Raw genomic sequence first — 72,089 nt, 5'->3', positions numbered from 1 at the left:
GAATTTTCCATAAGAGACGTGCAAGATATTTCTTGTGTATAAAGCTCAGTATAAATAACACATTCAAGTATTTGGAAATAAAGTCATAGTTTGAAAGAAATTACATTCTATCTTTAACAAAAAGAAAATACAAATTAGTCCAATCATTTTACTTTCAAGAAATCCATGTTATTGTAAAGTAATGGTCCGATGCTGATAAATCAAAACATTTCACCAAAAGAATTTTGATCTTTTGCTCAGTTTGCCGTTTCAAGCACGTTAATTTTTTTAAACTTGGTATGCTTTAATTCACTTGATCAGTTGGGTTTCTTACATTGTTTTGCCGAAAGAATGATGAATTATTAAAATGTACAGCTTTTTGAACAATTATAGTTTTGTAATTGTTAAACAATTCATTTCTTCATCAATGGTTGAGCGCAGCATCACACTTACGAAACTGGCCACAGTCGCTTTAAATAATGACATGATTTTAGTGTATTATGTTTCATATGACAGTGACCGAATTGATGAGCAATGAAGAAAGGTAGACGCAATAGAACTTTCTTAATCGTATTATCTAGCTCAAACACACATGATGTGTTTAAGTTTAAAACGCCAAACGTATAAACTTGAGTACGTTTTGACTTAGGTACGTTTCGGTTTGGGTACGTTTTGACCTGTTTCCTACGTGATGAATGAGTCATGGAGTAGATAAGGTAATACTTTTAATGATGGGAGTGGCATCGGCTGGCGACGTTCTCGTAAATAAAGCGATATATTTTGTTAGATTTGTTACCTTGTCATTTTCTGTTTGTAATATATAGATGAATACCTTGTTTTTGTTGTGGTAAAGATTTTGAATGGCACATGAGCAATTACAGGTTTTTTCGTGCCAAAGCAAGCAAAGCGAAGTTAATTGGATAGCAAGCTAGGTAGACAGATTTGTATCCTGATTGATATATACATAGCTGGCGAGTTGCTTGAAAACCTTTTTTCTTATCCAATAAATGGATACTTTTGCGTGTTAAGTGTATCTGAAATAAAATGCGGATTATATTTCCTGTTATGGAAAACTAAACATAATGCACTCAAAAAATGAATGTTGTGTGGAAAATAGTTTATGTGTGAAAATAAGTAAAATGTTGCACAACCTGACTAAATTTATTCCGCTAAATAGGCTGTTGAATTTCTTGGATTTAATGTAGTTAATCAGAATTTCTTTTTTCCTATGATTTACTCCGTTTCGTAATCTCGGCAAGAAAACAATTAAAATGATTTATTTTTAAAGCAGCCTTTATCTACATGATATATAACATGCGCTAACTCCATTTACTTTCCTTTCAGCATTGGATATAAGATCATGCAAGTTTTATGGTAAATTTTTTAGCAGTCAAAACTCTCTTCGTCAATATGAATTGAGATATCCAAATGTATGACCAGATAATTGTGTCGAACGTGGATTTTTAAAAAATTATTTGTACATAATAGCTACTTCGGACATTTCAATGCGCACGGGAAAGAGACACGGTGTGCTTGCGTCGTGTTATAAACCTTTCACTTCAGATAAAGAGCTAATACAAGAGAAAAAAATATGGGTAGTCAGTTTTGGGAAAATTATGCCAATTTCTAGGAGCAAACGTCATATTGTGCAGTATTTATGAGGTTACATGGTGGCTTGGTTTAGTTTCGTTGTTGACTTTAGGTTAGAGTCCGATAAGTGGGTCATGGAACCAAGTAGTTCCTATTAAAACCTAATTGTGTTGATTGATCCTGTATTTCCATGTGAAATACTTGTGATAGGGACTGATATTCTGTGCAGTGGAATAATCGAGAAGGGATTGTTCCTTTATCACCTAGAGACGCCTTTTGTTGTTTGCATAAGGGTAATTGTAGTATAAAGTCACCTGTGGAAAGTGGTTCTAAATATTGGTTCGGCTGAGCCAGGGATAGAGCATGAAAACAACTCCCTATATTTAGTGTTTGCGTTGTATTTTCATGGTGTGAGTTACTGGCGCTACGTTACGGAATTCTAACAAGGAGAAGCCATGCAATTGTACAACTGTGATACTTGTGGTCATTCAGTGATTAGAGGAAAATTATTTACAGTCTTGGCGCATTATAAGAACGCCCAGAAGACAACGATTGTTGTCTATAATTCTGTGGAAAACGGGAAAACTAGTGACTTTGAGTCGAGCCCAGAAGAGTGTGTGATTCGCCCAGTAAACAATAGTACAGGTGCAATACGTGCAGAAAATCATTCCGCTGTAAGAAAAATTACTACGGCACAAAATACTTTCAGACTCTCAATTTGAGCACGCATAATACTTCTAAAGGTATCCCTCTCAATCCCAATTTCTAGAACACGTCAAAACGATTAATACCAGTGAGCCTGTATAACACTCGCTGTGTAATAAAGTGCTTAAACCACAAAAGTACCATCAACGGAGTAAGCAGCCGTCCTAGCAAATCGTGTGGTTTTCTCACTTTCATAAAGGTTTTTATTTTTTGGCACGGTCATTGTTATAGCTTTTGAAACGTTGACATGTATATTTGTTTCCATACAGCTGCGAAAATGGTATCAATGCTCTCTCTCTCTCTTTCTCTCTCTCTCTCTCTCTCCATACACACACTGAAATTAAATAGCCTATAAATATGTAAACAAATATACTATATAGCTTAATTTGCAACATATCAAATTATTAAAATTAGAGAAAGTGGCATTATTCTTGGATTTGAGTTTAACAGTACCATTTTTATTCAATGATAAATAATATTGGATTTATATGTTAAGAAAGGACACTCATTGGGAGTTTGAAAACTAGCCATCATCAACTGCCAACTGGTAAACTCTTGAACGACAGCGCGATGAACCTATGAAGAAAATGTGATTTCAGCGGCGTACAAAGTGTTACAGGTTTGTATCCTTCAAGTGAAACATTGTCGAACACGCTGTAAAATATCTGTAAATTATATAACACTCTCTAAAATATCTGTAAATTATATATAAACAATTGGTGGTTTAACAGCTTACTACTTCTTATATACAATGCACCTAACTTTCTCGCCGGAAATGTTCCCTTTATTTTTCTTATGACTAACATACATCGCAAGCATTTTCCACAATTAAAAGGATTATCTTATCGGTGATAAATTATCGTCTTTGTTAGGAAGTGATGGAGTACATTTTTCATATTCCTATATGTGATTTTTAGTGCAGAACACGGTTGAGGGTGCGCTACCTACGTGTGACCTTTTTACTGGTTAGTGGACTATTTTGATATTTTCGTGCTAGCATAGTTCGCCAAATTAGCCAAACGTTTCGATTTTCATCATTACTTGAACATTCAAAAGAATCAAGATAAACTTTATTTGCATTACGTTTATAAAACAAAACAAGCACTGGTAGAAATCAAGTGTCTTGCAAACAGACTTGGTTACATGTACGGCGTCGTTAATCCAATTTCGATCCTCAGTTTTTGTTCATAAAAGTGCGAATAAGAATCCTTTATTATACTTCAGTGCAGGATTTGAAAATTCCGCCCTGAGATCAACATTTTGCTCCTTATGTCTGATAGTGATCGCGGCCTGTTGTAGGATGGGTACCAGCGAATGCTGCTGTGCTGCTGTCTTATGTCTTTTATCTAGATATTTTAAGTTCAATGTGTGACAATTTGTTCGGTACAGACTATACTAATCTCTGCTGCCCAGACTGTTTCTACTCAGAAATTTCACTGACTTTCGTCCAGGGGGAAGGGCCATCAGAAAACTATGCTACTTGCGGAAAGTTTATATCGATTTGATTTCATTTGTTTAGAAAGCATTATCGTCGAGATTATGACGCCATGATGTCAAAATTAACTTGTTCCTACAATATTTATAGACTGCTATGTTATTTTTGTTATGTTTCTGTTACTTAAGTATCTGAATTTGCATGCTTTGATTTCAGTTTTAAGTTTTCATTTCACTTCGTTTCCCCATGTCCCGGTTTGATTCTCCATTGCATAGTCGTGATAACAAGCATACAAGACAGCACTTCCTAAGTAAAATGTCAATAACATAACAATTTAAACAATTCGCGACGTTAATGCAAGGTAAAGGCGTAACGATCGAGGCATCCACATGTATTTCAAAGTTACATCAAATAGCATTCTTCATCATATGATTAACAGAATAATACTTATTGTGCTCATTTAAATTGAAATTTATGAAAAGAGTCAAACCAAAGAATGTATGTATGTATGTATGTATGTATGTATGCGTTTCTGTCTGTATGCGTGTCTGTCTGTATGTGCGTATGTCTGTCTGTCTGTATGTCTGTACGCACGCACGTATGTATGTATGTATGAATGTATTTATGTATTAGCAGCAGAGTGGGCGAACAACCTCTAATTGACTCACTCGTTATTCGCAAAAATAAGCCTTCCTGGAAATCGCAAAAAAATCGTAAAAAAAGGGATTGCGGTGATTGAGTGCCAAGTATGAGACTTCACCCTCGTTACTGCTATCAGTTAAATTTTTTATCAAGACCGACTCGATATCATGACCGTGGGTCATGCAAATTTATTGTTTTAAAACCATGCGGGGTTGACTGAGCATGACTAAATAAATTTTTAAAACGATTATAATCCATGTTACCGTTGCACCAAGTCTGATGAATATTTCGTAACGTATGCGTATCAACTCGTTAAACACAGCTATTACTATTATCCCTGATCACTTTAGGAATTTGTGCATACCGCAGGGTTACATAAATCACATCCGGGTTTTTGTGCCTAACGCGTGAAAATATTCTAGCAGGATTATATTGTTTATCCAGCATTATATCATCGTATACAACTAAAGTATTAATAAGCCCATCAATCTCATCTACAGATGGCGCTTCATCGATATCAGTAACAATTTCAATAACATCATCGCCCCGCTCATCCAACAACTTTGCATTTTCATTAAAGGATTTTAATACTTCGTAACATCGCTGGTCATCTCCAGACGGAGAAACTAAATACAACTTATCCCATTTCAACCACCTCATGATCAGATTAAGTAACGGTTGCGTCTTACCAGATCCAGATGGACCTATGATGATCATTCGGATAGAATTTGGTAGCACAGCATGATGTTTAACCGGCTCTTCTTTTCTTGTCGCCGAGAAATCAATTACATTCATGTTATAAAAATATAATTATAATATTGATTTATATTGTGTGAAATGTAGGACGCGTACCCCCCAGGTGATCTAATAACTATTACAACAAAAAATAACAGGTCAGCAGTTACAGGTAAGTGTGAACGATGCGGTACAAAATTCTTAAATGTATTCCCCTGACACAGTCAGGTGACAAGTCGGTTTACAAAAAAGCGAGGAGATGATATTTCCGCCCAGTTAGCCAAACTACCAGGAACTCCGTGGCCTAAGTACCCATTAGAAAACATCTTCCAGGATATAATTACTGTGGTCTGACTTGATATCAGACCTGATAAACAAGATCAACCAAAACCAGGTGAGTATCCAATGAACGATATTGATCGAGCTTCTCACGCTCATGATGTAACTTATAAAAGTAAAAATCTGCAAGACAGACGCATAGCAGATGTGAAATTAATTCGCGCGTTAAATTCCATAAAAAATAATCTTTCAAAGAATCATTAGCTAATTGGTTGGTGAGATCTGCAATGAAGGGTAAGCTTGTATTGGGAAACAGTAATTAATCGTCCGATTATTGAAATAATGGAGTCGATTTATTATTCCCCAAGACGGTACTGGAAATGTAGAGCAGTGATTAGTAAACTCGCTGAAGCAGCAGATGTCGGACTTTCTACTGCTGTAAATGGTTAGCCCGACAAGCAATATGGTTAGTTTAGCTACCACCGCCCAAAACAATACATTACGTGCATTTTGATGTTAGCGTCCCTAATGAAGTTCATCAGGCTAATATTTAATTTTTACATCATGATACTAGACGTCGAGTAACGTACAAATACGCTTTAACTGTCGTTGATATTGCAAGTAGATATAAAGAAGCAGAGCCGTTATAAACAAAGACAACTGCTGAAGTAGCTTCTGCGTTTAAACGAATTTATCAACGAGGATTCGGACCACAAGGTTTTCTGCGATGGTCACAGCTGTTACAGGTTGATCTGGCAAAGAATTTCAGGCCGCAGTATGATCGCTGATGAAGCAACGAAACGTCAAAATACGACGAGGACATACTGCAGTTTACCGCGATCAGGCAATTGTTGAGCGATTTAATCGAACACTTGCTGAGCGGTTATTTGGATATCAATACGGGAAGGAAATCATTCAAGATACTAGATCTCACGAGTGAGTTGCAAGATTACCAAGTGTGATAGCTGCATTAAATAATGAAATTACTCAAGCAACCAACATGAAACATATTAATGCAATTACAAAAGAACGTATACCAATATACGTGACTTTTCAGCGCAGCCAGTGCTGGGTACTGTCACTGTAAGATATTTATATGAACCCGGTGAACTTGAAGGTGGTAATAAAAGAGCAACTGATCCTATCTGGAGTATTACAACACACAAAATTTCGCTCCCATTCGGTCAGGAGTCCATGTGTCACCCTTGTATCTGAAAAAGCTGTGATAAGTACATGATTGTACTCCTCGTTGTTTCATTTATCTTGCGAGTCTGTGTGTCGGTGTTGGCACAATCATGTCGTCTGAATTCTGTCGAAATAATTCGATCGCCCGAGTCGTCTTACCAGAACCTCCTGGGCCATTTAGATAAACAGTCTGGTATCTGGATACAGGATCATACACAGATGCCACAGACGATAATTCTGACATTATTTTTATAATAGTTATCTTCGATTGTAACATCCGCAGATTTATCATAACAATACAACTTTTCATATTTTATTCTCCATGAACCCCACGACTCATTAATATCTGTAAAGCGAGTTACCAATGATTCATATTTTTTATCGATGTAAAATGAGTCCGTTGCAACTCTAACTGCGGTGTCAGGAAATCTATTTGTCATTGATAATAAATTTATAGAAACATAAGCGAGCATTAAGGATCTCAGATGTGTATATTGCGGTGATTCTCCATCAATGTAACTAACAATTGTGCCTAACCATTTTCCGTTGGACAGGTAAACATCTTCTCGATTAAAAAATATATTTTTCGATGTTGCATCAGCGATTATAAATTCATATTCAGCATCATCTAGAATTGATCGTGCATAATGTCGTTTATGATCATATGCACCACCTTGAGTGAATTTACCGATTATTTTTCTACCGAGATTCTTTGCGATGCTTTCTTCAGTGGTATTTTTAGGGAGCGGTTTTGGTGATGGTAACCAAACTTCGGTCTGCTTCTAATATGATATAGTTGCCTCACTGACCATCAGTGATACTAATATTTTACAATCAATCATATATCGTAATAAAACTATTGGTGTCCAGTGTTTTTCTGAAAAGTGTCTACCAAACCAAATATAACAGATCGGATGAAGACCCTTAGCTATTTCGAATGATACAACACAAACAAACCCTGTCAGATCAAAATCAGGCAATGGTCCATTAACTGCTACTCTTGCCATTTCATGACAGGGATGTTCAAATCTTTTAAAATATTCAGCACACTCACCCATTCTAAGAAATCTTACAGGATAACACGCGGCCATGTCAAATGATCATTGTGGTTGTACTTGGTATTCTACCGCCATGGCCATATTCACAACAACGTAACTGAACATCTTTAAGAAATTTAAATCGCGTTGGCTTCCACGAATTTCTCTCTCTAGCAAAATGAACTGCAACTGACGGAACTGTAAAACAATTTTTTAATAATTGCTTTGTATTCTCTGTTGAAAATTTCTGCGCAAGATCTTTCATTTCTTCATGAAGAGATTCTTTACGATATATTTCGCCGTTAGGTCGTACAAATTGATCATATTTTTCATCATCTGAACTTTTAAAAAGCCATACTGACACAGGATATTTCTTACTTATTTCGTAAATAAAATCAAACATACCTCTCCCAGAGTTCTCTGGGGTGTAAAATCTTACAGTTTGATCAAGTGGAAATATTGTAACTGCGCTGGTCCACGCGTGTGCGTTATGATCAATAATTTTAATTGGTGCCCCCTTTACTTTATTCTTTGATTCATATAAAACCTCTACGGTTAACGTTTTTACTACTATTGGAAATGTTAATGTACGTGATAATGCGGCAACATCATTAATTGTAGCTCCTGTATCCTTAACCGATTCAGCCCACTTGTTTATTTTGTTACGTCTTAAATCAGTTAACCCGTTTCCACGCATCGCGTTTGTAAAATGTTCGATTACTCGTTCGGCTACACAATTCATCCCTGACTCTGTCAAGGTAGAAAATCTCTTTGGTGCAAGATCATTAATGTTGGGTTTATGATTTAGCTGATAAATTCCATAAATAACAGCTGTTACCGGATACGCTCGAACGTAATATGGTTCATCAATCCCTGTCAGTAATCCTGGCTTGGAATTTTTACTTAACACAGCGGTTTTTTCATTAGCAATGACAGGGTCATGTTTGTCACGGATAATCCACTCAGCGGAATCTGTTTCTGATAATACAATAAACCTTATTCTGAAAAAATATTTCTGATTGTTGAGATAATCGATAATCGTTTTCGCCCGCGTATCTTTCATTGTAGCATCAAGAACTTTGTCCTTGACAGAGTCATCGCGTACAATTTTGAATGTCGACCACGTGTGAGATGATCCATCATCACGAAATTCTTATTTTAGCATCCCTGATAATATTAATCAGATTAATAGTTGGATCAGTCAGAGTTCGCCTCCGCAAGTCAGGGGTTCTTCTGTCAAGATCGAATCTGGACGTTTTCCAAGGCTGGATTGTAGATAATCTCTCAAACTCTTCCTTATTATATTTCAGACAAGTATTTAAATAAAAAATATTAAATATACGATGGATCAAATAAGAAATCAGTGCAAGTGGTTGATGATAGGGTCTTCAACTCCTTGTAAGAAGACCTGCGTGAAGGAATTCTGCAATCAACATTTACAAAGTGTGCGACAGGGCAGCCTTGGTCCACAGCCTTGTTTAAGATGTGGTGTTGGAGTTAGAAGAAAAACACAGCTGTGTGCATGTTGTGGTGGTAAAAGATATGGAGAATTAAAACGATATTATGATAAAAATAAATAACAAACCTGTCATTGATAAGGTTATAAGATCCCCCGAAGACTATATAGCCAGATTTGAAGATAAGTTATAATTTAGACAAATCTGATTATGTATAAATGGAGCAAAAATAATTTGTAAGACATCCCGCCATTAAAAATATGAATCATCTCGTGATGATGTAGTAAGATAATAAGGGTTATCTTAGATTCACCGCTGGGAAGAAAAAATATTACTGTCACAGGTTTGTATTCGAGGTTTTTCATGAGGAGATCAAAGATGGTCTTGTGATCGATCATATTAACAACACCAAACTCGAAAATTCTTTACGAAATCTTCAAGCTATCACACAGCGCGAGAATTTTGCACGTGGGAGGACTGGGAAATACGAAATAATTTTTACAAGAGCCGTCAAATCTTTCAATATAGAGGCCGGTAACGAAATAATATTTCCATCAATAAATGCAGCTGCCAAGTATTTCGGTATTCACCCGCAAGGGGTTCAATATGCAGCAAATAAAATACACAAATCAGCTTTTTCAAACAAGTACGAAAATTGGATCTCATTCTCTTATGTAAAGATATAGGCAATGAACTGAGACAAATCTACCGAGGATATGTAACGCGGTTGACATATCTATCCTCGTTTCCTGTTCTGATTAACCGCCTCCAAGTTTCACTATCATTGTTCTGTACTGCGCATCACAAATACAAGCCACAATGCTACCTTTAGTAACCTATACCTTGTGTCTTGCCGGGTGTTTTCTTATAGACTCAAAGGTGAATTATCATTCTTTCCTCGCGTTTAGTCTTTTCAGAATACCTGTAAGCAATATTTTTTGTGGTAACGGTTCGATGACACACGGAAGTAAATTAACTATCTCCGATTACTTCCCGTAGATAAAATCAAGGACTGTCAACACGGGCAGGTGTAATTGATCATTGGGATAAATAATATATTTTTTTCACAGAGAATATATATGTTTACCTGAATCCGTCTGGTTTTCTGGTTCATCTGCATTTTATCTGCGATTATAATTAAGAATAATTAAGAATATAAGTCACATCTATCTTTGAATTTCCAAGTATCAGTTAGTTTTATACTATAGGACACGTTTTCTTTATTGGGGTTTTCGGGACTCAACCGACAAACACACCTTCCCGATATGTCAACACGTGGCGAGCGCCTTTTGCGCTCCAAGGGGTTCATTTTTTGTGTGTGTGTGTGTTTGTGTGTGCAAATTCTGTTGAGCGTAGAAAATGACCCGGTATCCGTCTGTACCGTCCTATTTGTATTGTGCCGTCCTTACTATAAATACCTTACCGTAAATACTATAAATGTATTGTGCCGTCATTAAGTTAACTAAGATTTATGTGCTGTGCCGTCCTTAATTAAAGTTTACTGTATCCTTGTGGACTCGCTAAGATGCGATGGCACCCTAGGAGTTCACATGGGTTTTTGTGCCGCCCAGGATGTAAATAGTGTAAATACTATGTGTTGTGAGTCAGTTATATGTGCACCCTAGGTGTTCACATAGGAGTGTAAACTATTTTCTTTTAAATATATATATGAATTATAAAAATATCAATGATGTTATTTATGCTATTAAAAGTATATCTGATGAACTAAATCCTGAAAAAAAAAATTATTTCTGATTTTGAGCCACTGCAGAAGGAGGGTCTACTTTACCATCTGAGTACAGATTCGTAAAGAAGATTCAGACAGCAATGTGTCAGTCGCTAGCTACATTAAAAGAAAGTGAAGTATAGGAATCTCTCTCTCTCTCTCTCTGTCGTGCAATCGAAAAAAATTAGATCAGAATTATCTCGTGAACATAAAGCAAAGTAGACAATTAATGCTCGTGTGAGACAACTAAGAAAGATTATTTCAAGTAATGAAAATGAAAGTTTGACTCGTTCGTGGAAATAAAAGTGAAAGTATGTCAGATTTCAGTCCTTCTCTCTCAATGATTTTAGTCCATTTGTCAGTAAAAAAATATACACCTTGACTGTCAAGGACAAGGAGGAGAATATATTGTTTTTTTTTTTTAATGTGTCAGTGATATTTTTAAAGTATGTACTGTTTCCTAGATAACGAGGAATCATAGATTTGAAAATCGTAGATTTTTACGATTGGAAATCTTTGAAAATCGTAGATTGTTACGATTTGAAATCTTGAAATCGTAGATTTTTACGATTTTACATATAAATTCAGATTTAGCGTTTCCCTACGAAGGTCAACCGAGTGCCTGTGTTGGTCAGTTAGTTTGAAATGTATTCTTGATAACAGTGGATTATGACATTGCAAATAGACGGAATTAACTAGTTCTTGCATAATAAGAGACCCAGGTGGGACTTGTGGGGTAAACGTATATATGATGTAACTTTGCTGTGCCTGTGTGGATATTTCTGTTTTTATCTGATAGGTTCCATCAATTGCACAACACACGACTGATCGCGACCACCGAGGATATATTTACGATTTCCGGAGATACATCGCGGCCTGTCCCCGCTGGGTCATTGTTGTGTCGGAGAATAGTTGCCGGCGACAGTGTTATTCTATTTTGCTCGGCGAGTATTTTAGGGAAAAACTCATCAATGACAGATTTTTGCAACTCGGTTGGGTTATACCCGGAAAATTTAAAATTCGGTATATCCGCCTCTGTTATGTTGTATTTGTTAAGAAATTGTTGCTTGAGGGTTTTTTCTGAGTAAATTACCGCTTGTATACAAATTTGATTTAAATATTTAAGATCAGCGATTATTTGATTTGATGTCTGAATGTTTTCAATGATACCTTTGCGGTCTGATCTTACATCAATGATGTATTCTGTGAACGTAAACTTGCTAGTAGCGCATTATACTTTACTTTAGTAATTTCTTCGATAAAAGCTATGAGTCTCCCCGCAACAATTTCAACATTTTGAGGGCGATTGATCCAAATCAGCTCAAAGGACTAAAAGTATCAGTTAGATTTTTAACCATTATAAGCCAAATCGCATATTGTCCAAACCATTCATAGGTTCCAAGAACATCAGGCCATCCTAGCACTGATCTAATCGATGATTGATATATATCCACGGCGTAATCGGGAGAGGTTATCTCGATTGTAGATGATAATGTTTGTTCATGGACTGTTATATTTATTTCATATTCCCGACCTGTGATATTTTTTATTCTGCGTGCAAATTCATCATTGATCTGTTCGATTTGATAACTTCCGGTCGGTATCGCAACAATTTCGAGTACGCAATCGTGCAATTTTGTACTTGTGCACGGGGATATATTTTTCGCGATAATATTAAAAACACCTGCAGATGCTGATGATGATGAGACACATATTGTTGCTACCGCTACTGTTATTGGAGTCAGCGCTGATAAAACTATACCAGTGGACGCAACTAACGTAGACACTGAATAAACTACAACATCAATGGCAACTGCCCGTCTTCGGTATTTTTTTACTTTCACGGTGTACCTATCAGTGATGGTTTTAAACTCTGATTGTCATTCACGTACTTGATCATATCTAAATTTTTGGACTCTTGATTCTGTCCCTAACTCTGTTAAGACCATTATTATTTTACGCAGTAACCAATTGAGGCGTTTCAGCAAGAAATTCCAGACGCCACCAGTAAGATGTTGCGGTTAATTTATTATCAGCTGCTTCCAGTATAAATATTTCTTCGGTTCCGACATTTAATACAACAGACACAGCCCCGGAAAATTTATCGGTTGAATGACGCCAGGGATACGTTGTAAATATCTCAAATTTTGCAGCACTGAACACAGACAGTCTATACACACCAGTAACTGTTGCGGTATGTTTGAGAGTTTTATTCTGCTGCGACCATAATACGAACCCGGATGATACTGTTTATACTATGGTGGTGATCTGATTGTGAGGAATTTTATTCAGATTAATTTTGTTAGCGATATCAGAAATTCTACTTACGATGTCTTCGAGTGTTTTCTTAATTGTATCAATGTTCGTCTTGATATCAGAGAGTTTCATGTCAGCGGTCAATAGAGTACCAAAGAAAACCTATGCGATTTCATCAATTTTTCTAAAATTTCTACGAAGATTCGTGAACATACATGAACGTCATAGTCGGCCCGTAACGTGGATAATTTATTATCTACGGTGCTATGGTTAACGTCAACATATTTCTTTGTTGCCGCGTCTTCGTCGGATGTTGGGTCTCCAAGCGTTACTATTTTATTTCCATTCATGCTGAGTTCACCTGTCATTGTGTCGCCTGTATTCTTTAAACGACTAGCGATTTCATCTCTGATGGTTGTAAACGATATACTTGAGTGTCTGATTCTACCGCCGTCAGTAAACACTGGGATGTTATCGGTGACCGCACCGAGTACTCGTCGATATCGGTCCTGAAAAACAACAACCTCATCCCGGTCAACCCTAACCAGGTTCATGAGATCATTAAGATCATCTTTTGTCACGTATTTTGATAAATCTATGTCAGATTTGTTTTATACTAATATCACTACGAGATCTTCCGTAAATATCAACCATTATTCTTTCCTTCGTTTTTAAATCGTAGAGTTCCAACGTTGACTTGTATAATCATGCACAGCTTTGTGAGGTGGTAATGATGATTTTGATATAGATTCGAGCACCACAATGGCTTCACGGCCGCATATTGGCAGATCTTTTAATTTTGTGTTGGTAACGTTGAGTACCAAACCGGAATCGTTGACTGCGCGTTTTGAGTTCAACGTAGATAAGTTCCCGGAAGTCTCAGACCTTTTCCTAGATAAGTTCCCGGAAGTCTCAGACCTCTGCCCTTTTTTAAATCCATTTTTCTGCTAACTTGCTACCAACAAATCCAGCAGAACCTAACACGGCTGCTTTTGCAAGAGCTGGTGCGGCTGCAGATAACAACGCTGGCATTGCTGCGAGAAATGGAAATATTCCTCAGGTTTTAACCATATTGTTGATAGATCCGGTGGAGAGTTTAAGTTGTACTCCGGTGTTGGATTGTTTAGCGTCATTGAGATGTTTAAGTTGGCGCGCCGTCAATGACAATTTATTTTCCTAGCCTGTGATTTGATTGTGCTTTAGCGTTATTGTGGTCCCACATTCTTTTGCTGATGCGGATTATAATTTCTTGATCTGACCAGGTGTCAGACTCACACTGACATGATGGTAAGACATTTTTATAAAATACTCGTGTTTCTAAATAACGTGGACTAAAGATTTTCCACTGGAGCACCAACGACTCTCATTCGACCACTACCACCTTCAAGTAACATTGCTTTGTCACTGAGTATAATCGCGATTGCTCTGTAAGAACCATGAACAACTGGTGGGCCAGCCGCGACAACAGGAAATTGTGTTACCTGAGCTCTGAAGTGTATATCGACGACAGATTGGTTTGATAAATCAAGATGCTCCAGCGAAAAGTAATAGATTGGATATCTATTTCTAAAATCATGATGTGATATTTGTAAACCAGTATCTACATTTTGATCACGCCCCATAAACGTCATTAACCGATGGTATACACGCGCTGGATGATTTTGTTAAAATTGCCCGTTAATGTTAGATTCTATACTGTGTGTATATGTTGTGTATATGTTGTCAACCACGACAACAGAGACTTACCACCTGTGTCCATAAAAGATAATAGTCGCTCTTCTTCTGCGATCGTTGGAGTCATTACCGGCATCCATAACGAAAGTTTTGACAGTACTACTTTACCATTATCAGTTCCAGCAGGATGCCATAAAGATAAATGTCGGAACCCTTTCTCACAAGAGCAAATGTGTGTTTAGCTCCAAAGATAACTTTTCTAACATTTCTGCAAAATCCAAAAATATGTGATAATGGAATTGCTCATGAGAATGTTCTACGATCCCCCTTCAACATTGATTGTCGTGTTACATATCCTAAGTTGAAATTTAGATTAGCGCTTATGACCACATACTCTGCATCTGCAATTTCGGCAGCATTAGTATGTTTTCTTTGCCGTCTTTCAGTTTACTGATCGCTTTCAGGGACGTCAGAATTGTCTTTTACAAACATCATTGTGGGACCTGCTGATCTTGTATAATCATCAGAGTATCTTGCTAGTCCTATTATTGTTGTAGCAACGTCAACATCTTTCTGAATTGTCTTAATGTTTTTTCCATCAATCAGATAAGTAGCGCTATCAAACAGTGCCATGATGCCATGGTTGACAAAACCAATTTCAGCCCCAGCTGCATATACAGTAGCATCAGTTTTTATAATTTCACCTTCTAACTCAATGAAAGGCTCAGCGGGTAAAATGTATCTACTTGTATCATGAACTTGCAGATCAATTCTTCCCTGTTGATTTGGTAGTCGTGCATCATAGGAATAAAACTGATAATCACGTACATTTTCATCTTTAAGGATAGGGGCTTCCAAGTCAAATGCTGTGTCGGATATGCGCTTAAACATTTTTATTATAATTATATTCGTCTAACACGAGGATTACAGCCTTCGGAAAACTCCGCTTCCTGATATTAAAATTGAAATATTATTCCCTGCTTCACTGGGTCCTTAATCTGCTAGCTCTGCCAGTTTCTGATTTGCAGCTTGATTTATTATTTTACTGACATTTGCAGGCATAACTTCAGTGCTTGCCAGTTTCACTGGAAGCTGTAATTTTCGTCGTATTAATCGTGCTAGTCTATCTTTGATTGCCGAGAACGCCTAACCAGCAACGTTGACGATTGCAGCAGGAGCTTTTTCCCGAACAACATCAATAGCTTTCATAGATAATTGTTTTGCAACAGGCGCTACTTTTGAAGCTAACCTTCTGAATAATCCCTGAACAACATCACTAAGCCCATCTCCGTAAGTCGCTCTGTAGATTGGTAATCGTGAGTTTACTGCTCTGACAATTACAGGTCCATGTTGACTATTGTGCATGATCATCTTATTTTACTTGCCATTTACCTAATCACTGTGATAGTCATCAACGAGTTCATTGATAAGTTATCGGTAAACGCTAATATCCATGTTACCACCTTGAAATAATCGCCGACAAATATCAGCTGCTTCATTAATTATTTCCGGAGAATTATTACCAGCACGCGCTCCTCCTATGAGAACTTCTAACCGTTGCACGTCATTGAGAATATTGTTAGGACAAGCAAGACTATTCCCAAACCACTACCAGTAGCACCAATGTCAGGCTCTTGCTGGGAAGATTTTTGTTCGTTTTTCTTTTCTTCGTTTTTGTTGTTGTTTTCGTTTTGTTTCTTTTCCTTTTTTTTTGTTCTCGTTTTTGTTCCCTTTGTTTTTGTTTTTGTTCTCATTCCATTTTTTTGTTCCCTTTCTTGCTCTCTTCATTCTTTTAGTGTTTTATTATGACTTTCTGCTCCTACTAAATAAATTTTATAATCAATATTTTCTTTGTCTATATAATCAACATTTTGATTTATTTTAAACACCCAGTCGTTCCATGCGTCACTATTTACCTTTTTTTAACGTATTCAGGTTTTAAAAATTGATCTCTGAAAGGAAAACGTTCGGCAGCAAACTCACCATACTTGGCCTTATCCTGTCTAGTTTTCAATTTATATTAATTTCTTGTATATCTTTTTAGTAAATTTCTCCCTAAAATCAATTCCTCCCTTTCCTTTTTTGGTTTTTTACCAACAGCACCTTCATCTTCAAGTTGAGGTTGAGCTGCAGCTATCTTTGCAATTTGCTCCGCGGTTGGTTTGACATATGGAAGAAGACTTTCAGTAGCTGTTGCAACTCTTTCAGTAACTTTTGTGACGGAAATGTATGTATGTATGTATGTATGTATGTATGTATGTATGTCGGTATGGAATTCCATCCACACCTGGTGCCTTGTCAGAGCTGAACATTTTGATGGCTCGCTCGACTTCTTCCGTGGTAGGGAGCAAGTCCAGATCCGACGTAGTTGTCTTCAGGACAATTGCGTCTAACGCTGCAGAGTCTACGGTGGAGGGCACTTTCAGTAGATTGAAGATGTGTTCTTTCCACCTTTTGGTGATACTCTTTTCGTCCTTGAGCAAAGTGGTCCCGTCCGAAGATATTAGCGGGGTGCTGCAGGTTTTCGATGGTCCACAGACATCTTGCATGGACCGGAAAAACTCTTTCGAGTTGTTAGTGTCTGTGTAATGCTGGACTTCATCTACTTTGTAGTCCCACTATATATATATATATATATATATATATATATATATATATATATATATATATATTTGTTTTAAAGACTAAAAATGAGATAGATGTAAGTTAAATGCTGTCTGAGAGATAATGCAAATCAATACAATGCAGATAATCTTATCATGCTTATATTGTCATATTCAGAATGAAATGAACACGTCTTTTATACAGACCTTTAACGTTTATTTTAATCATAAAAGTTTCCTTTTTATTCTACATAATACTCGATATTTTCACTTGTGCAGTGTGTATGTATTCTCTTTATGATTCTCTCTTGTCTTCGTCTAATCCTGAATTGGACGTCTGAACACGCCATTTAACGGATAGTTTTGATATTGAATATCACAACAGACATGACAAACATCTACACACTTTTCTTGGAAAGTTAATTGAACCTTGGAGTAATAGTAAGACATCTTAATTTAGGAGAGTAAAACAATAAGATATTAACTTTGCAAAATAAAATATTAATATATTTACAACTTGTTAAACCGAGAAAGAGCCGTTATTTCGACCGGTAGAAAGAATATGTTGAAGTCTGAAATATAATTTGAAATTCTGATTCTAGCCCTGAATCACAGAAAAATTCAGAAACGTAATTTTTTTCTCAGGGTATGAATAGAAGCAAATTCTTTCCTATTAAATTACTCTGAATCTCCTTTGAACCGTTTGTCAGCAGTCCCTTCGTCCAGTCCGTTGCGGCCAAAGCGCATAAATCTCTTGTCAGCCTCCATGTCTCTACCAAAGCGCATGAATCGCTTTCCGAAACGCATGAACCTTTTGTCAGCGGAACTATCGTCATAGCTATTTCTGCCAAATCTAATAAAGCGTTTATCTTCGTCGCCGCGGCCAAATCGCATGAAACGTTTGTCTTCTATGCCGTCTCGGCCAAAACGCATAAATCTCTTCTCAGTATCCGACATTTCCGGCTCTGCTTCTTCATCGTCATCTCCTCGACCAAATCTCATAAAGCGTTTCTCAGAGTCCGGGTCACGTCCGAATCTCATAAAACGTTTGTCCTCGCCATCACGTCCGAACCTCATAAACCTCTTTTCCACGTCTTCCTCGCCACGACCGAACCTCATGAAGCGTTTTTCGGCGTCTGGCTCACGACCAAATCTCATGAAACGCTTTTCGCCATTTTCCGTTTGGGGCATATCTACCTCTCTCTTCTTTTTCTCGGGTTTTTCAGAGCTTAGTACTGCAGTTTGTCCCATATCTGCAGCTGACTGTTGCGCAGTATTCGTTTCCGCTGATCTCTTTTTTCGCAATTTTACTCCGTTGGCTAGTTCGAAGCTCTGAATTCTGTTATTTATAGACGTTAACATGTCATCTAGTGATTTCCCAGATCTGCCGAAGCGCAGAAAGCGTTTGTCTTCCAAGGGATAAATTCCATCACTTCTACCAATTCGGAGAAATCCGTCAGGTGTTCTTCCAAACCGTAGAAAACCGTCCCCGCTAAGTGCCCTGCCGAATCTTAAAAACCGCTTTTCTCTGAATGGTTCATCAGCTGAAATAAAGAAAAGCAGATTACTCCCAAAATGCTCTCCTTCCCCCTCATTGTGAAGACTACAATCAAGACCCCTAAACATACCAGTGAGACGTAACACGAGTCTATATGGCCAAATAGTGGTATTATCCTCGTCGATAATGATAAAAATATGATTCAATTTTTGAGCTACATTTCAATACGTTTAACTATTCAACGTTCACTAAATCCACAAAAATCTGAAACCCGCCATTTCCGTGCAATTTTTAATGAAGGGTTATAACTATGGTTCTTCTATAATAATACGGACTTGTTCATAAAGGAAAATTATTTACCAGCTACTTCCTCTAATTAGAAACGACAACAAATACCGTAAGAAATTTTGATAAAATCTTTTAAAGGGGTTTATCTTCCAATGCGTCTAATCATTTTCCTTGGTAAAGGGGATGCTAGTAATGAATACAAAATCATCTTGCTTCACCAATGAAAGCGACGTTATTTGTGTGATATAGTTTTACACAGAACATTATTTAACCTTTCTCATTACTCCTAGTAAACTACGAAACTGTGATATGAGAATACAGTATTTCTAGAATTTACTTCAATAGACGCCGATTTCTTATATCAATTCAGTTAAGAAAAATTGATGTTTCTCTTTTTAAAATACGGCAGTATAGTTTTCACCATACGGCCCTATAAGAGTAAATAAAACGTCGGTTAACGTTGACAAAAACTTTGTTTCGGCCGCTTTCTGAAGGTTCTTCATGGCCACTGATAATATGGAATCTTTGAAAGACAAATTTCTGATTCTCTGTTGATATTATTTAAATACGAAATTTATTTCCATTTATATTCTCTTTTTGATCTGAATGAGTCATAAGTAAAAACTTAAATATCATAATGAGAAGGAAAAATAAAACCTACACTATTGAAAGAAAAAATTATGCAAATCCACAGCAGATTATTTGCATGAATATTTCCAAGGATCGCTGAAAACAACGATTTGGCTTATATTTTGTTTCTAGAGAAGTCTATAGGAGTATCAAACCGGAGAAAAGGCCAAACCTGATCCCCTTAAGAAGAAACATTAATCTCTCAGACGGTAGACCTATGTCAGTAGATGGAAAGGAGCATCTCTAAACAAGCCTACATGGGATTCGTAGACAAGACAAAATGTCGATTGTGGACATCCCATCAGAAGGAAATCTTGGATTGGATTTTCTAAAGTTTAACTCGTGTCGACTCAATGCTAATGAGACTCACCTTTCACAAGGAGAATTTAACTTGTATATTTAAGGGACAAGTAGAATGCGCCAAAATAATTCTCTCTGAAACATTGAACGTTCCAGCTATGCACGAAACGATCGTTCCATGAAAATTTGAGAAACTGTCGTCTTCAGCAGTGCTGGAAATTGAACTGTTAGTGCAGTATCAGAAGTGTGGACAGCGCCACAACATACTAGTCTAGAGGACGCTGGTCAGAGACTGTGAAGGAAATTTGCCAATACGGATACTGAACGCAACTGCAGATAAATTGTATGCTGGGACAAACATTGCTGTATTATAAGTAGTCGGAGAGGTCGTTGACTTGGATGCGAATGCGACCATTCGTTGTCTTCAAAATAAGGAGTCGCAGCTTCGAGTGCTTGCTCAAGCATCAAAAGAATTACGCTCTGAAGGACATGCAAGAAAGGTGCTTACGTTTCTCTGCGACTATCAGTCACTCTTTGCTGTATCTGATGCCGATCATTAAAGGACAACAAAGACGTGACACAAAATTGAAACGGGGAGCTCGAGACCAATAAGATAAGACTACCCCAAGAAGGATTCCGATCCACTCCAGGCAAAAAATTGAGAAGCATTTGGACGACATGTTAAAGAAAGGGATAATATAACCATGTTCCGGTCCATAATCGTCGCCTCTGGTTTTAGTTAATACAAAGGACGGTACAAGGAGGTTCTGCGTCGCCTACCGTGTCTTGAACAAAGTGACTTCGAAAGAAGCCTACACACTACCTTGGATTGACGAGTCGCTTGATTCGCTATGGGGAGTAACTTGGTTCTCGACCTTATACCTCATGAGTGGATATTGGCAGGTAGAAATGAAACCAGAGGATCGGTCGGTTTTGCAACTAAGCAAGGTTTATAAGAGTTGAATGTTATGACGTTCAGGTTCTGTAATGCACCCGGGACCTTCGAAAGACTGACGGATTCAGTTATGGCTGGGGTGCAGTGGTAGATATCTTTGGTGTACCTCGACGAGATAATAATATTTGGAAGCATATTCGAAGATGTGATGCGTCGTCTGTTACAGGTCTTTGGCAAGATGCTGCAAGCTGGTCTGAAGTTAAACCCCAGAAATGTCGTTTGTTAGTAAAAAAAAAGCCAATGACGTGGGACATATTGTGTCGGAGGAGGCGATACGTATAGATTCAGAGAGAATATGTCCGATGGGGGGCATACTGGAGAAATTTGACGTCGCAGACGGAACTTCGCAGTTTCCTAGAACTATGTTTCTACTATCGCCTATTCATAAACGAATTTGCCTTTATTGTAGTTAGCTTACGCTGATCAACAGATAATGGAAGACCATTTGTCGGGACTGAGAATTGTCAGTCTTCTTTCGGCGAGTTGAAGAGGCGATTGACGACGGGCCCCGAGTTAGCGTTCCCAGGGCCTAGAAAGCCTTTTATTCTTGATTAAGACAAGAGCGACAGTGGAATTGGAGCAGTCCTGTCACAAATTTACAACGGAGGCGAGAGAGTTGTGACATACGCTGGCCGATCGCTAACAAAAGCTGAGAGAAGATACTAACTACGTCAAAAGAAAAGAGCTCCGGTCGTAGTATTCTTTGTGAAGTATTTCAAGTATTACCTTACATGGATGACATTTCTTGATTAGGACAGATTACAGCTACCTGAAGTGGTTACTGCATTTAGGAAACCCAAAAGAACAACTCGCAAGATGGATAGAAGTCTTGTCACAGCATCAGTTTTCAATTCACCACTGCCCCAGAAGAGTGCATCGTAACGCTTTCCAGAGGCTCATGTAGGCGATGCAGATTGCAAGTAGAAACACCAACCGAGAAGAAAGAAACGAAAGTAAGCAGCACTGATCTGGTGACAGACGAGTAACGGAGTGTTACGACTGATATGCCGTTAGCTGCGATACAGACTTCATGTGGTAGCGACGTGTTGACAAAGGCTCAGAAATCCGACCGGGATGTTGCAATTGTAATGAGCTGGGTTGAAAGCAATGAACGACCTAAGGACCGTGCGAAGCGAAAATCACCAGGACAGAAAGGCGAGCTCAACTGCAGCATGTCGCGTCATGGGTTCCGACATCTTAGGGCCACTTACGAAGACCGAAAATGGAAACGTTTACATTCTCGTGATAGCTGACTACTTTACCAACTGGACTGAGATATTTACAATGCCTTGCCAGGAACATACAGTATTCGCAAAACTGAATATAGTTTTGATGTGGCAAGACAGATTAACACAAATCAAAGCCAACAGTTGGAGAGTGAAATGTGTAGGTTTCATGGAATCGAGAAAAGTAGGACATGTTCATAACATGAGCAGTGCGACAGTATGGTGGAAAGGATGAACCGATGCTAGAGAGCGTGTTATCTGCTTCAATCGACGAACGTGACAAGTGCCTTCCGCACCAGCGATGGCATACTGCTCATACTGCTTGAAACTTCAGGTTTTACTCCCAAATTTTGTGATTATGGGAAGGGTGACATGAATGGATTCAAGCATTGGAAAGAAGATTTAAAGTTTCCCATTGTTTCGCCAGAGAGAACTTGCAATGTAACATGTGGCGACAGAAGCGCTATTATGATAACAGGTCAACATGGGAACGATTTCTTACAGGCGACCTTGTCTGGTTATTTTCGACGAAGAGAAGAAGGGGGATTTCGCAAAAATTACAGCCAAAGTGGTATGGGCCCTACAAAGTAATTAACAGGCTGAATAACGTCAACTATAGGGTTAAATGCGATAGACACGGGCGGGAAGCCTCTCCTAGTGCAGGTGGATCGCTTGAACAGTTCTCATAGATGTAATGATGCCACTGGCGAAGCAAGGAAATTTGATTCTGAGAATGCGGAAAGTATTAAATAAAAATCAATGGAACGACAACCGTGCTTTATGTGATTTTTATTTTGTTTATATATTCGTATGTGCGTGCAAGCACATAGTTGTGGAGGCGACACAGTCGACGAATCTGCGACCCAGTCAGCGGCCAAGTCGACGACGCAAAATCAAAGAAACAATGCATACGGTGGATATCCCATTGGGTAGAAAGCTATCGCAGACAGGAGCACTAGTCCTAAGATAGATACAGTGGGGTATCACTCCAAATACAAAAACCTTGCCTAAAAAACCCGAGATAGCGAGACTCGGGGTAATGTAGCAAATGGAAAGGGTGAGTTACCCTTTATATATATATATATATATATATATATATATATATATATATATATATATATATATATATATATATATATATATATATATATGACTTTTAAAGTGCTGGTGTAAAGCAAAGTTGATATGCCAATACTATATTCCTATATCAAATTGTGATCTGCCCATGGCGCATACAAATAATGTTTCAAGATTAGATTATATTTCAATAGTAGGCTACCGCTTCTATATTCTATATGAATTTCGCCTGAATAGGCATTAGCTTTGCAACAAAATAACAATAAATAGTAATAATTAAGCATGGTGCAGAATTTCTCTCTCTCTCTCTCTCTCTCTCTCTCTTAAGGAGAAGAATACAGGGAATTATGTGGAGGGAGAGATTTCAAGTAAAATTGAACTTGTACCAAGAAGCATTAAAGAACTTGGGACTTGGCAACAGTGAGATGTAAATATTCTATGGGAATTTAATACAGTGTTCATAATTGCAATAGCCTGTCAAGATTTGTAGAGTACATGTTTTTTAAGGAGGAATATACATACTGTAATTTATTTCATAATTTTTTAAATTATATTTCTTTCTTCATGTGTTATAAAACCTATTAATATGGGTCTGAAATATATTATTTAATAATAAAGTGTCCGAAGGCAGCTCTACCCTCCCTCACTATTTCTCTACTACTACGTCGGTTGGTAAGTCAGGAGACTAATGCCTTTATGTTAAGTCTTCACAGCCTCACCATCTCTCTCTCTCTCTCTCTCTCTCTCTCTCTCTCTCTTCTGCAACGATGTCTCTGGACACGGACATATGAATGATGGAAAAGTGTAGTCACACGAGACATGGATATAATAACGTTAGAAATGGAGGATAGAATATTGTATGGTTGATAGTAATCTTAATTAAATCATAATAATGTTTGAGGTATCTCTTGATGGGTTCCCATTTCTCCTAGTTCATATTTCCAACTAGGATCAAAGCCACAGAGCCGGATCAGGTCAAATCTTGAGGGGAGGGGGAGAAGGCAAGGTTTTAAAATTTCAAAAGGGCAATAAGAGAGAGAGAGAGAGAGAGAGAGACCCGGAAAACCCCCAGTTTCAGCCCTGCTGTTTTTAGTGCTCTATTTTCTTCAATTAATCTATTTCCTTGTTTAAATCTCAAATGTTTCTTATATTGATTTAATCAATAAGAATGAAAGTAGAAGTTCAAAAACTAAAATAAGTACTTTATCAATTTGCAAACGAGATTGCGAAAATTCGCAAAAGGTTAAGAACTACATTTTGTAGCGGTCACACTTGACAGGGATGTGCTGAGCTGCTTGTAGTCAATCGTAACTGCGTTGGAAATGTACGTATGTGTGTTTGAATGTGGTATAAATAAAATATATGCATAGTATGTACGCTTATCTTTGATATACCACTCGTTGTATAAAATTTCATTAAAAAGAAACTCAGCAAGCCTCGTTTCCTTTTAATGGAACATTTATATATCTCGTGACATATGAATGATATGGCGTACATACTATATATATATATATATATATATATATATTCTTTTACCTAATTCTTTTCGGCCTCTCGTGCTTAATGCGCAGCCTTAATTCCTTCATAGTTGACTGAATACGAGTAATATCGTCGCTATAAATAATTTTACTGAATTTTGCGTGCAGTGTAACTTTTTCCCTAGAACCAGTACGAATAATTTTGATCTGACATGCCATCAAAAAGTACCTTACTGCCTTCTTTAAAATTGCGGGATTTAAAATATATACATTCGTATATGCTTGACTTGAACAAGACATAAAAAAGTATTCAGCTTTAAAAATAAGTAAAAGGCGTTGTAAAGATATATTTTGCTCTGTTCTCAGGACCAATTAATTTACAGCTTCACAGAAGTGATCTATAGCTTATTGCATAGAGTCTGCTTCATTTCTCAGACTATTCCTATTTCAAGCTATTATTGAATATCTCAGAACGTTCAGACTGTGGCTCCGGATTAAGGTTTAGTTTCAGACACTTGAACATTTTTCTAAGTTATTGATAAATTACCTTTTACATGGTATCCGACTATTTATAAACTGCCCAAGTCTCGCGAGATCTCAAATTGCGATATTTATCGACGGAAAATTGTATTGCAAGAGAAACGTTTTTTCTTATAGTTCGAAGGAAAGTTGAAATTAAAGTTAATAAATAAAGTGAAAAATATGCAATAAACAAAAGGATTTTCAACGACAATTTGTTGCGCAATGAACAGTTGTATAATTGTCCTTGTAATCCGTCAGTCCTGATACCCATATACGTCTCTGGAAAAAATGCGCACATAAAACAAAGACTGACAACTTTATTCTATCTGCTAACCTGTCTACTTAGATATTCTATTTTAATTTTATGTCATTTTTATGAGGTCCTTTTAAACGTTTGTGAAGACACGGTCGGCTTTCACGTTCAGATATTGGGCGTCAAACTAAATACGTAAATTATATCCCAAAAGTACAATACCTATTCCTTTCAGAACAGTTAAATATCAATTTCATGTTAATTAAAAGGAGTATTCTTTAATTTATTCAATAATTGCGGTGGAATATCGAAAATTGTTGTTTATCAACGTCATGAACAGTGTGCTGAAAGGGAGGACATAGAGAATTACAAACAACGGTGTATTATGTCAAGCTAGGCTGCACTTTAAACTAGCGTAACACCCAGTTAACTGTAAGCAGCTTTTAAGAAATGCAAAGGTCATAAAAAAAGCAAGGAAGCTCATTAATCTTACTTCCACAATATACGATTATATACATAAATGCAGCAAATTAATAAAACCGTCAAAAGTCTATAAAAGGTATGGATATTAACAGCTGGATGGATTTAGTTTTGATTTATGGCAGTGTAATCAAAATCAAATAATGATCGGTCTAGTGTCGATTACTTGAGAATGTAGTCAATCACGTTTACCGCTTATTGAAAATTTATCGTTTTAGTTTTAACAAGTTACCAAGCCAAATATGAGAATTTCAGAACTGTGAATTTTGACGGTCGATTTGCGTAGAAGGTAATGCCACAGAAGCCCCCATCGCAACCGTGTTTAAGAAGAAAATTATTTGGTGTTTCTAAGAAATAAATCTCTTAAAATACATTATTTTCACTTTAATGTAGGCCACCATTAGAGACTGTCCTTGACGTCAGAAGTTCATTATATGTTTACAATGGCTAGATGTATTCGAAGGTGAAATGTGATTTCAGGATTGATATGCCGAACATAATAAATTTATACTTAACTAGTCGGACATTTCTGATGATCAAGTTATACCAAAATCGACGGTTTTAATATGCAAACCTTATAAAGGATGATCTACCTGTTTTCAAGTGATAGCTTCAGCGATGACTTAGTCTTTTTACTTTTTCTTGGGGGAGGGCCTTTAAAAATAGTGTAACAAGTTTTGTTCTCGTGTTTGGCTCTCGTTTTTATCGCTGCCACCACAAAATGAAATCAGTCACTATCTTGCTAAAATACCTTCACTTGTTTTCACTTCATATTTCAAGGGATTCACAAAAACGTTACGAAACTGTAGAAATCTTAATCCTAGGCAGCAACTCAACAAATATTATTCTTAAAAATTCATAATTTTTCGCCAACATGTAAAAGATTGAGACTAGAGTAACAACTCAAAGCAAGGCTGACAGCACAATAAGTCGTCATGTACAGGCCGTGACGTTGTTTGCCTGCGAATAGTATGTAATACTTGGCAGTGAAAACAACACTTCCCACCTCATGAACGATTCAGACATCCTCATATGTCTTGGTATATTTTAACTCTCCAATATGGCGTAGCCGATACCACAGTAGATTTTGTTTTTCAATTTTGAACTTAATTATTTCCATAAGCAGAAGATTTTCCTAACTTCATTTACATTTTCCGTATTTATGAAGCAATATATATCGAAGAGAAGTGGAATTTTCCATAAGAGACGTACGAGATATTTCTTGTGTATCTTTATAAAGCTCAGTATAAATAACACATTCAGATATTTGGAAATGAAGGCATAGTTTGAAAGAGATTAAATTCTATCTTTTAGAAAATGAAAATACAAAGTAGTCCGATTATTTTACTTTCAAGAAATCCATGCTATTGTCAGTTAATGGTCTATTGCTGATCAATCGAAACATTTCACCAAAAGAAACTTGATCTTTTTGCTCAGTGCGTCGTTTCAAGCATGTTATTTTTTAAAATTTGGTATGCTTTAATTTGCTGGGGGCGGTTAGGTTTCTTACATTCGTTTTCCAAAAGAATGAGGAATTATTAAAATGTACAGCTTTTTGAACAATTCTAGTTCTGTAATTGTTAAATAATTAATTTCGTCATCAATGGTTGAGCGCAACATCACACTTACGAAACTTGCCTGACACATTTTAGTTTTTTTTTTCTTCTTCAGGTTGAGATGCAGTGACACAAAGCTATCGTGAAATGAGACGGACACTGTATCTAGACTTTTTAAATTTACACACTATCCTAGGGTAAACAGCTAGCCTAGGTATTAAGAAAAGGAAAACGGTTGTGCAATTCGAAATGCAGATTTCTTATAGCATAGCTAATACTGTTTTGCCTATTACCGTTCATAATGATATATTAAAATGACAACAATTCGACCATACGAAAGGAATCGACGGGTTAGCAGTTAGAGCACAAATCAATTTTAATATTTTCTCATTTTAACACGCAACCGTATTATTCATCACTATTACACGGTCTATCCACATCAATTTCACTCTTTTACTTCCCAGTCATAAAAAATGCTCATCAGCTTTCACCACTGAAAACTACCCAATCATCTTAACTTCATAACTGCTTGAATCTTAAAAGTAATATTATTGCCTATGGCTGCATTGAGACCGAAAAAAAAAGAACAAAAGACAGAAAAGGAAATAAAGTACACGATACCTAATTTACTTATATGACTATTTTCTGAAATGATATTTTTTCTGCCTTTTTTGCGCTGTAGTGGTAATGGTATTTTATTTTCGCAAATTTTGACAATGATACCAACAACAACAATAATATAGACAACAATGACAATATTAGTTATAATAATAACAAAAACAAAAAAAAAAAGAAGAAGAGTAAGAAGAACAATAAGAAGAAGAGGGAGAAGAATAAATAGCAGATATTAGAGTTAATATATTAGCATGTTGGTCAAAGTCACGAGCCAGCAAGAACGTTTATCATGGAAAATGTTTTTTTCCTAGTCATATGATCAGTTAAATGTAGTCAATTTGTGGTCAGTTCGATTGAAGGGGATCATGCTTATTCCTCGAGAAGAATTTTGAAATGAATATCTCAATCATTGTATAATCAATGTCGTAACCTTCGCGAAATGTAAGTAAAGCATTTGGACCTGCCATTGCGCTTGTTAAGAAAGGCGCTTTTGCTTGCTTCTATATTAATAACATTAGTATTGTCAATAACTTATATCTTAACTGATATAAATAACAAAAATATATAGACGTTAGCAAAGACATGTCGGACTAAGTCATATATATCTCTATCACCTTATTTTTTGTTATAAAATGTCTATCACAAAGATTTTGCTGTGGAAATATGTTTAAGAAGCAAGAATTATAATGATGATGATAGCAAAACGATTGTTACAGAATATTTGCAATATATTATTAGACTTAAAATGATTTATCAAACTAGGATGGCGCCGCATGGATGATGACTATGATATTGCTCTCAAATTTATGAAAAGCAATAACGTTGTATTCCTGATACGACATCTAATTTCAAGGAGCAATTGCATAATGGCAAGCACAAAATGAAACAGAAATGGTTCTCTTTGGGCTATAAAGGAAACATTCTGGATAATAAACTGTGAATGGCTGATTACCGTTACACTAAATATTCGTGGCATTCCTTCACTAGAGATTAATATGGGTAGGCTGTAATATTTAATTTGTTTTCGCTATGATGTATGATGACGTTCTTTTCAGTTCATCAAAAAGCATTTACAAAAACTTGTCTGCCAGAACTGATCAAATTACATGCTTGCAGAAACAGCTTGTCAATGAGTTTATTGATGTACAGGATGTACTGGTCGATTGATTTTACTTGATAGTAATATTGTTACAAAGCAAGCCGTCTTTTCCTGAAAGATGGTTGATAAGTTTCAAAATGTTTAATCTATGTCATCGCTTTACAAAACAAAATCATTGTTTCAGATTACCATCTACGTATGTTGATCTGGGCTTTGGCATTGTGCAAAATGTAGTTATATGTATAAAAAATGTTTTCTTTTAATATAAATATAACTAAAAAAAACCACAACGTGGAATCCAGTAAGCGGACATACCATAAATGTTTAGTTATATTGTCAAAAATGAAACAAAATATAGTAACAAATAAGTATGCTTACGTTCAGAGAGAGAAAGAGAGAGAGAGAGAGAGAGAGAGAGCAGATAATTGACGAAAGATTTAATCGCGCCGCGCCGCTGGTGAAATAATTAGTATAATTATATAAATAAAAGATAATTGGTCCTCAATAATTTAATTGATATTTCCTTTCTATCTGTCGAGTACAACACCAATAGCTTGTGCCTGACGCATGCTGCTCTGGACATGCCCATGTTTTTACATTATGTGTGTGGGCAAGAATGAACTGACCAACCTGCTCGTTGTGATGAAGTCGACCATTATAATTTGCACTTGACAAATCGTAAGTAGGAAAGTGTAGACTGTGTCGATGATGTTAAGACGATGTTAGGACAATCACCGTTCTCGAGATCTTGACAAAGTCGCCTTTGTGTGGCCAAGTTTGGCTTATTTATGAGGAATGATTGAAAAGCATGATTGCACTCGCTTGATTCAACCAAATAAAAGAAGAACAAAAAAAAAAAAAAAAAAAAAAAAAAGAAACAAACACATAGTCTATCCGCCATGGTTTATCTGCAAAGCTATAACAAAATCCATAATTTATTTGTTTAAGAGAATAAGTCAAGTAGTTTTCCTAATGATTTAAGTGGGGCGCAGCGAAAGCGTTAGAGTCGTAATACAAGGTATGCGACTTCGATGCGTGCCTAGGCCAGCCCGGTTCGTCTGCCTGGTGTGTTCTTGGGGAAAGGCACTTAGTTCCAATTGTCTCAGCATGATATGTTAAAAGCGCCATTAAAATCCACAACAAGCCAAACAAATAAATGCATAAAAAATTGTATGCTACTAAATATTGGCTGCAATAACTTGGTTCAGTGTTTATGTAAATACAATGTACTTCTGAGATGGTATCATCTATCTTTGCGTCAAGCAGTTGTATTAGAACATTCCCGGTAAAACATAAGTAAACGTTTTTTGATTATGTTGATGTGAGAATCACAACACTTGACCTATTGGTTACAGACATCAATCCCAATGCTATAGTGAAGATTTTTATTCACACATATCATGTTTCGTTAAATTCAATTTTCACGTTATTTCTGGTTGCTACAAATTACAAAATAGGCATCAGAATCAACACAGGCCTGTTCCAAATGCTCTTATTGAAAGCAACACATTTGTTGGGTCTAATAAACCCTAGTCTGATTTTATTAAGGAGAATTCTATATCACTCTTGGGTGATTTGGTCAATCCCATCCCTATTAAAATTTATGGGGACACAGGAGCTTCTCAAAGTCTTCTATTGTCAGGTACTTTGCCTTTTTATAGAGAAGTCTTATTCTAATGAAAGTGTTCTTATTCAGGGAGAAGATCGCGGCTTTGTTAATGTTCCTGTCCATGACAGTCGGAACAGTGTATGCTTTACCCGTTGAGGGTATGCATTTATTACTAGCCAACGACCTAGCTGGAGACAAGGTTGTTGTTAATCCACTTGTAAATGACAAACCTTGCTTGGATCAGAAAGTCGATCCAATTGTAAATTGTAAAAGAACTCCCTGATTTATACCCAGCTTCTGCAGTCACCAGAACTATGGCAAACAAAGCTCTTGAGAATGATATTGATCAGGAAAGTATTCCTTTAGCTGACACATGTATTGGTCCGGATTTTGATGAGATCACTTTTATTCCTTGCATGGATTAATCGAAAGGTATTGATCACATTGATCCTCTTTTAACTACTCATTCTCTTTATTCCAATCAGGGTGACAAAGGACAATCACTCTTCGTCGAACAGGAAAAAGATCATGAGATCTCCTGTTTGTTTCAAAGGACCATTAGTGAAACTGAAGCCACTGAAGTACCTGTCTATTATTTCATAAAAAATGGAATTCTTATGTGAACATGGAGACATCCCGATGTACCTGCTGATGACGAGTGGTCAGTGAACTATCAAAGTATAGTTCCAAAATCTTACAGACAGGAAATACTTAGTATGGTCTATGAAAGTCCTTTGGCTGGTCATTTAGGGATTAATAAGACTTATCACAAGATCTTGACTCACTTTTATTGGCCAAAAATCAAAAGTGATGTTCGTAAATACTGTAGGTCTTGTCACACTTTTCAAATGATAGGAAAACCCAATCAGAAGATACCTAAGGCACATCTGCAACCTATGCCTGCATTTGGCGAACCATTTAGTAGAATTATCGTAGATTGCGTTGGTCAATTACCTTAGACGAAGTCAGGTAACCAATACTTGTTGACCACTATGTATGCGTCAGCAAGTTTTCCAGAGGCAATTCTTTTGAGGAATATTAAATCTAAAACAATAGTGAAAGCTTTACTAAAGTGTTTTACTCAATTTGGGCTTCCCAAACCTGTCCAATCGGGTGAAATGTCATATTTTAGGTCTCGAACTTTCCAGCTGATTACGCTTGAATTTGGCATCCAGCAATTCAAGTCAAAAGTGAAATTATGGTTTGACAGAACTACGATGGAGAGAACTTTTGAGTCTGGAAATAGAGTTATATCTCTCTTGCCCATTCATCAAAGTTTTCTTCAGTTTAGATATTACAGCCCTTACACTGTTAAGAAGAAAATGAATAAGTTAAATTATAATATTAGTACTCCTAGGATCTAAATAAATTATCATCAGTTGGGATTTAATTCACGATAATGTCAGATCTTTTCAATTTTTCCTTTTTATTGGAGGGAAACAAAGAATTTATTGAATTTTACAAAATTTGTTGCTTTTAGCTCTTTTCTTGTTTCTTAATTTAAGACCACATAATCATAGCAACAAAGTAAAAACCGTAGTAACGGTCTAGTTGTTTACAATTTTATATCATTTGGTTTATTTCTCAGTCCTACAGTTAAGAAATTAGTTCGACTCTTTGGTGGTAAAGAAAAGGCATATGTGCTGTTTGGAAACTATATGGTTATATGACAGTTCTCACCTGTTTAATGTTAGCATGTTAAACAAGGTTTATTTATATGAGTATCTGAACTTCGTACAGTGAAACTTATAAAAAGAAAACACCATCACTTGCAGGAAAGTATTTTTTGCCAGCCTTGCTTCACTTAATACACCTGTAAGGTTGCAATCATACACCTGTAAAGTTGCAGATGCTTTCAATACAGTTCGATGAAAAACATTTCGTTTCTGAGCGAGATGATGTGCTTAAGTTGTTTTGAAACGATTAAAATAAAAACTTAGATACAATGATAATTATCATAATTAATTTCACGTAATGGCTGAAAATATTGAACAAAACTTACTATATAGTTTCAGTATTTACTGATAACATAAGTGTATTTATTTCACTCAAACCATATTTAACAAAAGCTATACATTAATAATGTCTCTTTTGAATGCCATGTAAAAGTAACTACACTTTTGAATTCATATATGTTATACGTTACTTCATCCATAATATATATCTAGAACCACAAACATTGCCTTTAAACGGTATTGTTTCGTGTATATAATGCAGAGACCAGATAAGGTCTCAAAACGACACCTTGTCATTCAGAACTAGGTAAATTTTGCCACTTATTGAACTACATAATATGAAATTTCAATGCTAACTTATGTATAAAATGTAAAAAAATATATTCGCTTGTTAAAACCATCAACCATATTTAACTCATGATGATATGGTATGCATATCTCGAATGATTTCAATTATGAACTTTAATAATATAAATTTGTTTCAGCTATTTGTACGTAGCTTGTATGTTTAGTTAACATCCATACAAACTATTATTCATCTTTAGTTGAATATTCCACTTTCCAGAGGATACGACCGCTACCTATATTCAATTCCTATTCCTATTTCTTTCTATTGCCTTTCTTTCTTTTTTCTTTCTTTTTCTTCCTTTCCGTCTTGGTTTCTTTCGATACCAAGTTACAAACTTGTAAACCGGACTAAAACACGCAGTTTATTTTCGGAATTATGCTTTTTGATCATAAATAGTGGAAAGGACTTTAAGCATGCATTTCTATACGCAATCGGGAATAATGGCTTATGCAAACGATTGAAGATGCCTCACTTTACCGTTATTCTGGTAGTCTCGAATGAGCCATACTCCCTTTGGGATCGTCTGCCACAATTAATTTGAATTATGCCATCGAGAAGCCCAGAAAAGGGCAGTGCTTATCGACCTGAATAATAGCAACATCCTAAACAAACAATGGATTTATTATAGTTGATGAAAATGGTTGAATGCATAAGAATAACATCAATGTATTAAAATATATACCATCATCGGTCGAATCGCCAGGCGGATGCCAAAATAGAATTATATATGCTCCTAACTAATGGCTGTTCGGCTCTTCTTCTCTTCAAAATATATATAACTCGGGTATCATCAGTGTATTGTGTCACCCAAAACCCAAGTTCATTTAGTCGTTCGTGGTGCATGTGTTTTTCATTGGTAACAAATCCATCTTATCGGTACTGTAATCTTAGAATGGAAAACTTCCAATCTCCATTTTAAATTATGCTTTCTTTGATTGATACATGCATACATTTTATATTCTGTCGTTTAAATTAAAAGATGCATTTAGCTGAATTTGTGACAACACTATATATATATATATATCTATATATATATATATATATATATATATATATATATATATATATATATATATATATATATATAATATTCAAATCCTTCAATATTATTCAAATAATATTTGGGGATAATTTTAAGCCATTAGTTTCTGATTAAGCCGTTTTTACAATAATCATACTGGTAAATTTGTTGGAACTCTAGGCAGGAAATATTGCGCAACATATATTTGTCTTGACACAAAACCTATGCCAAGTTATATAATAATGTAGCCAAAAGCCATTTAAAACTGCATAAAGTGTGATAACTACGTAATTTTATTTATTTCCTTTCTTTTACAGAAGAAGACTACAAGTCGCTTCCATAACATTGATTTATTTGTGATTCCGTACTTGGACCCTTTTCAAGCAAATGAAACAACATTGTGCTGAAAGATACTTGAACATGTCACTCGGATGTTTAATGTCCTAAGGAATTTATTTTTGAGGAGAGCGGTGAATGCGGTGTATGCGGTGTAACCTCTTTTATCGTTTTTGACAGTAATCCTATGATGGTATGACTCTCAAATTGATCAAACATTCCTATTTAAACATTTACAGGCCGATGCCTCATTTGTATACTAATCTTCACTTCTAAAAAATTAGCTACACGTTATCTCTAAGCTTGGTTAAAGATAAATATGAATACGAGTTGTTTGAAATCTCAACGTGTTGACTTATGCTTGGCAAATTTAAGAGAGATTAATATCACATTTGTAGGAGAAGTTATATAACACATAATATAAGGAAGATATAAATCTAACTGGACGGCCTCAAAAGAATAAGTGCGAATATACACACGTGACAATTTCATTTTATAGGGTTTGTGTGGAGCATTATTTTTGTTCAAGAACACTATGCTAGCAAAGTCAAGAAATCTCAAATGATCTCTGTGTCACTTCGCATCTCTCTTCAATCGTTATAGCACACTTAGGGAATTTCATTCTTGACTCTACCGGTCAAACTGTGTTGGTTGGAAGTTCTTTCGGTCAAATTTACTCTACTGTAACAATGTTACGATTGATTTTGCTTGGATATACCTCTGGAAGTTTTATGATTCTTGATTACCGACTTGCAGACGATCACGTTGTGTACTCTCAACGTCTGCCCAGTGGGACTTAGTTGCCAAATTTTAGCCCGAAATATCAGAATGACTTATCATTAAGATTACTAGACACCTCTTACAATCATATACAGGCTTAACTGGATAATAATAAGCCATTACAATATGTGTATTTGTATTTATCATCATTTTAATCTTGTGAGTTACACATGATAAAACGTGACACAATACAATACAAGATGAATTATCGCAAGACGTACAACAAACCTACTGCAATGAAGATTAAGTGAACTTATGTCGTTTTATAATGACCTCACGGTATTAAAAGCATTCGTGGTGGGTATGAACTGATCACTAAAGGTGCATTGTACTTGAAAGATACATTAATTTGTTATCACCTTTTAGGATATATATATATATATATATATATATATATATATATATATATATATATATATATATAATCTCTATCATTAATCCGCTTTTGGAAGATGCTCCCATGTTTAAACCAATCTGTTCCATTTACTATACATTCATAACAATAGTAATAGCCTTAAATGAGTAAATTTTCTTGAAACCAGGCATAACCCAATAAAGACCAAATCGTTATAGGCATAACCCAATAAAAACCAAATCGTTATAGGCATAACCCAATAAAGACCAAATCGTTATAGGCATAACCCAATAAAAACCAAATCGTTCGCGTATAACCTTTGCGATTCTTGACCTTTCAAATAGGTAAGCATATCATCCAAAATATTTAAATTTTTCTTATTATTTCAAATAATATTCTCTTTGGAGAATCAACTGCAAATCATCAATGACAATTTGCTGTATGCTGATCAACTTAGGATTGAATTAGATTTAGCAACATAAACGTCAAGTACGTCATTTCCATCTCCATTATTATTATGACAATAATATCACTTCTAGCTCACGCGAGGTTTGATTGCGGTTAATTTGGTCAAAAATCGGATAAGTCTATTTTTGTCAATCACTATTAGACCCCGACGGATAGGCCCCTGAAAGAGAGTATTAGTCATATCGTAAAGTGAGACTAACAACAGTTACAATGTGCATATATCATCAAAATGTTTCCTCTCCACCAATACCTGTATTGCCAACGTCCACTCCACCCATTCCTAATTGTAATTTGGTCCCCAGATATAAAACACAGCTTAGCATTCCTCACAAATTGAAACAAACTATTATTGACCCTTAACGTCTTCAAAATTTAATAATTACAGGGATTAGAAACATTGTTCTGCTTTAATTTTGCTTGTGTAGATGGTCCGTACCATCTAATCTGTCAATTATTACAGATAAATGTTGTTATTAAATTGATTTTAAGTTTTGAAAGACCTGGAAAATAATGCGCAAAACAGTGTCATACAAGAATGAGCGAAAATAAAGTGATACAATGCATTTTCGGAAAGCAGATTTTCTATTATAATTAATCCAGCTGCTGTAAAAGTATATCAACATAAGATTCATTAGTTTCCTTGGAAAAAGATATCGATATTTTCGAATATATGAGACTTGTTAGGATGACTTCATTCAGCATGCCTACTTAGGTGAAATCATATATTGAAACCATTGTCGATTCTGGCAGATGGAAATGGTTTCAAAATGAACACAGCGTCTTCAGTATAATCAGTTTGCAATGCAATTTGAAGCGAGCATGATAGGGTCGATGGCCTTATGATGGGATATGACAAACGTAAGACATAATAAAATATTGACAATAGAGTACAGCTAATATGTTACAACTGAGCAATGCTCAGAAGGTGTGGCCGCCACTATTATAGAAATGTATCGGATGTCAATACTCAATTGGAAAACTTCCCAGGCTCTGGATAATTTTCTCTGGACGAAAATAAAATATTATTGTGTCACCCCCTCCCCAAACATTCATTTTCGATCATGATAAAATTGATTTTGTTGTAAAGAGACAGCAAGGCTGGCGTGTGATGGACAATCGAGACTTACGATCCTCGACTTATCCCGCCAAAATCTGTTGCACGGCTCGTGTGTCACGTCATTTTCACTCTGTGTCGGTGTAAAGAACATTTGTGTACTGTGATAAGATTTGAGGAATTAGATTTTCATCGTAGCAGCATTCTCCACAAAGGATTAGACCATAGAGCCAGGGATAACGGAGGTCTGATTTAAGGCAAAATGTTGACACATTACACCAGAAACTCGATTGCAAATCTATGACATTGTTTCCACGTCGGTATCTTATTAACAGCATCTTACATTGCTCGAGAGTTAGTATTCTCTGATTAATTTACGTAAAAATACACCCGAAACTAAAGAAGTTACGAACTACCACATGAATGAAGAATATATCTTGGCTGATTGTTTACTCGGAAGAGATAATATTGTTTCTAAGAATTTCGCTTAATATTGTCTTCCGAAAACTTGGAATTTAAGAAACAATAAAGATAGCCCGAATCAATTCTACGTTGTGCCCACAAAGGTTTGTTTAATGTTGAAGGCAAATAGCCTAACTGGCGTATGATGGACTATCAAGTAACGCTGGTCAGCTAAAGATAAACGAGTGAAATAAATGTGGAAAAGACGTTGGAAACCTAAGGTGATACAAATAGCATTATATTTCAAAGACAGCTAAATATTAATAAAACGGTCCCTGAGAAAGAAGTGACAAGTTATCAAGCTCGTACAGATAAATTCTAAAAGCCACAATAAACAAAATCCTCGGCATAGCTAGCGCAGTAGTTAAACGTTTTGAATATTTTTGAATATTATGTTAAAATTAAACAATGTGGTCGTGGACGCTCACAATACGGCGACAGCTTGATATTTACGTAAATGTAAAATGAAATTTCTCATAATACCACAAATGAATTACTATAAATTCACTTTTTGTTTTGGTCACCAACTCTGGTTGATTTCGTTGTTTACTATCAAACGTTAATTACGACTTAAGAAACAATAATCCTTTTGTGGATGTATTGATCTAAAATTATAAATTAAAGTACCGACTAAATGTGGTTTTCTTGTTTGTAAAAACAGTAAGAGAAATGGACATTAATGAAAAATAATTCAGTGAAAAGCTTTTGAAACGTCTCTGAAGTGTACGTAGAAAAATGATTTTATTTTTTTAATGTCATAAAGCGCTATTTCTGATTTGATTATCCTTGAAGATAGACATGGAAGACATTTTCCATGGTGAAAAGAGAGTCCTATGAAACTTTTTTCTCAACTTTCAAAGTCACATATATATATGGGTTATCAAAGACAGGTTACTTTTAACTACAAGACTTTAGACAGACCTAATTTTCAAAGTAGGAAAAAGTGCTAACTTATTTGTATGTGCATTCTTTTCTGCGCTTCTTATAAGAATTCCTTAATGTCAAAATCAAACACACGAGCTTAGTACTCCAACACGTACTCTGTTGTCTTTATCATGTTTATTTCCTAATTTCCCTTATGATTACAACATGGTAATATAAATAAAACCATAATTAATAACTTGATTACAATCAGAAAACTTGCATAAGGTAAGAAAACACAACCAAACCAAAACAAACACAATCAATAATGCAAACATGCTACAGATAAAAGAATAATAAGTGTTCAAAGATGCAAGTGTTCATAAGGTACATTAAGCACCAATGAATAAGTTACCTAGAAATTCGTCTTTTCCTAAACATAGTTAGCTCTCACACACACACACACACGTGCAGTTTTTGAAGAATTGCATTGGGCTCCGTCAATCACCCCATAATTATTCTCACGTTCTTACATGTACGGATTAAATCAAAACATTTATTTGACGACTAGCGTATGGTATGAGTTCTTGGTTGGAAGGCTTACCAAACTCCTCTACACAAAAGACATGCACATGCGTACACACACACACACACACACACACACACACAAAACATGTACTTCACACCCATATTCAGTACATACACAAAACTTAATGTCTTTTGTTCTGAGTCGGCGGATAGAAATAGTTTGATATGGCGTAGTGATACGTTGAGTCAGTGTTTAAATGCCAAATTAAATGAGTTCATTCTCAATACTAACCAAAAATGTGGTTTTTATTTATTACATGTCCCCCGTTTTACGCTTTGTAAATCTTGTGAGCTTTACTGTATGAATGAAATTCAAAACAATCTGGGATCTATAAATTTTGATTCACAGCGTCTAAAAAAATCTACGTGAAGACGTTAAAGAAGGCAACCAAGTAGTTCGAATCTTAACGTGTGATATGGAAATACGGATTGAACTGCTGAATCAAAAGCACGATGAAGCATGTAAAATTAAATATGAATGAAATTAAGAAAAAATGTACAAGATAGCGTGGCCAGGAGTCCTACTTGCTAAACTAAAAGACTGGTTCTGTTAAGACCTTCTACAGACTTTAGAGGTAAAATATTCACAATTTAAACTATTTGGATATATAATTGTCATCATTTTGTCCAACAAAACGTAAATGTTTTGTTAATAAGTGGTTTGAAAATGGAATAAAATATGGAATTGAATGCTATTTTTATAAAGTTTATATCGCGGGTACCTCGAATGCTCAGTGATAGTTGACCAAGTACCCGATATTGCCTTGGTTTTACACGTTTCTTGCAATATTATAATGGATATGATGATGTTGAAAACTCCACCGTCTTCAAATATAGCAAGCATTAAGTTAACTTTAGCTATGTATATAGTTACTTTCAGTCAGATTTGGAGCAATGTAAGGCTGGTGAGGCGATATGTAGTCATCTATTTAAAACCGCAGTGTCTTTAATGTGACCAGCCAATTACCACCAAAGGCTGAACATTATGTTTCCTACACAAACATGTTGATAGCTATGGTAATATAGGAAAAAAGAGTTAAACATCCTATCAGTCATCAAGTTTTCCTCACCAATCGATAACATCTGCCAAAAAAGGCAATTAAATAATCCAGCTGTTCGCAATGAAGCATACAATTTTCCAAAACACAACACATTCTATTGCATCGAATGCAATGATCAATCTACCTTTTGTTCATTGGACAATTAGTGTGATAACAACGGTTATACTTTCGTTTACCTGCCCCCCCCCCATGTTTTTAAAATTATTAAGAATAGACTATTTATTTTAAAAACCCAAGAGAGTTTAAAAATAGACTATTTATTTTTTTAAAAACAATATAATTTAGGAATAGTATATGTATTTCATTAAAACTATTCGATTAATTTATTCCGGATTCAAAATATGCTAAATGTAAAGGAGAGGATTGCAAAAATATATAATTAAAAACACAGCTGTCTAGTTTATATTATTCTCTCAACGATTTCCAGAATAATCAAAAAAGCCTATATCGATTATAATTTGTTAATGAAGAAACTTGTATCTCGAATTTATGTTTTGCATATAGCTTAATTATTGAAAAATACCTAAATACATATGAAAAAAGAATGAATACTATTTTAAGTATTTATATGTCCGCAATACATCATTATTTCGTCTCTTCAGACGTCTAATACGATTTTCTTGTTTGTTTCATAATATCTACAATATTTTCAAATTCATGTTTCATCAGGAAGCATAAAAGATGAGATGTCAACAAAACTGCTTTGCTCTCTTAAGCTTGGGAATTTTAAGATTTTTGTTGTTTGACAGCAGAAGGAATAAACATCAGTAAGTCCAATTTTTATGAATTGCCCGCGTTTTTTACAATTTGATTGGATGTAAATGGTCACATGATACTGTTTTGGAATTTTTTACACATCAATACATTCTGCGGACTACTTTTGGTTCCCCGTTTCCAGGTAATTTCATGTGAAGTTTCACTAATATCTACGCCTTGCACCCTAATAATAATAACAACAAGCCCCTCCCCCACCACCACTACTATGATTTCCGATCACAATTTAAGAAATCCAGAAAATCCAGATTAAAATCAACCATTACAAGTTAAAACAATGTAATTGCACAGACCTTCCAGCACTCCAACACACCCCTTTTGCCGAAGAAGGCATAAGGCTGGTTTTATAAGCCAATCTTCGATAATTATAGCTTTTCGAGTCGACATGTTCCAGCAGATGTTATTAAAGTCAGGGTCATATGACAAGCAAGGGATCTTACTAAAAATGAACACGATTTTGCTTTTGAAAGATAGAAATACGTGGAAAGTAACAAAACGTGCCATACGCAAGAGTAGGTTTAGAAAAAGAAAGGAATAGTTTGGTTTAAATAGCATCAACCATATTTTATATCTTAAAATAATGATCATAACAATATATCACTGGCATGACCCGCTATGACATTCTACCCTATAATACTGTATAAAGAAACGACGACTCGGGCTATGTGTTCTATCGCAGTTAAGAGGTTAATGAAAGATCTACATAAAAGTGAATATTGTATTGAATAAATCTGCTGATATGATTACAGAAAGGAAGTAAATTGGAATTATAAGGATTAAATGATCATGGTTTGATGTGTAAAGTTTACCTAATCACTCACAAAGTTAACATAGTCATTGTTACTTTATGAGTGATTAGGTAAAATTTACACATCGATAAATTTCAAACCATGATCATGTAATTTACTCATCGATAAGTACCCAACCATGATAATTTAATTTACTCATCGATAAATACCCAACCATGATCATTTAATTTATTCATCGATAAATACCCAACCATGATCATTTAATTTACTCATCGATAAATACCCAACCATGATCGTTTAATCCTATATTAAAGAGCAAGAAGCAAAACAGCAACCGGGTACACCAGTCATCAAACCTAAAAGGTAATGCCTGGTGGAACGTTAGTACGCATGTTATGATAATATGAAAGTTATTGACAAGATTGCTTTTACCCGTGTTAAACAAACTATCACAGAGTGCCTCATTCTCCATACACAGGGCGGTTAACTCATCAGTCGCTAAAACTCTCCCTGTCAGCCATTTTGCAAAAATGGCTGCTAGTAGACCGACGTAACTCCAAGCTTTCATTGGCACGGTTATTTGCGTCTGAAATAAATAAATAAATAAATAAATAATTAGAACCAAATTCGAATAAGGAGAAGAAACTAGGGATATACTTAAAGGATTCGCCACAAACAACAGACAATATTAATTAGGTCACGCCAGCATCTCCACAGGTGGAATACTGTTGTTTGTGGCGAATCCTTTAAGTATATCCCTAGTACCACCATCAATTCGAAGTCTTGATTAATATTAGTCAAGATAATTTCAAAATTGCTTTACACACTTCACAACTTGATGTAAAAACACGGACGCCTTTTGATAATGATTGATTAACGCAATTAAATATATATTTTACCAATTCTTGTGACCAAAAATATACTAAATTTGCATAAGATATACACTATAGTCAAATTTTGGTATAATATATCAGCAACATTTTGGGAATTCAGTTTTAATACAGGGAAACTTTAAGAGAGAGAGAGAGAGAGAGAGATCAAACCAAATGGGGTGGTACACATATTGCCACTAATAGTTTTCCTTGTTTATCTGAATAACAATTTTCTCCCTGAGCCTATTGCGCTTCGTTTCATCTACCGGTGGACTTTTTTGTGACGTAGTATTCGACTTGTGTTCTCTAACTCGCTTACACATAAACACGTCGCGGAATAATGCTACCTCAAATTCCGCGAAATAGTTTAGAAAGAGACATATCTGAATTATTCAAAATGACACATTCAATTTAAATTCTAAGTGGGAAGGTAACATCAATCAGGAAGAACGGCCACAGTGAATGTATATGTTTTAGACTGTATTTTCGAAGACCCTTGTACAACAGACGTTGACAAGTCAGTGTAAATGGAAATAAGAGCAATAAAGTCTGGGAGAGATATCTGAAACAAAAGAATCTTTACTATACAGGGTCATTAATGTTTAATTTAATAGTTGTCTTTTTAAACTTCGGTCTCTATTTTGCAATAATTATCGCCTCCTGAACAGCTGCGCTCGTCGGAAAAGGTTATTTTATATCTCCTTTGACAAATGCCGACACATTTGCCCCTGGCTAAGCGGAAATTATAACACATTCTGCCTGATTAAAACCACCAACCTTGCTAACGATGACATAACCATATTTGTTTGTACTCGATCACAAACGAAAGGTGTACAGCAGCTACTTGTATGTAGTTCTTACGATTATTCGATTACATTCTAGCTGACACATACAGTTAATATAGATGGTAGTCACACACACACACACACACACACACACATATGTATATATATTATTTTGACTAAACGAGATTATGGGATTATTTAGCTGTAACTTTCTTTCAAGTTATATGAGAAGTACAAGTAGTCTGGAATGAAATAAGTTGGTATGATAAGAAGCAAAGTAATGACATTTTATGATTATTATTTGTCAATAACCTGTTTTAAGACTTATTTAATCTATTATTCTGTATCAATTACCTGTTTTAATAGCTATTTTAATTGATTATTCTGTGTCAACCTATTTTAATAATTATTATAATGGGTTATTCTGTATCAATGACCTGTTTTATTAATTATTATAATGTATTATTCTGCGCCAATTTTGACATTAGTATCATCAATCTGACGCGTGTTTTTTAAAAAATGTTCGTGAATTTTTTGTTATATCTTTGATACTTCGGCTGCAACCCATAGTTTTTGAACTTACTTAAACACAAATGTAATTTAGTTGATTGTTTGTTAGCGCGTTGATTATGGGCACATGCGTCTGCACCTACTGTTTGAGTTGAGCATAGTATGGTGTTGGGATATACATGGAAAAATAAAACAGCCCATAACCCAGATTTATAAATAAGGTACCTACTCTCAAAAGTGTTTTAAACATAGAACAACTATTCTTCGGGAGGTAGATCAAGATATAAAATCTCCAACAGTCCAAAGTTCAGCTGTATAAATACGGTAATACTGTCACAAGTGTTTCGAACAAACGAGCTATTCTTCATTCCTGAACCTGGCTGATTTTGCAAAATCAAATCCTTTCAATGATCTTTTCATGAGCTCATACGTCGTGGATATTGTCACATGTTATTCATAAGAGATATTTAGACATATATCAAGTTACTGGTTGTTTCCTGAGCGAAAAGAGTCGGCAGAAACAACATATGAAAAGATTTAATGATAAATGTGTAACTTAAATCATGCATATACCTTGTGCATTGAAAATCTATTAAAAATGACATGGAATTAACAAGATATCAAACGGTCGCGTTTAGCGGTAACTAGAAAATAGTTAGAATTAAGGAAAAGAAAATGTATTGCTTTGCAGTGATATACTAGGTTAATATATAAATCCTTATCTATGACGTGCATATAACAAATTGATCCATCTGCCACAATGCACAGCAGGTTATATCAAATTATTCGGACTATGCCTTTTGAATGAGAACAGGTTAATAATGAAAATCATCTAGATATTTAAACGCATTGAAATTAAAGCATTAATTTGTACTGCGTATTGACGAGTATTGATTATGTATAGATAATGAAATAAAACTAAAAAAATATTTTTGGCCGGATTGCAATTAAATTCCCGTTTTGGATTGGTAAAGCCTGTTCTTCTGTCTGCCCGTCATCCTTTAGTCAATACTTAAGTTAGAGGTTGCGTTTATGCCATTTTCTCAGACACTATTGCTTGTAGAGTCACATGGCTTGATACGTAAAAGTTTCATGAGGAGTCCTGTAGCTCCAGCACGTTACCTTTTCATGATTAGAAGGAGAAAATGAGAATGCATAAACCATGGTTATAGACAATGTCTTAATTTAATTTCAGTGGAGAAGAGCTTCCTCTTAGACAAGGCATTACAATTAATCCATACTGAGCTAATTCAATCAATTGTGAGATACATGATGCGTTTGCTCCTTTATTGATGATCTCACGTCCACTCGTGTGCAGATAATAGCGATGCTTTGACACGTCAATGCATTTTCAGAACCAACCCCACCTCAGAAGAAAAAAAATTCCCAAAATACCAATGTTGCTTTTATTTAACTTATGCCGCTTTTGGCAGCAGATCACCCATAATATATTTATGTCGTTGCATTTCCATTGAATGACAGCTAAATGATACAAACTGGAAATTTAGATATACATTATATTATATATATATATATATATATATATATATATATATATATATATATATATATATATATACCGCTGTTTTAAATATTTTACACACACTCATTGCAGGAGATGGTGGTGGATCTTGTACTCATAATCATCCATTGTATATGTGTACTTTAATTCTCAAGTTACACTTCAATACAGTGTGTGTGTGTGTGTGTGTGTGTGTGTGTGTGTGTGTGTGTGTGTGTGTGTGTCACGGTATTTCTGAATATATCGCGATATGTACCACGGTATATCGTAATTATACTAGAGACCAATAATTTAATGTTCTGGGTCATAGGCCTGAACCTTTTTCTTTTAGCTGGATAATAGCTGGAGAAAAGATATTTCTTTGATTTATAAAATAAGAACAGCATGTTATATTTGTTGTATTATTTGAAGAAAAAATGAATATCTTAAGATAAAATGAAATTAAAATATCTCATCTGAAAAGACAATAGCCACCTAGACGCCTCCCAAAAACTATCCGCACTTTAGAGAAGATGAATTTGCTCAATGTATGTTAATTCTTACATAAGTTGTAATCTAAATATTTTAGCTAAAGTGAGATGATTATGCTTACACTATAGCTGACACCAAGTAAAATATACTGCACTGACATTAGAGCATTTGAGAGCTTATTAATACAAACAGGAAATACTACCTCAGTTTTGATATATGATAGGCAGTGATACTTTGACTGAGACGCCATCACCAATGCAAGATATTTATCAGGGAGGGCAAGTAAATAAATGAGAAAATATTTAGTGACTTGAGAAAGTACCTAAAATTCAAACACAATACAAATGCTCTCCTGAAAATCTTAGTCTTATATTCTTAGCATATAAAAGACGCAGGTAATATGCGAAAATTCAAAAGCTTTTTTTCTAATCCGAAATTTTCCAAACGTTGGATATGGCCCTAATATCTTAACGGAGAAATAAAAGAAAAAAATACTGGGGTATGCAGGCAACAAAATGTACCTCTAAATGTCAATAATAACAACAAAAATTGGCTTAAAGCTTGCGCAATTTTTAATAATTACCAGTTTACTGCGGTATTTTTTACGGTTTTATGTACCACGGTACTTTTTCACTGTGCGTTACTTTGATAGTTTCCGTCAGTAAATCTTTGTTACGAGTTTAGTGCTGATAACAGTATGTTTTCGCTTTACATGACAAAATTTATTAATTTCCTTATTTAATTTATTTTTCAAAACAGTTGTATTTGTAGCAAATTAATTATGAATCTTGCAAATATACTTATAGTATTGATCCTTTAATCTCATGTTGACACGTATTACACATACCAACGTAGTGGCCAAATGACTTGATGTGAAAGATATTCTGTTAATAACATATTTTTGGAAAACTGTCAAAGTCAGTTTTTAGTTATTTTCAAGCGTGTTTATGTGTTAAATACATTAGTTCATTTGTAAGACTGCAAACCAGTCTAAGATTTTCAGCAGAGCAGTTGGTTTCTGTTTAAATTGTACGTACTTACTTAAGTCCACTAAATATGTGTTCGTTTGTTGTGTCTAAGTTTTTTATGTTTACTGGCCATCTCTAATAAATATCTTGCACTGGTGTTGGCATCCCACTCAAATTGTCCCTGTCTATTATATAAATAACACAGATAGTAAATTCAAGTCTTCGCTAGCAAAACACTTACTACTCTTATCGACAATTTTTCTAATGTCAGCAAAATGTTTTTCACAGGGTGCGAGCTATAGCATAAGTTTAATCAGCTCCGTTTTTAGATCACAACTTTGCAACAACTAACTCATACAAAGTAGATTCATTTACTATAAGATAATAACCATTTGATTTGGAGGCAGGGGGCTACGATTTTCGTTTTAGATTAGATAGTTCATTTTCTTATATTTCAAGTTATTTTTTTTCAAATAATATATTATGTATAAAGGGGTATTAGTTTGCATTAAATCAGAGCAGAATATTGTTTGAGATATTAACAGACGATTTTTTTTTCTCTTGAGAATAGTGCCTCTGACTCAGAACATTATAATTTCCTACAGAATACGTATACATTTTTCTAAGAGTAGCGTACATGATATTATAACAAATATCTTTAATTTTAGGCTTCAGGTTGTAAAACTGCAGCATATAATACACACATGATTACACATGAGAGAGAGAGACAGACAGACAGACAGGTAGACAGACATAATAATACTGAGCATTTTATCAGTGTTTAGTTGCTGCAATATGAAGCAATTACCAGCTAATTTTTTGTTTATTTTTGTTTTTCAAGTTGTTGTCTTAGTGTGTCTGCGCGTAAATTGAAGCTTGTCATTACTAGTCAATAGCGTCAATCTTACTTGCTCCATTATCCCATACAAATAAGAAAGAAAATAATTTTGTGTTGCATTTGTGCCACACACACCCTGCACGGTACAATGAAATAGATAAACAACACTTATTTGAAAAGTGTGTTTTTATATAACAAGGTCGGCCGACATAAGGGAGCCAGAATTTTACCTGTATTAACGGGAATTTTGGAAATAAATCGAAACAATGGAACGGTTTTGAAAGCGACACAATCTAGTGCATCGTACACGCATATTGCTATAAGGCCGAACAGTAAGTTAGTTTTCAATATTTTCATCTAAATGTTCCCTATCCATAGTTTATAGTGTTTTATTTTTGGACAACAAGAAGCATGTACTTCGTCTTGTGGATGAAATATACATTATTTCCGTTTTGGCGTCCTCTAAGTGGGAAATCGTAGCTAAGGGAAGTAACGACGTTGTATACTTCTATTTCGAGTAATTAAATTATTTTTTCTTCTTTACACATAATAATTTTTTAAAAATTTGTTTTGTATGAGTATAACTACTTTTAATAATGCAACGCAAATCTGATGTAAAAAGACAAATGTTAGAGTATGGCCGGTGACCATTAAATATCAAGTCTGTTAGTAGAAAGCATCCGATCACAATCTAGATATCAAACTTGGACGCCATTTGCAGATTGATAGAATGAGTACGTGTAATTAGAATGCTACCGAACACGATTTTTTTTTCTTCATTCTTCTCTGTGAAAAAATATTTTTTTAACGAAGAAAAATGAAAAAAGAAAAAGAAGAAGAAAAAAAAAAACACCGGTGAGAGACAAATAAACCGTTTGCTGTCCATGAACAGGATATAAAATCCCATTTTCTCTAATTTTAACGTCTATGCAATAACAAGCACACGCGATCTTCAAAGTAATAGTGGACATTTATTTTGTATAAACTGTCCAGAAGATTTGAATGTGTTGTTATAGATTTTGTCCTACACTCATATAGTTCACCAGCAAGCACTTTGTTGGAACTTTCACACAGGTTACTCATTTGATTTAACAGCTGAAGGATACGATATGACAAACTCCCAAGTAAGGTTACCCTGTCAAAACGTGCATGGGATTTTATTGCTGCACCGAGTAATTACACAAATTCAACCACAGCAATCACATTACGTCATTTCTCCGGTTGGTTCACAAATTATATTTACGGCGAGTTTGCACTCTCTTATTTTTTTACAAACGTGGGCTTCCGAGTTTCACCTGCAATAGGCAGTTCGTCACAAGGAGAATAGTCTCCATTTTTGGAGACCAGGCACTAATGTCTACACAATATTTGTTGCACGATGCTCTGTAAGACTAGTCTCTTTCTCTAAAAGAGTTTGAAACCAGTTTTCCAAACTTTGTTACTAAAGGCAATATTTCTGACTAATATATTTTATTCATTATTGCTATATTACATCAGTTTCCGTTTGTAATTCATGTTCCTCCTTACGTTGTTGATAGATGTTATTTGCTTTCACGGAACTCCGATTTATCTCACCCCGAGACCATCCAGCACCATCAGCACCTCGACAGTTAAGTTGTTAAAGATTCATTGATAAATGACTTTCGATGGCTAAAAGTTAAGAATCATCGACTACTTAAGCAGACGTCAATACCGGTAATTTAGCATCAATACTAAAGACCCTGCAGAAAATCGACAACTTTCATTACAACGTGCATATGCTTGCATCATCAATAGAGTCAGATGGCATAACCTGAAATGTCTTGTAGCTATGATCTTCCTATATTCGTATTGAACTAACATTCTACTGGAAATTAATAACTTTGAATTAACGCTACCGGTAATTATGGAAGTAATGTACGTGAATACTGAATATTGAATATATTTTATCTGTCAACAAAGCTAAAATTGACATTAAAAGTCGCTTTGCGCAATTTGTACTAAAACCAAACAGATGTATAAATCATAATCTACATCACTGACGTGCATATTTAGACGTGTAAGTTACCCCGACCCCCCCCCACGTTAAGCTTAGTCAAGACGGCAGTTGACATGTTGGATGTTTGAAGAATACAGGAATACACTGACAACTCATGTCTGTAGAGTTACGTAATGAAAGAAAAGAGAGAACACAACGCAATATATATATATATATATATATATATATATATATATATATATATATATATATATATATATATATATATATATATATATATACTTATTATTAATTTCGCTTTTTAAGGTTCTTGTTCTTTATTAAATGCTGTCACAATAATGCATTGATTTATTTATTTTAAATCTGCATTAAGTTAGATGTGGTCTATGTTTTTTCCATTAAGCGGTACTGGGCTTATAAATGTTTCTTCCAGTTAAAATTGGCATATTTTTATTGCTTTACTGATGTCACTAACGGATTTATAACGCTATACTACAAAGGCTATTAGCTTATTATTAGTACCTTTTTGTACTGATGTCACCGACGGATATATAACGCTATAATACAAAGGCTATTAACTTATTATTAGTACCTTTTTACTGATGTTACTGACGGATTTATAACGCTATACTAGAAGGGTTATTAGCTCGTTATTAGTACTTTAAGATATCTGCGATTATTTGTTCCTTAGTAGTTCAGTTAATGGTGCTAAGTATTTGTACTTGTTGTGTATTTTATAATTAACATATGATCATGCTCGTATTTTATTGCTCTGTTCCACTGGAATTCGCTCCCCATCGATCTCAATGGAGCATTGTCCGTTCTAACTCCGCCTCAAACTCTCTAATGACCTTGTAGCGATTTCTTCATAGAAAGCACATGCTTCGGGAACGGCTCCAAAATGTTACAAGTGTGGCTATCTATACATAATGGCAAATTATTTAATGAAACACAATCACATAACTTTATGACAAAAGGTTTCAATGAAATTATATTTTTGTTGTTGTTGTTATTGTTTTTACATCCACTGAAGCGGGTGCAAACTAGGAATCCATTTTTTCCTTTCAAACGCACCGTCCGCATCTCACATTCCTATCGCCTTCGTATCAGCCGATCGTCGCTTAAGCAACACTGCAGTATCGCCCTTGTTACATCGAGCTAAACCTTCATCATTACACATCTTGAACATGTTATAAGTTTAATCATTGCGATGATGATGATCAACACACTTAAGGTTAAAGATGATCTCAGGACCCTCGCTTACGAGGATCGTTCTCTACCACCGAGATATGGAGATCACGTTAGAATTCGCTATGAAATTATCACCATATTTTGTATCCAATTATATTATCCAAACCAGATTTATTAAAAAATAACAACAACCTCCACCCACTAAAATACAACGTATCAATGTAGTGAAGTGAGAATTCCGAAGGATTTACCGCTTTTATAAAACATGAATGTATACAAACAGCAAAAACCTTCATAAATAACCATCACCCTAAACACAGTTTTATGGAAACGGTTACCGTAAAACGCAATAATGCGAGCGTTTTACGATGGGATTTGGTTGGATTTGAGGCGTAACACTGAAGGATGGAAACAGAAACAAGCGGCCGACCTGGAAATGTTACCCAGATAAATGCTTCGCTGTCTGCTAGGTCAAAGTATACTCAGGGATGATGATTATAACCTTTGATTCCATTAAAAACCACCTTTGCCGGATAATGTTTTGTATATGTTTCTCATAGCCAGCATAATCTAATAATTTGGTGGCCATAGCTTTACAGATAATGAATTTGTTATCGTTATTTCCTTGGCGCGTAATTTTCTAACCATATTACCATCTTGTAGAGCAGAGCGCTCTGGTGCCACGAGAATCAGTATCTTTCTTCTTATAAAGCCATGTGGAGAACAGTACAGGCCCTAATGGGACTTTTGTTTTGTAGAAATAAACGAATTATAATGAATTACAGTACCATTGTCTTCTGCATTTGTATTTCGACAAAGCCAGCTGGCAATGGAGATATATTTACTTTGGATCAAGTAACAACATAATTTACCACTGCAGGCGTAATACAATTTACATAGTTCTCATTCATTCAAAGAAGCAAGAGTACATACGAAATTATGCATTCATACATACAAAAGTATACCGATGTCAAGTGTATAAGACATTTGTCTTATTTCCGATAGATTTACACAGAAATTTTATTGTTCGTAATATGAATGGAAAACTGCTGGATGATACAAATATTCAGTCTATGATGCATTAACTCACAATGATTGTATTGTAGTTGATTGTATTTATAGGTTACAGCATTTGTATGGGAAAATATGAACAAGTTTTTTGGATGGAATACTGCACTTCTAAGGTCGTGCAGCATATCCATATTTTCCCATACAAATGCAGTAACCTTTTTATTATATGCTCATTTTCTTATTCTACCTAAGGCTTAATTATATAAACAAAATTCACTACAAGAAACAACGTAAATGAATGTATGCCGTATTCCAAACTAAATACACAAGCGCAGATTTATCATTACACAACAACATTATTAATGCGCACATAACTCCGCCCAGATAAATTTGAACTTAGTCACGCGCTCGACATATCTTTCGAAAGAAAATGGCGTTTCTAGTTAAAATTGAATTTGCAGTCATATTGTGAATGAATGCGCATTGTAATAACTTTTCCATTTGATCTGGAATGAACATGTTTTGGTATTTTGTTTCGATTATTATTATACCAAAATTAAGGTTCGATATTTCAGACTAGAGGCAAAGCACCTAATATGATTACAACATATCCTCCATAATTTGATAAATAATGCGATAGCGCAAAATATAATACAAATTACCGTTTACGACGCTTTAGATTCCCAGATACTGAAGCTGGCCCTAAGATGTATTTAGAGCATAAATCAGCGTTAAGATTAACTTTTGCACTCAAGAAAATATACACTAGAGAGTCCTGTATGAATAATTACCTCAAGCGAGGAGAAACCATCTACAATTTTTTTTTATCTTTGAAACAGGAAAAGCATCATTCTCAACGTAGAGTGGAACGTATCCCATCCCAAAAAACTTGTATGAATACTTTAAATCTTTATTAAAGAAGCCAGTGTCCGGGTTAGATGACTCGGACAATATTGTTAGTGAAGAACTTCCTCAATTGCATGATATATATTAAATACTTCTCAGACCCAGACAAAGAAAGCAAATACAAGGATTTTGAATTAGCAGAAACAATCTGGCTGAATTAGTGTAGAGGATAATTTTTTAACAACATTTTAGTCTGTGATAAAACCAATTGTTTGCTATGGGTCAGAAATTTGAGGATATGAATACGGTAAAGATATTGAAATTGTGTGATACAACGTTTGCAAAAACATTATACAGGTGTTCCTAAAATTACCAACAATGCGATTGTTTTAGGAGAGCGCGGACAAATACACACTTTCTACCTCGTATTGTTTAGGATTTATTAAATCCTAGCTGAAGGTTGTAAGAATGCCTTCAACTTGATACCCACGCCAATGCCATTTAATGTTAAAACGATTCGATGAAGCCATCCGTGTCAACTGGAGCACTAATGTTAACGAAGTGTTTTTTCGCTTCGATTTTGGGGTATGCTTGACTAGATAAAGATGTTGGAGACACAAAATTTGTTCTCCTTATTTCGCAAAGAATCTAGGTATCTGCTTGCCCAATCTAGCAAAACGATATTAACATTTGACATAAATGAATTTATTATAGTATGTATAAAACTGAATTAAAACCGGAAAAATACCTGTCATGTGGACTATCATATTTATTTAGGAAGTTACTTGGTAAATTCAGCTGTTGAGCGCACATGCTGAAAGAAGAGATAGGTTTGTATTGTAGTACTAAGAGAAATAAAAGGTACTGTGACTTATGGAAAAATAATGTTTATTGGGTAGAAAATGAATTCCATTTCGTGTGGGTTTTTTTCCCCAGATTACGAAATAAACTTTTAATGAAGTTTATAATCTTTATCCGTCTGTATAAACTATTATATCCTCATATAATGACTGTCACAAAGATTGCTCCTACAAGTATTTCACGACTGAGCCATAAACCATTCATTCCTATTGTTACCATAGACAGAATTACGAACGCAAAGCTGCTTTCGTTTTTATAAAACATGTTGACTTTTGCTGACTTTTTTTTTTAGTCTTAATACTGACCTAAAATATGACTTCATACAAATATTACCGTCAAAATGTCTGACTTAGGTGAAGCCAGATCGAACATAAACTGTACTCGTACTGTGGCCATATCGTGCATACACTGTATTAGTAATGTGGCCAGATCTTGCGTACACTGTACTAGTACTGTGGCCAGAGCTTGGGCACAATGTACTCGTACTGCTTTTAATTGCAGTCCTGGTGTCATTGCACTTTCTGCTGGTTGTTGTTCACATTAATCTTGCTATTAACTTTATGTATATTTCCTGAAAGAAAATATACAGATCAGAGTCCAGTTCATGATTCAGACATGTATCAACATGACTTACAAATGTATGCCAAGCATTCTGAGTGAGAACAATTCTAAAAGCCTAGACAGAAAATACGCGTGTCGAATTTAATTCTGCAGAGAACATTTAACTTTTTTACTTTAAAGATATGTTTATATCCTGATACTTTTATATTATGGAATAAATGTTGACAAGGATCTTTAAAGCAACCGCATTTGTTTATTTTAGTTTGCACTTCTAAAAATTAATGATTTATTTCTTTTGATTTGTTGCATTTAACTGCACTGTTACACATCGTAGACGGTATATTTTAGTTTAAGTAGCACTTTTGTTTTGTCAGCACCCTCAATTAGTGTTTAGATTCCAAGTTATTATTTACTAATTGAGATTTAATCTCTGTTCATTATATCTGTTATTTAGTAAGAAGTTAATCTCTATGTATTTAGTGGATAAAACCTAACAAGTTCAACTGTTTCACTCTAATATCTAGTTTTAATGCATGCCTTGTTGTGAATTTATGCATCGTTGTATAAACAATTTCAAATTGAGAAATAATGTGTTACTTCAGTTATCGGCCTAGATTAATTCATTACATCAAATAATGGATATACTATATTAATAACTGTAATACTTTTAATGGATTTAATAGACTATATTGATAACTGTAAGAATTGGAATGCGTTTAATACTCTATATTGATAACTGTAATAACTGTAATGCATTGAATGGACTATATTGATAACTGTAATAATTTTAATGCATTTAATAAACTATATTGATAACTGTAATAATTTTAATGCATTTAATATATACCATTGATGCCTATTAATTTGAATGCATTTAATAGTCTATATTGATAACGATAATAATTTAAATGTATTTAATAAATTACGTTGATAACTGTAATACTTGGAATGCATTTAATATATTAGATTGATAACTGTAATAACTGGAATGCATTTAATAGTCTATATTGTTAACTGTGATAATTTTAATGCATTTAATATACTAGATTGATAACTGTAATAATTTTAATGCATGTAATTGTCTATATTGATAAATGTAATAATTTTAATGCATTTAATAGACTAGATTGATAACTGTGATAATTTCAATTCATTTAATAGACTAGATTGATAACTGTACTAATTTTAATGCATTTAATATACTACATTGATAACTGTTAAAGTGTCAATGCATTTACATATAAAATATTGACAAATATAATAGTGTTAATACAATACCATCCAACAAGATGCCAGAATGTTAATTCACCATTTTCTTACTAGCAGATTATTACAATGGGGTGCGATGTGGCGTGTCTTACAGCTGAATTATGTACTGTATTTGCATTGTCTTTTTTTGAAGAAGAAAATAAAGAATAATATTCTATGTTAATTACCTGTGAATATATAACTGGCTTGTTACAATAACACCATTTTATATAAAATGTATCCAAGTTTGCGTTGTTTAGTTTTTGTCTTTCAATGACTGTATTTCTTTATTGCTATATTTTTTCTGGCTTTTTCCTTGTTAATTGAAGCCAATGTTGAAGACCCGTGCTGATGACACTGTGGAATCTGAGGAGAGTATAGTGAATTATATTCTTTCGTAAATGTTACCTGAAATTTTTTTCCATGTAGACTATTATACTACGATGATTTGCTCGCAAACTATTTCTTTATCAAATCGTTCACTAAAAGCTTCGTAGCCGTATAATTTTGACAAAGAATTTGAAATTGAAGGAAAATCAGGTATATAGCGTACTTAACAAGCCTCTCGGAACAAATAAAGTTATAATTTTCGAGTTTCGATCGTTATTCATCAACATATACTCAGTATTATGTCTGACGAAAGAAAAATAAATCGTTTATAATCGCACTATTGAGAAAATCTAGGGGCTTGTTTCAACTTTATGGTTTAATCAATAACTTGGTTCCAACAAGGTACGAAATATTATAGTTTGTATTTGCCTAACAATGCAGCAAAAGCATCAGTGGTTTTCTGGATGACGTATATTGTACAGTAAAATGTGGATCACACAGATGTTATTTATCTGGACTTATCGATTATATACACCAAAACAACATACTCATTTTTTATATATAAATTCCCCAGTTATCTAGTATTCTTTTTCCTTTTAAATCGTCCAACATTTGCCAAACCAGAATGCAAATAATTCAGGTGCATTTACAATGAAGTTGCATGATTAAACGAAACTCTCACAATTCAGCTTTAAGCTATTTATATCATTTCAAGTTTTTCAGCTTATATAATTGTATAAGACACTTGTAGACTATTCTGTGCAAGTACGGTCCAAATTGTCCTATTCTTTTTGTTTTATCACATCTATTAAATACTTCTTCCTACAAACTGGATTGTGGACTCTACTCATAATATTATCATAAGTGCGAGCTAAATTTATATTTTAATTGTCACGTCTTTTCAAAATTAATACCAGACTAGGTTACTTTTCTTTCTTTCTTCCATCCTTTGCTTCTTACAATATTTAAGTCTTGAAAAATATGTATACACTTTTGTCAAAAATATGCACTTAATGTTGGTTTCAGATTTAATTTCTTGTCGTGTATTTAAAAGTTGACTTTAATGGTATGTTTAGATAGGAAAAATGCTGGCCTGAGCCAATTCAAAATAATGCTAAAACACAACATGCCTTAGCTTGTGTTTTTAAATATACTAAGGAATATTTATATGATTCAGTATTTTATGTTTTCAAATAAATTTTGAGACACAGGTATTTCAATTTTATTGACTAAAGAGACTTAGTGGAAAATGTTTGACTAAAATAAAATAATATATACGTTTATCATATTATGACTTTTATGGGAAACGGAACATGTCTCGAGTATGAGGTACCATGAACAGTAGTAGCTATGAGGAACAGGGCCTTAGAGAGAGCGATGACGGACTCTGGGGTAAGAAACACCCGTGCCTCACCTAGTTCTTGTTCAAACAAAAAATTTCTTTTATAAAATTAAAAGGTGTTGTTCGGCCCGGGCCCCCTTACGGGTCCGGGCCTCGGGGATTTATACCCGGTTGATCCCTTCTTGTCTGCCTCGATGAGTAATATTTCCTCTTTTTTATTCAATGGAGAGAGAGAGAGAGAGAGAGAGAGAGAGAGAGAGAGAGACAGACAGACAGACAGAGAAAGAGAGTGAGTATGGGTCAGGATGGCTTGAGAAGGAGCTAACGAAAGGAAGATATAGAAAGTTCTTGTATACTTTTCAGTAATTTCGATAGACCTACGCAGAAGTAAGACTCTAACTCTGAATTATGGACAAATGTTATTTCATCATTATCAGTTGTGTTGTCTTGTGTTGGCAACCCTGTGCTAGACCGGAATCATATAGAATTACGACTAGAAACCATAAAGACAATTTTTATGATTGACGCTTCAATTATTGGAAGCAAATTAATTGACACGCGAAAAGAGCTCCAGCGTCAAAGAAATATATTGTTCAGCATGCAAAGCGAAAGGTTATATGATTCCATAAAACTTTGATTACTGAGTCATTGTTTTCTGTTTCTTTACGCTTTCATAGTTATTGGAGCAAATATTTTGCAAAGCGCAGCATTTATTTAGCAAAACTGCTTTAAGGAAACTCCCCGCTCCCTCGGGAATGCTGAATAGGCCCAATACGAACTGCATTATGCAATAATGGAGACAGGGGATGCTGTGGAGTAGTGATTAGCTTGCCTGACTGTTAGTCGAAATAGTTCAAATCCAATGAAATGGCGTGCGTTCGAATCAAATGAAATGTTTTATTTTTTTTTAAAATCCAAACATCGAATGAGCGTAAGTCGGCTACTGTGTGTTTTCTTGAGCAAGGCATTTTACTCCAGTTACCTAGACACTCAATAACCTACATGTGTTGCTGTGCAAAACACACATCTCATCCAAACCAAACCAAATCTTTGAGGAAAATTCATTATGACTCTATGATTATATTTTAATATCTGCTGACTACTCTGTGATTCCATTTTTTTACAACCAAGTAATACGAACGATATTGAAATATCTCAATTTGAGGAAGGAATTTTGAGATGTAAAGTGAAGTTGTAGCCAGGTCAACATCGATCTCAGTTGGATAGGATTTGATCGCGAGTAAATGCGACAGATTAGGGGACAGTTGGGCATGAGATGTACGCGAGGATACGTAGTAAATTCATAGCCACAATACAGTTGGCCATAAGACCTCAATGCATGTATCTTAAAACCATTGATACAATCGAAGAATCTTTTAGATTCAATCTTCATTGCCATTGAATTTTTACACTTACTGCAACGACTTTAAAAGGTCGTGTGAGAATTAAAAACTTCTGAGCCATGATATATGCTTAACATTACCTTTCTGTTTTGATTTTCTTTGCAGAATGATTCTTCTTGTTCTTCATTAAGTATGTTTATGATGAATATGTAAAACGTTCCTAACAGGATCTATAAACGGTACTGAAGAAATCCCTACCCTCTGGAAATAAAATGAATTATTAACACCTTGCATTCGTGTATATTGAAATTATATTTATTGATAAAGACATATAGAAAATGAATAGTGAGGTCTGCTTGTAATATAACAACTTTTAGCTATTTTATATTGGTTACGTTACTCACTAAACTTTCCATCGTTAGGATCGTTTTTGGCTTGGTCGTTTGGGATAATTTGAGAGGCAAGAGTGGATTTTACTAATGTCCAATACAAGAAAAAGCTGAATGAGTTGATTGTTCTCAATTTGTACGCAGATTTCAAATTAAACCTGAATTGGCTAACACTGGTATATTATCATAAACATTTTCATCGTTATTGTCTTTGCTATTCTTCTCCTACTTCTTTAACAATTTTTCAGTCATATTGCTTCGATGTCTGCAGTGTGGCAGTTTTTAATGATGCCTAGCACTGATGCATCATACCGCAGACCTGTGGCATCATGTCCCACCCAGTCACATTATCCTTACACCAGGCCGACCAGTCCTAACACTAACCTCCAAATGCTGAGCGCCAAGCGAGGCATCTGCCAGTACCATTTTTTTAAATAAGCTTTTGGTATGACTCGGTCATGGTTCGAACGAGCGACCTCCCGCATCCGAGGCGGACGCTCTAACCACTTATGAAACATAAGCGGTCCTTATTATTATTATTATTATTATCATCATCAACGTCATCATCATCATTATCATCATCATCAGTAGTAGTAGTAGTAGTAGCAGTAGTGTAGCTTCATCATCATCATCATCATCATCAACAAAAATTAACTATCCCCGGGTTTGGTTAAAACTTTGCGCATTCAGTGTAAATTTATTACAAAATGACGGCAGTTTAGGGTATAAATGACGCCATTCTGATTCCTGAATGCTTTTTTTTACACTTTAGGCTTTTTTATACACTTCCTATTGTTTCACGGAATCAAAATTAAAACTAAAAGTTCAGACAACAAAATGCAATTACTTTCGTAAAAGCATGTATAATAGTCATGAAAGTCATCAGCTGCCTCATAAGATATTACCTCTATAAATGGTACATTTTTAGGATGAGATTAATTCATAATTATTTTCAACTTCTTACCATTTTTTTTATATTTAAAAACCATTGCACAAAAAACTTTTAATTACTCCGCTACTCGACGGTTTAGATATCTCTCTATATTAGTGGAACCAGTGAATGGGATCACGTGTATGTATTTTGAAGCAATGAATGAAAAATTACATAAAACAGTTTCATATTCTAGTGCGAAAAGAAAATCGGATCTTCTTAACAAAAATAGAATTATTCCTGTATACAAAATATTCCCTTATGAAAGGCTACCTCAAAAAGTGGGTAATACTAATAACGTTTCCAGGCATTGCCTTATGGCGTTGATCAAACAATAATTCTGACGCCGCTAGCGGAATTTAAAAGACAGAACCAACTGCAAATAGCATAGCTCCTGATCAGCTATCTTACAGTACGCCGTCAGACCAGGGTCTATCTCGTTTGTTCCATTGATTAGTCTTAACAAACCTGATAGACCAAGATCTGCTTATTATTATACAACGGCAAATCGATGTATGTTCTATTTACAGTTGAATTAGACTTACAAGGGAGTCCAGACGGTTCCATAATAGGTTGACATCCTATTCGTAGGGTACACTGTGTTACGACATATTCGAGTCGAAATTTTTAAAAATACATTACCACATAATTATTATTTTTTCCATTCTCATCCATTCATTATATAATGTTACCATTCCATTACGTTGTCTTATACGAAGATATCCTTACAATATTGTTTCTTCTTTCCGGGGTTTTCCCGGGTTCTTCCTCGACCATTAATACTGGCCGCCATGTATAGCTTATCTTGTGCTGAAAAATGGCGTTAAACCCTACAACAACAACAGCAACAGCAGCAACAACAACAACAATATCGTTTCTTCTTCATTCTAACATGCAGAGCATGGGGTGTATCTATATTTTATAAATATATTTCTTTAAGGATGCTCGACAAAAGAAACGACTGATTGAATTATCTTGCAAAAACATTTGTATATCAAGTTGTAGCAACAGTTTGGCTAAATATTAATTAAAACACAATAGACAGTATATTTTATTTTATGCTTTTCATAACAGTTATAAATTTTGTTTTACAAAAGAGGAGCTTATTTGCTCAAAATTTGTCTAATTTCGCATTAGATTCTCTTGATTATCACATATATGATTATTTTGTTTTTAAACATACAATACGTGAAAGATCTTGTTGTTTAAATGCACGCAAGAAGAACACTTTCAAAATATACACTAAGATAAGAAAAATTGTCACTTACTTTCCAGTTCTTGATTGTTCAGTTCTTCCTTGACTTTCAACTGAACCAAAAAATCCAATGTTCTTTTCTCCAAAATTGTTGAGGATGATGTCTCTTTTAAACTCTTCAACCACGTGACTGCTTGGCTTGTCTGCTCAACTTGAAATAGCCGCATGCAATAATACTCCCACTCGTTTTGTATCGAATCATCATATTTTAATGAGTCGACGCGAAAGAGGCTGTATCAACAGGGACAGGCCTTCTTTCTCTGGGGAGCACCGCGGGATTCAGAAATTGGAAAACAATTAGTTGCCGACCTTTGTCTGACAAACAATCAGATCACATTGTCAGTGGGATTCTGCAATTTTCGATTCCTACATAGGCCAAGCACGCGAATAGCCCATGGGGAATAACTGAGACCTATAGTTTCTCATGCCAAGTCCATTTAAATTGTCCTCTGCATTGATTATCGTTCTCGATCTAGTCATCGGAGCAAACGGAGATCTTTTTAAGGCACTTGTAAAATTTATATGCGAATGTTGAAAACTAAATCAGCATGTTATATATATATATATATATATATATATATATATATATATATATATATATATATATATATATATATATATATACTCTCTTATACAATTTATATGCGAATATTGAAAACTAAATCAGCATGTTAGATATCTCATCTTATATCTAACATGCTGATATAGTTTTCAACATTCGCATATAAATTTTATATATATATATATAATCTTATATCTAACATGCTGATTTAGTTTTCAACATTCGCATATAAATTTTATAATTGCCGTAAAATTACACGTATTTCTTCAGGACAAAGTCATTTTATATTCTGTTAAGGAACTAATTTTAATGCTGCCCTGATAAGGAAAGATTCATTGAGCATTTATTTAAGACGTGGAACAAGTACTTGTTACATGAACTCACTTCTCCCATTTAGCTATAATTAGTTCAACGAACATTCTATTACAAACTACTTTGTCTTTCCATGGATAATCGGCCATCAAAGACTTCAGAAGTTTATAACATGCAATAAACACATGAGTGTTCAAGTGGAATTAAATATATATATATATATATATATATATATATATATATATATATATATATATATATATATATATATATATATATATATGTTGCCTAAGTGGTAAGAGCGTCCGCCTCTGATGCTGGAAGTCACGGGTTCGAACCCTGTCATACCAAAGACTTTTAAAAATGGTACTAACAGCTGCCTCGCTTGGCGCTCACCATTAGGAGGTTAGTATTAGGACTGGTCGGCCTGTGAGAGCATATTAGGGAAACTTCAAAGCTTTAATCTATTTCATGACTATACGCAAGACTGCTGGAAAATTGCAAAAAAATTAAAAAATTTAACAGGAGATGGAAAATGTTACACTTAAATGTGTGCTATTGTCATCATAAATAAAATCTATACGTACTGAGAACGTACAACTGAGATCAACTATTTCTCAGTATTTAGTTTAGTGTCTATACCATAAATGTGTACGCAATAATAAAATCGAGCGAAGAGTGATTTCAATTTAAATGAATGTAGACAGGAAAAAAAGCAGAAATAGTTATCTGGAAAAAATATATATTTAAAGGGTGTTTGTAACATCTGATACAGTAGCCGTTAATAATCAAAAATATTTAGTGGGCAAGTCAAGGCAACAGATACTCAGTATACAAATATAGCAAACTTTACAAAAAAAATGAATAAAATGTAGACATTTTCATTCTGGTAATGAATGACACCTTTTAAACTTGGACATTCAGCAGATATATTTGGACAAAGGTCTACATCTAAAAGAAAGTCACCATAGGCATGGAACAGAACTAGCAGATATAATTCACATACACTGTCACACAAAATATCTACGTATAGATTTAAATGAATATTTGTATGTCTGCCTGTCTCTATCATACATATATGAATATAGCGTCTAATCGTCGATAAATAAATATTTTCTTTTTGAGCTTCTATTTGTATACACATTGATTAAATCAATAAAAGAAACACTTATGATGTAAACACGAAAGATGTTTTTAATGAAAAGAATAGAGCATTACAAACATACAGTTAGATTATTAACGCTAAGCACTTAGCCATTCAGGAACCGGTGCATGGAGATCAGTGTGAAATATAAATTAAGCGAAATGACGAACCAACAAGAGGTAATTAAAACATTTTAATGTAATCACAGTTGACCTAAGTCATTATTCTGCTTTAATTAACATTACTACCGACAATAAAACTCCTTTTCATTTGGTCGGTTTGACTTTACTTTGATAAACATTCATAGGTCCAGAGACATCATCGCATGACACAAGAGAAAATCCCCAACGCCCATATCTTGCAACGATGGTCCATATATAAATATAAATAAATAAATAAATATATATATATATATATATATATATATATATATATATATATATATATATATATATACACGTTTTAGGTGCGTTGTGGGCAGTCATCCCGAAAGTGGGTTTACGGGAAGGACATGATATAGTTTACATTTCAAATCAAAATACATATACATAGGTTGTATTTCTTACATAGTAATTATGTATATGTTGAAAATAAGTATATACACTTATGTTATAGTCCTATTCATGTTTTCGGTTCGTGGGCAGATATATATATTTCATGGGCAGTTTTGACCTTTAGGTTGAAGATGACAAAGTAACTGCCCAAAAATACGTTCACGAAGAACAAACATATAACATTCTGCCCGTGAATACGGCCATGGGAACAATATATAGCGTACTGCCCACGAATACGTTCACAAGTAACAAATATATAGCATGACTTTCCGGTGTGCGCGCGCAAAATGGTTGTCAAGACACGACGATAAACATTAATCTATTAAGGCATCCTTTGCAATGGCCAGCGTACATATAGCGGACGTGAGGTTCGTTTTTCACAGCTTGTTTGAAATAAATGGATGATTATATATCCAGTGTAACAACTTGTCTTGACAGCTTATGGATGCTAATGTTTGACATTTATTGTGAAGATGATTGTTCACTGCTTGTTGATGAATTCGTAGCTTCTGTTAATCGATGCTATAGCTCAATTTAACTGTCATACACTGATATGTTTAAGTCTGCTTGCACAGTTAACTATGCAGAGTTATGGAAATATAACAAATTGGTTTTAATAACTTTCAGAGTTTGTTTTACTATTACTCAATATTTGTTTCAAGTACTATAAAGGCTGTGATAGGTTGGGTGGCTTAGATTACAAATCAGGCCCTTCTCACTTGGGGTGGGGGGGGGGTACTGCCCATTATGAATATTACTGGTCCTAGATGTCCAACCTGATATTTATGACATATAGGTTCAACATCTTACTGCCAGCAGAAATGGTGTTCTGTAGTATTTTTCCCAGTCAATAGTTTATGGATATATTATGTCATGTACTATGCTTGTTTAATTCTCTCATCTCAGTTCTGACGTTACCATTGAATGCTATAATGTTCCCAGACATCCGGTATTCTTGGTTATTAAAATTATATATATACACAGATAACTGAAGGTGAGTTCTCATTATTCCCTAACAATTGTAATTAGTGGGGCTGTAGCAATTGATGGTCTGAGAATTCAAGTTAACTGGTTCAAAACTTGGGTAAACAACAAACTGTTTTCTTCCTTTGACAGGCATCATAAAGTTTTGCATCTTTGTCTCTCTGATGACTGTGGTACACAAGTTACAGACTTTGCCTTAGAATGAGCCTGATTTTTGATACTTGTTACTGAATGGGGTGGGGTAGGGAAGTAACAAAATTATTAAAGGTGGAATGTATGCAAACCATGCTGGAAATAGATATGTGCCAGCAACTGCAACATGTAAGCTTCAATCAATTTGGAAACTATAAGCTTTATCCTGTAAATATTAACAGTTCACACCCTGTATAAAAGGTGATTTTGTGTTTGATTAACTGGAACTGTTAATTTATTATGTTAAGGAATTTATTGTTTTAACCCTAGTAAATGTAATATAATTAGGTCAAAAGTTCCAGTTTGTTTATTGTTTCCAGAGTTGATTATTGTAACTGGAAGAACCTGTTTCTAAGTGTTAAATGAAACGAAAGAGATATTGTTTACTCAAGTGATATAAAATAAAAGTTTAAAATGAACTGAAAGAAATATTGTTTATTCAAGTGATACAAAATAAATGCAAAAGTGTATATTCATTAAGAAGTGTATTGTCAATTGCAAATAAATGAAGATTTATCTTATTTTGTTCTTTACTTGTGTACAAAATTATACCTGGATTGGGCAATAATTACTTGGACTCCATTTGGAAAAGAAAAATCTATATGTCCTAAATACCTAATGTTCATATCATAATGCTCTTTTAATGGATGATTATGCTTTTCAGCTGACGTTACCATATTGCCAAGTGAACTAATAGTATGGCCTTCGGTGTGGCCCACTAATCACATTTGTAAATGAATTATGCATACAATAGAGAAATAGCTCTTAAAATATCTTATGAGTTGAACAATCTGTGTACACAAATAAACTTGAAGCAAATCTTTGAACTTGTATGCCACACATGCAAGTGAATTGGTGTACTCTTATGGCTTTTGTCTATATTACTTTTAGCCATTTCTATTCACACACCAGAACACAACCTTTTTTGTCTGATTCAGGTACTAATGCAAAACTTATTTCAGCTGTAACTGAAGTATACAGAATTTTTCCTGACGTTGAGGCCTACTGTGTAGACAGTATAGCTGTAAGTCATCAAATCAAATGGAAGACAACAGTGTGCAGTTGAAGAAAATGATATATACCCAGTACCATTTAGAGTTATCTTAAAGAAAAGTCACAATGCACACTGATACAAGTAGTTTTAGAAAATGCATTTATTCCACATACATTTTAACTTAACCCAAAAGTTCAGTCTCTTGCCTAAAATTCAATCAGATGTATGCATTTATTCCATAAAACACAAAGATATAATGAACCAAATCATTTTCATTATTGAGTTAGGTAGTAGGCTATGTTAAAGAGTGCAATCACTTTATCGATTTTTTTTTCCATTACATTTTTATTTATTATAAAATGACATTTCTTAGTGGAGTGCTAGCAACCGTAACTTGAGGAATATTTTGTACATGCTGGCCTAAGTGTCATGAATATACTGTGCTACATTTTGCTTTATTAGGTATAATACTATCATGAGACTTGCTTGATTAAATCCTGAATTTGTCAGTTACACTTACAAGTCCACTGGTAGAATTTAAAATCTGTGACAGTTTGGGAACTTTTTTTGCAGTAACTGCAAATCACTTTGCCTTCACAGTCAATGAATTCAAGCCATTGATAATTGTCAAACCATTGTGACTGAAAATGTGATTGTCTCTTAGTTGTGTCCTATTTGATAATTTTGCTGCCACAGAGTCTGGATTGTGTCTCTGAAGAAATAGTTCATCTAGACTCTGTTGCAGTATTACATTTTATATGTTCAATTTAATGAATTTTCTTTCTTTGAATCATTCTTATGTCATAACTTGCGAAAATAGTTTAGTTAACAATATTTATTCAAACAGAAAAGATAACCTCACTTGACAAATCATCCTACTAAAGTGATCATGGCATACACTTTTATCTTTGAAATTCAAATATTGCCCACTCGTTAATTAACATAACTAATATTGCACATTGAAGGTGATCATATGTATCATCAGTTTTAAAAAAATAAAGACATAATACTATCATTTAATCACTGCATACAGGAAACAGACACTTGTGTCTGTAAAATGCCTTTCATTGGATTACTTTGGTTTATTAAAACCAAACAGCAATCCACTCAGGATTTTCTAGGATAGATACAGAGAATATATTATGGTCATTCAGAACCCTATCAATACATCAGACCAGATTGTTTTTATTATTATTTAGGCAAAATAACTTAGTAAGTCAGATGGCAAACATGAGGATGGTGATAGGTTATGTGGAATTTGCATTGAATCATCTGATCCCAGAAGATTTGATACAATGTCACTGGCTGTGGTAATCATCAAGTGCAGTTGCACGGCACCATAAGACTTATCAAGATACCATAAGCTAGAAAGATGAAGAAAAAGAAAAACGATGACCCAAAGACAAATCCTGCAAACTGTGTGCAAAAATGATTCCACAGATTATAGATGAAAACTTTACTATATTTAGCTTCAAGATATTAATAAATTCGGATTACTTCCTCCAGTCTGCTACAGTAATTCATGCCCATTGCACTCATAAATTGATTATAGTCCTTGCAGTATTTTGTGTGGGCCACAATATTTTAATTGATGCAGCTGATGCTCCATTCTTCAGTTCAGTGTTGATTCAAACATAGCAATGTCCCTTTGGGATGTGTGCATAAATAAAGAATGCCTGTCCCTTCATTACCACACTTGTTGAATTTATCGTGTCTCTCTGAAAACTGTACCATGTGAGAAAGAATTTTATAAACAAACTGGACATAAGTATTGCTAGACATATACTCAGACCTGAGACTTCATAAAAGACTGCTTACTTGTGAGGCATTATTAGTGCTAGGGCTTGAGGTAATAACTTGCTATATGTTTGGTAAGGCAAAATAAGGGGCCTTATGACTTAAATTGAAACTGTGAAAAAACAAAAGGTTCAAATGCAATAAACTTTTGTTTTTCCTCATTTGTTATATTACAGTGCCATGAAAGGTCATTTCTTTTATCTTTTTAATCCCTTGCCAATTCTAAGTCATCATCACTAACCAAGTCTCTAAATCAATTCTTGGCATATTTAGCTAAAATGGTGTCTACTGTTCCATTATATCATTGATTGTTTAGCTTGCTTGTATGGAGCTTAACACCATTTTTCAGGACATCATAGACTTTACATGGCAGCCAACATATTTATTGGAAGAAATCAACACACATAACGCTACTGGCAAGCTTTCTCATATACACACATTGGTTGGACTAGAGAGAGTTGATTAGTGATGTGTATGCCTAGACCATTCTATAATCCAGGGCCCCATGATTGAATACAGCTTAAAGAAATTAACCCTAATTCAATTTCCTTGTTGCATTTAAATCATAACACCCACCATGCAAAGTGACACATGTCTCAAGATTTTCAAATTTGTTTATGTTTTGCAACTTTTAATTCTGAGTTGATGCATGTGGATGTGGAAATTCAGTTACTGAATACTTAGCTACTTATATAAGGAGCTCTCACACTGGTAAAAGCATGCAATTGGGATTGTATTTGCAAGAGGGCAATTAATTGTTCAAAATACTGTTTTAGCTAACTACATATGCGAAGGGTTGATGTATAAAAAAGAGGATCAAGAAATCCTAGCTGGTAAAGATAATTGTATCCAACTTGACAGAAAGTGAGAAGGCCTTTTAATTTTGTACAGCAGTTTCATTAAGGAACCAACTATAATACCATTAGAAGTTTATGAGCAGCAAAAACCACATTTAGGACCAACTAGACATCAAAACCATATGCATAGTTCCATTTACGGCCAACCAGACATCAAATGGGTCATCTAGTGAAAGCACAATGTCAAAATGACCAGCCATCTAGGAGAAGTAGCAAGGAAGGGGTTTTCCAGATGCCCATTAAAACAGCCATATTGGAGGTTAGATTGGCACTATTTTCATTTACGTCCAACTAGACATAAGAAGTCTTTCACTGATATGACGATTCATTCAGGAGAAGTAGTTATACCAAGATTTTCAGGATGGCCACATTGGTGGCCTTATAGGATGTCTGTACAGCACCATAATTCTCATTCAGGACCTGCTAGACATCAACATAAGTATTTTGTACACATGTTGACACGCTGACACAATTATCCATTCAGAAGTAGCGATAAAAAGTTTCTTAATATGGCTACTGTGGCAACCACATTGTATGTGTGAGTGGCACCATCTTGTTTTTTCTTCCAGATATTTTCACACAAATATCATATTTAAAGATAACATGAATTCATACAAGATCTTGTCAGTTTATTTCATAACAGACTTTTCCCTCATATTAATATAATCTTTTGAAAACATTTATACATTATAGTTCTAGAAATTTTTCATGCTCTCAGAAACTATTAAAATCACAGCAGAAAGTGTTATGTTATATCTTTATTCAGCACTGAAAAATATTTATGAACTCTTAAAGTTTTTTCCCCTATATTAACTTAATTTAATGAAGATTTTCAGACTATAACCTTTCCATTGGATTTATTTTTTCAAACATGGCGTAAAAAGTATGTTATAGTAACCAATTTTTACATTGCCTTCACCATTGCAGAAATCTCTATAATCAATTTCCTAGTAAAGAAAAGCCAAGAAAATAAATGGACAGTTAATATTCACTTCAGGATCACAGACCTGAGGCAAATATGTCATTGTTAAATCAAACATTTTTATTGTGTTTCCTTAGACCTAAATATATATATATATACTTGCTGTTACTCTAAACGAAGGCTGGTGATCCAGTTGATAACCTTTTGGGGGTTTTAAGGATGTCTTTAAAATTAAGGCCTTAAAAATGTTGAGATCTTATATTAAAAATGACAATTTGAGCCTTGCAGATTCATGTCCACAGGTGCCCAAATAAAATAAAAAGGGGGGGGGGTGCAAGGGGCAAGCTTGTTGGTGTGTTATAAAATAACTGACTTATCATCGGTGTGCTGACAGGTGATGTGTAATTAAATCACTGTTGTAATATTAATAATGAGTGAGTCTGCACAAAGGAATTTCATACAGCTAAACTAGCTCAACAACTAGAGGCAATTAAGAAATATATCCACATTCGTGATTCTGTCAAATGGCAGATACAACAGCATCAGGAAGCTCAAGTGGCATTTACAGAAGGTAAAGAGCCGCTATACTTGTTATCTTTTTAGGGATGTGCTTGGATTTTGCCCTCAAGCTGGAGCAGTCATAGGATATATAATAAATCGCCACGGTCGGAATTTATCCCCAAGCTGGGGTAATCGATGGGTAAAGTCTTATCCACAGTCGGGGTTTTATTCAAGCTTCAGGTGCAAGTTTTTGTGCATCTCCATGCCCTTGCATAAAACACAGTTACACGTTTTTTTATATAGATATTTTTCAGTTGTAGACAGGAATAATAAGTATTTGCGAGTGTTTGAAATGAATGGGTTCATTATGAATTGAGTGGCACTACATTTCAAAAGCAAAATTGGATTGAAATGCAAGAACTGTAGTACGGAATTAGTGTTGGTTCTGGATCGTAGAATGGAATTGTGTGTGTGTGATTGGATTTTTAACGTAGCTTGAATAATTTTTCAGTCATATTGCTACGATGTCTGCAGTGTGGCAGTTTATAGTGATGTATAGCACTGGGGCATCATGCTGCAAACATGTAGTATGATGTTGCACCCAGTCACATTATCCTGACACCAGGCCGATCAGTCCTAACACTAACCTCTTAATGCTGAGCGTCTAGCGAGGTAGCTGTTAATACCATTTTTGTAAGTCTTTGGTATGACTTGGCTGGGGTTTGAACCCATGACCTCCCGCTTCTGAGACGGACGCTCTAACCACTAGGACACCGGAGTGGTCAGAATGGAATTGTAACAATTACAATGGAAGCAATTTGTATTATGCTTGTTGGGGCATTCCTCACTGATGGCTGTCAGTGACATCATCATGGGAATGTGTAACAGCCACATTTTGTAAGAACAAGGTGTAGTTGGTGAACAATACAGACACTTTTCTGCCATTTCCACTGGCATCATCTCATATGATGTTATTTAAAAAAACTTCCTACAACATACTCACAACATATAAAACCTATATGCAAATCTGATGAAAGCTGCTTGTGTTTCTGAAACACATATTCCATACTGGTGGCAAGAATGTCCAAATCTACATTACAAAAATGAAAACATTACCATCCATCTAGGAGTTGCAAATGTATGAAATCCTCTTGTTGGGTAGTTTTACTAACAGGCTTTACAGCAGGGCCTTCCATTAGATTTAAATGTGGCAGGTAAGTTGACAAAGTAGGGTGGGGGGTTGGGGGGACCTACCCCAATGGGGATAATTCATTTTTTTTTTAAAGTAGCATGGTGTAAAGTAAAAGTAGATGGGCTGATAAGGAATCCACTGAATTTACAGACTAAAGGTTCAGACATTTGTTTTTAAGAGAAAAATGAAAGAAGGAAACAATACAACAGATATTTTAATATGACTTTAATGTTTATTTTCTAGATTTAATTAAGATTATGAATCAGAATCAGTCTCCAACTCCACTGTAAAGTTTATCTATTACTTCTTCTGCTCAGGCACCTGCAAATTAAAACAAAATTGTAATGCTTAAATAAAGTCATATCATCTCAGCACTAGTTACATATGCAGAAGTCATGTTAATCAGCATTATAAAAATGTATGAAATTTTCTTCACTGCACTTGTGCTTCCCTTACTATCGTTAAGCCATGATACAAGATAACTTTGCACTTACTTGTCATTTCTGGCAAGTGGATGGTGCAATCAATTTGCACAAAGATGAATTTATTTCATCCAAATATTTCATGTGAATAAAAATTCCAAATGGAGGCACTTGTCCGATCAGACAAGATATATGCATATTGTAGTTAGCTGGACTCTAGCTCTGATAGTCCTGGGCAATAGGATAAGCTGATTTTGTTATCAGTTTAGAAATGCATCCGCTTTGCAAATACTATGCTTTAAAAGACGAAACTGAATCCAATATTGATGAAATAAGAGTCATTTGGATTACCTTGTTTTTTATCATTCTGCGTTGGTTGGGTGCATATTTGAGGGTCTCTGATATGGTCTCTTCCATTCCATTTGCCTTTGCTTTGCCATTAGTTTTCAAGCAGGCTTCTGCATGAGTAATACAATGTTTTAAAATAAGTTTCACAACAAAGGATGCATTGCATTTTTCTAAATGCCAGCAATAATCAATGGAATATTTTTAAAACATGTACTTTGAAATGTGTCTCAAGTTACTTTATCAATTCATTTAAAAATCTCTGGCAAGTCACATGAAAAACAATTTAAATCAAGCCATACTTACTTATCAAAGACTTTCTCATTCACATCCTTTACCTCACACAATAAATATCAG

General features: G+C 34.8%; 1 protein-coding gene and 1 long non-coding RNA gene across 3 annotated transcripts in view; both read right to left on the bottom strand.

The window, feature by feature from the left end:
• Nucleotides 1–17,498: 17,498 nt before the first annotated feature.
• LOC149787605 (uncharacterized) lies at nt 17,499–61,111 on the bottom strand. Its single transcript, XM_089975615.1, has 3 exons — nt 60,968–61,111; nt 42,135–42,288; nt 17,499–18,847 (listed from the first exon to the last, which is right to left on the bottom strand). Exons 2-3 carry the CDS (start codon nt 42,268–42,270, stop codon nt 17,982–17,984), a joined length of 1,002 nt encoding a protein of 333 aa, XP_089831741.1. The 5' UTR covers nt 42,271–42,288; nt 60,968–61,111; the 3' UTR covers nt 17,499–17,981.
• Nucleotides 61,112–71,175: 10,064 nt separating this feature from the next.
• Nucleotides 71,176–72,089, bottom strand: part of LOC149787604 (uncharacterized) — a 21,493-nt gene continuing 20,579 nt past the window's right edge. For both annotated transcript variants that reach the window (XR_016424371.1, XR_016424370.1), the window contains 2 exons: nt 71,739–71,845; nt 71,176–71,286 (listed from right to left, as the gene is read on the bottom strand). This is a non-coding gene — a long non-coding RNA (uncharacterized LOC149787604). The remainder of the gene's footprint in view (nt 71,287–71,738; nt 71,846–72,089) is intronic.

The sequence above is a fragment of the Sinohyriopsis cumingii genome, chromosome 11 (genome assembly GCF_028554795.1).
Source record: "Sinohyriopsis cumingii isolate HCF-2022 chromosome 11, ASM2855479v2, whole genome shotgun sequence".
NCBI lineage: Eukaryota > Metazoa > Mollusca > Bivalvia > Unionida > Unionidae > Sinohyriopsis > Sinohyriopsis cumingii.
The sequence above is the reverse complement of the archived record's forward strand: the minus strand, read 5'-3'. Positions and strand labels throughout refer to the sequence as shown.

Bases quoted from the DNA above. Each gene is read 5' to 3' on its own strand.
- LOC149787605 (XM_089975615.1), bottom strand. From the start codon at position 42,270: ATGAAAGCTTGGAGTTACGTCGGTCTACTAGCAGCCATTTTTGCAAAA. The intron at 18,848-42,134 runs GTAAAAGCAATC...TCTTTATTTCAG, and splicing joins TGATAGTTTGTTTAACACGG to CTGATGAACCATTCAGAGAA.